Source organism: Triticum aestivum, chromosome 1A (assembly GCF_018294505.1).
Source record: "Triticum aestivum cultivar Chinese Spring chromosome 1A, IWGSC CS RefSeq v2.1, whole genome shotgun sequence".
Taxonomy (NCBI): domain Eukaryota; kingdom Viridiplantae; phylum Streptophyta; class Magnoliopsida; order Poales; family Poaceae; genus Triticum; species Triticum aestivum.
In genome coordinates this window covers 213,988,275-214,059,529 of record NC_057794.1, presented here as the reverse complement: position 1 = coordinate 214,059,529, position 71,255 = coordinate 213,988,275, and the positions used below count along the sequence as shown (strand labels likewise).

The following is a 71,255-nucleotide window of genomic DNA, read 5'->3' as shown; positions in this document are numbered from 1 at the left end:
TTGATGACAATCTCTGTGGACTAATGGTTGCCTTGAGTTATATCTGAAGGTTTTGTCCATAGGCTTTTCTTAGAGTACATTTGTTGGTTTCAATGAGAGTTTGTGATGACCAAGGTGCTATTCAAGGAATTACCTAAAGATTGGTCTTGTGAGAGGTTGATCAAGACTAAGTAAAAGAGTGAATCAAGTTGATCAACACACAAAGCGTAGAAGATGTACCGAGAGGGATCAAGCGATCCCATGGTATGGTAAGCATTGTCAATTACGCTTTGTGTACTAACCCATGATCTTCGTGAGAGTTCTTTGTGGGGTTAGGTTGTGGTGTGCAAATTCAAGTGAAGCATCACGAAGAGATCAAATGCTTGAAGCTTGCCGTCCATTGTGGTGACAATGGACTTGTGAAGATGTGTGGAAGAGTGGCTCACCCATAGTGGAGTATGGGGGAGCAAGCAACTAGTCTTCATCGAGCCAACGCAATCAATAAAGGTGGTCTAACTTGAGGGAGTCAAGATCGTCATCATCTAGCTCAAGTGGACCATGTGCAAGGCAAAGGTTTGCCCTTGATAGGTTTTCTGTTTTACCGGTCTCATGATGGTAGTTGGGAGACCGGGTTATAGGATCGATTGCCGTACTATCAAGGGGGGCTCTCGATGAGTAGGTTGGTCGTATCATTCGTAGAGAGCTCAAACCATTGCATCCTTGCATCATCTTTCTTTGTTCTTGTTTGGTTCTCTTTGTAAGTCTTAGAGCTTATGGTCATCTTGATGACAAGCTTGAGTTCATCAAAAACGGAGTTCGCATGCATCTTCTATGATGTTTTCGGTGTTGGAGGTTTTACCGGTCTTATCCAAGGAAGGGTTGTCACCATTTTCTTATGGTCCTTTTCTCATTCAATCCTTATTGTTATTTCTATCAAGATTGTGTTAGCCCTTGTCACTAGCTTTCCAACAAACTTGGTTTCGTTGAATTCGGAGTCCGTTTATAGAAGTTGTGTCAGTTTTGGTGTCCTCTTAAAATCTTTAGCGGTACTACCGCTCATGGGAGCGGTACTACCGCTTGAGCGGTACTACCACGACTACTTCCGTGGCTACTTCCGCTCCAGACCAAAAACTCGTCATAAGTCCAGCGGTGGTAGGCACGGATGTAATTTTTTAGTACCGCTCGCAAGCAGTAGTACCGGTACCCTTAGTGGTAGTACCGCTACCCCTAGCGGTAGTACCGTGAGGACGAGTGGTAGTACCGCTCTGTGCGGGCTGTGAGCATAACGGTTGGATTTTTTCCACCTATAAAAAGGGGGTCTTCTTCCCCAATGAACCTTATCTCTTGAGCTCGTGTTCTTCCCCCATTGTTGACCTTCTTCGAGCTTGCTAACTCTCAATCCCTCCATGGATTCTTGCTAGTTTTTGAGGGAAAAGAGAGAGGAGATCCAGATCCACATTTCCACCAATCACTTTCTCCTCTATGTGAGGGGAACCCCTTGGATCTAGATCTTGGAGTTCTTGGTGTTCTCTTTCTTGTTCTTCCTCTCATTTTCCTCCCTAGCATTAGTTGCTTCGGTGGGATTTGAGAGAGAAGGACTTGGGCACTCCGTGTGCCCTTGCCATTGCATTTGGTGCATCGGTTTGAGTTCTCCACGGTGATACGTGGAAGTTACAAGTTGAGAAGCTTATTACTCTTGGGTGCTTGGTACCCTTGAGCTTGTTCCTCTTGGGTGCCTGGGTGCCCTAGACGGTTAGTGGTGTTCAGAGCTCAATCATTGTGGTGTAAAGCTCCGAGCAAGCATCGGGGTCTCCAATTAGGTTGTGGAGATCGCCTTGGGCAATTTGACGGGTTCCGGGGACCGCCCCAAGGGTTGCCAACGTGTACGGGTTCGGTGACCGCCCCCAAGGGTTCCTTAGTGGAATCACGGCATCTTGCATTGTGCGAGGGCGTGAGGAGATTACGGTGGCCCTAGTGGCTTCTTGGGGAGCATTGTGCCTCCACACAGCTCCAAACAGAGATTAGCATCCGCAAGGGTGTGAACTTCGGGATACATTGTCGTCTTCATGTGCATCGGTTATCTCTTACCCGATCCCTTTACTTATGCACTTTACTGTGTGATAGCCATATTGTTTCTTGTCTTATATCTTGCTATCACCTAGTAGTTTATATTGCTTAGCATAGGTTGTTGGGGCACATAGGTGAGCCTAGTTGTTGTAGGTTTTGTGCTTGACAAATTAACCGCTAGGTTTATTCCGCATTTGTTCTAGCCTAAACCGTAATTATTTTAAAACGCCTATTCACCCCCCCCCCCTCTAGGCGACATCCACGATCTTTCAATTGGTATCAGAGACTCGTCTCTCTTTGTTAGGCTTAACCGCCTAGAGAGTAAAGATGTCAACTAGGGGATTAGGATTCTCTGACACTCTTAGTTTCGATGGCACAAATTTTGATGTTTGGGTAACTCGCATGCTAAATCTATTTAGGGTCATGGACCCAAACTTAGAGCGAATTGTAGATATGGTTTTTTCTCCTGCAAAGAATCCCCAAAGATTATCTTTAGAGGATGAGAAAAACTCTTATCTCAATGCTCAAGCTTCTAATGTGTTTTTTGATGCTTTGAGCAATGTAGTTATATTTCAACTCATGCCGTTCCGGGATGCTCATGAGTTGTGGACAAAGCTTCAAGATAAATATGGTGTGTCCAAGATTTGTGGGGATGATCATTCTCCCTCCACCTCCGGGCGTGTTGCCTTCTCAAGTTCTTCTACTTCGCCTACACGTGGATTGCCACAAGGTAATGTTATGGTGAGTAGTGTTGGTCATTGCAATGATGATAGTGTGCTTATCGTTGATGACTCTTCTTCACTATCTTGTTGCAATGCTCCATCTTTGGACTTTAGCACTTCGAGCACTCCAAATGTCTCACATGCTTGTGTTGATAGTCCTTGCATATCATGTAGAAATTGCTTGTCTAAATCTCATGATGATATGCTTGCTATGCCTTGTTGCCATGATAAAGATGTATCTATTTCCTCGAGTTGTTGTGCTAACAATTTAGAGGAAATCCAACACTCCATGGAACAAGATGTGGTCTTGAACGGTGCTTCAAGGGGTCCTACATCATCATCGATTGCTTTTTGCCTTATGGCTAAGTCTTCAAAGGTATCTCCCACTTTGAATCCCAATATATCTTGTGATGATATTGATGATGGCAAGAATGATGATGATGTTGATTATGATGAAGAGAATTATAATGTTGCCTCCTTAAAAATTAAGGGGGAAATGGTTTTTAAAGCTCTTCATAAAAATATAATTGCTTGTTCCAACTTCATGGAAATTATGTCCATTGCCATTGAGGGCAAGAAATATATTAAGGAGTTGGAATCTCATCTCCAAGAGCACGATGTCACCATTGAGAAAATGGAAGGTCATGAGCATTATTACGCTAATGAGATTGCGAACCTCTCTCAAGCTCTTGAACTTGAACAAACCACCAAGGAATCTCTTGAGGAGACTTTTGCTCTAGAATTATATAGAGTGAGGGAATCTCGTGATAGAGCTCTTGAGGTGGCCAATGATTTTGAAACTAAAAATGAGGAGCTTGAAGTTGCGCATGCTAAACTCCTTGAGGACTTTGAGCACCTTGAAAATGGCTCAAGGGTCATTAAGAGTGAGCTCATCAAACTCACCGAGTATCATGCTCAACTTAAAGCTTCATATTCAAAAGAGCTTGCCAAGTTGTCTTCTCCTCTTGTTGCTAATGATGATGATTGTGCTACTAACTCTATCTCTTGTGAAGCATTCATATTGAAGGAGAATGTTGAGCGAAGGGCTCAACTTGAGTTGCTATCTAGCAATTATGGGATGTTGGAAGAAAATCATGTAAAGCTCACAAGCTCTCATGATGATCTTCTAGTATCCCATAATGTGCTAAAGTTAGCTCATGAGGCCATGCTTGCTAAGGTAACATCTAGTGAGCCTCATGTGGATACTAGCACTACTTTTATTCAAAATTCTATATTGCCTTGTGCTAGTCCTCGCGATTCGTCCATGCATAACATTGGTACATCTTGTGATGAATTGCTTTCCTTGCCTTGTTGCTCTAAATATGAAGCTTATACTTCCTCTAGTGCTTGTGTTGAGACTAACCATGTAGAGGAAATCAAAGAGCTCAAGGCCCAAGTCACTTCTTTAAAGAAAGATTTGGAAAAGTGTCATGAAGGGAATGCCACACTCAACAATATCTTGAGTGTACAAAAATACCCCAATGACAAAGGTGGACTTGGATTCAACTCCAATAAGAATAAGAAGTCCAAGAGCAACAACAAGAAGGGCCAAAAACAAGTCAAGAGTTCGGCCAAGATTATTTGCTTCAAGTGCAAAATTGAAGGGCATCATGTTAGATCTTGCCCATTGAAGAAGGCCATTAGTGACAAGCAACAAGGGAAGCGGCTACAAGTGCATTCTCATGCTCAACCTCAAGTTGAAGAAAGGCCTCTTCCCAATAAGACTCAAGCTAATGCTTCTCAAGTTGAGAAATCAAGTGAGAAGAAAGTGAAAAGTAGACGTTGCTACCTATGTCGTGAGAAAGGTCACCTCGCTTCTTCATGCACTAGTGGTAACTTATCCAACCCAATTATTATTGGTGATGTCTATTCTCTTGGGAAGGATAAGGTTGGTAATGTGGTTGCCAAGTTTGTTGGTACTCAAAGTGGTTTGAAGCAAAGAACTATTTGGGTAGCCAAGTGTAATGCCCCGAGACCGATGTGCCAGGTGTCCTCCAGTTATTCGCTCTTGTTGCCTTGTCACTGCTTGCGTGACATGCATTGCATATCATGTCATCATGTGCATTTCATTTGCATACATGTTCGTCTCATACATCCGAGCATTTTCCCCATTGTCCGTTTTGCATTCCAGCGCTCCGTTCTCCTCCGGTGGTCATTTCTACCTTCTTTCGTGTGTGGGGATTAAACATTCCAGATTGGACCGAGACTTGCCAAGCGGCCTTGGTTTACTACCGGTAGACCGCCTGTCAAGTTTCGTGCCATTTGGACTTCGTTTGATACTCCAACGGTTAACCGAGGGACCGAAAAGGCCTCGTGTGTGTTGCAGCCCAACACCCTTCCGAAGTGGCCCAAAACCCACGTAAACCCTCTCCATCATCTAGAGCGTTCGATCATGATCGCGTGGCCAAAAACCGCACCTCATTTGGACTCTCCTAGCTCCCTCTACCTATATATATATGTGCTCCCCTCCGAATTTTTCACGGATAAACCCTAGCCATCTTCCTCCTCGCGCCTGGACAAAACTCCTCCACCGCCGGACATGTCCGCGCTGCCCTCCCCGGCGAATCGCAGCGCGACACCTCACTCCCGCCGGACCTCCTCTCTCCTCCGCCGCCGCGGGCCCGCGCGGCCCAGATCCGGCCCGCGGGGCCCGAACCGCCGCCGATCCCGCGCCTGAGCACGCCTCGCCTCCCGCGTTGTCGAGCGCCGCCCGAGCCGCCCCGGCTCCGCCTCCGCGCCGGCGCCGCCCTCGCCGCACCTCTCGCCGGTGGGCTCGGCCTCCGCCCGATCCGGCAGGCCGCCGCCACCGTCCGTGCCCGCCGAGGACGCCGCCCCTCGCCGCGGCCATGCCACCGCGACCGCGCCGCCCCGGCAGCTCCCTCCTCTCCTTCCTCCGGCGTCCCGAGCTCGACCCCAACTCTGACGACCAGCGTCTCCGTCGATCCTTGGTTTCCGCGCCCGATCTGGATCCAGATCCAGATCCACCTCGCGGTTGACTTTTTCCCCCGAACCCTAATTATTTTGTATACTTTGCCGCATCGTAACTCCTCATCCGTAGCTCCGATTCATGCATATAGCATAACAAAATGTTCGTCTCAGAGAGTACATCATTTCATCTCATTGCATCATTTTCATTTGAGTTCATCTTGATGCCCGAAATGCTGTTAGAAGAGTGCTACTTGAGATAATTGTCAGATCTGCTACTCCATTTAGATATTTGTCATTTTTGCCATGATTATTGTGTGCATGATATGCCCCTGAGCTCTACATGTGTTTTGTTAAGGGTTTTGCCATCTATCCAGAGGTGCAACCCATGTATTTTTTGTGATGTGTGTGGTGACTAGCACAAGCTTGCAAAATGAGGCACTTGGTAATTCTGATTTCAGGGACTTAGCATTTCCACTAAGTCCTTGAGCTGTTTATCTCATATGGCCATATGTTCATGTTGTTTCCTAGTGATCCGTGCCTCTTTTGAGGATGATCAGTAAGGATGTTTTGTTATTATTGTAGCGCTCTATCCATCAATGTCTTTGTTTGCAATTATGGAGCACCCTAGCTTGAGTCAATCGAGCTCTACTTTTGCTACTTCGTGAATCTGGGCAGATTGTCTACTTGTTAGCGATTTGCCGAGGATGTTGTAGTTGATCCGTGCATGATATGGTATTGTTCTTGCCATGTCTAGCTTGCATTTTGTGTATTCTTGATGGGTGTATGCTTAGATTGTCATGCCTTGCTCTGTAGTGAGTGCATCGAGCTCGTAAATATGCCTACTTGATATCTGTTTCAGCATGCTCCAGTTTTCACTAAGTCTGAGAAGTGATTATGTTTTTGCCATGTTCACATGCTTGCAATTGTATTTTCTGATCCCTTTTGGCTCAAGGTCACTAAGGGACTTTTGTTAAGCTCTTTGAGTAGCTCCATGCCTTGCTTTACTTTGCGATGTTCAGGTCCTGTAGAATATTGTTTTCTTGCTCCAAAGAGTGCTATCTGATCTGAAATTCCAGACAAGTGTTAATTTCACTAAGTCTGAAATCTGTTTACCAAATGCGTTATTGCCATGCTTGTTTGAACCTGTTAATGGATGAATTGGTCGTAGCTCAGTGCTAGACTTTTGTTAAGCATCATGAATGGATTCCAGCCATGTATTTTGTTGCCATGATTGGGTGTTTTAGCATGTTCATCTCATTGCATTTAGATGGCTACTTGCTGTATATCGCAGACCGGTGTCTTATTTGAAATTGCTTGCCATTTGCAAACCGTAACTCCGATTCCGGCGTTCTTTATATCGTTTTCAAGCAATTTCATCTCACCTTTGCAGTGGAACACTTGGATTTCCATGATGAGGCTAGGTTCATTCATCTCTTGTCAAATCATGCATATGCATCGCATACCGCATCCCGCATATCATACCATGTTCATGTGTTGGTTGTTTACTATGTTGTGTGTTTCTTTCCGGTGTTTGCTTCTTCGGGTTGATTCCGGTAACGTCGCGTTTGTGAGGACCCGTTCGTCTACGCCCGTTTGTCTTCTTCATGGACTTGTTCTTCTTCCTTGCGGGATTTCAGGCAAGATGATCATACCCTCGAAATCACTTCTATCTTTGCTTGCTTAGTTGCTCGCTCTTTTGCTATGCCTATGTTGTGATACCTACCACTCGCTTTTCATGCCTCCCATATTGTTGAACCAAGCCTCTAACCCACCTTGTCCTAGCAAACCGTTGATTGGCTATGTTACCGCTTTGCTCAGCCCCTCTTATAGCGTTGTTAGTTGCAGGTGAAGATTGAAGTTTGTTCCTTGTTGGAACATGGAGATGTTGTTCCTTGTTGGAACATGTTTACTTGTTGGGATATCACAATATCTCTTATTTAATTAATGCATCTATATACTTGGTAAAGGGTGGAAGGCTCGGCCTTATGCCTGGTGTTTTGTTCCACTCTTGCCGCCCTAGTTTCCGTCATATCGGTGTTATGTTCCCGGATTTTGTGTTCCTTACGCGGTTGGGTTATCATGGGAACCCCTTAACAGTTCGCTTTGAATAAAACTCCTCCAGCAAGGCCCAACCTTGGTATTACCATTCGCCACCTAGCCTCTTTTTCCCTTGGGTTAGGCCAGCCCAAGGGTCATCTTTATTTTAACCCCCCCCCCCCGGCCAGTGCTTGTCTAAGTGTTGGTCCGAACTGAGTAGACTGCGGGGCCACCTCGGGGAAACTTGAGGGTTGGTTTTACTCGTAGGATGTCTCATCCGGTGTTGCCCTAAGAACGAGATATGTGCAGCTCCCATCAGGATGTCAGCGCATCGGGCGGCTTTGCTGGACTTGTTTTACCATTGTCGAGGATGTCTTGTAGAACCGGGATACCGAGTCTGATCGGAATGTCTCGGGAGAAGGTCTATTCCTTCATTGACCGTGAGAGCTTGTCAGGGGCTAAGTTGGGACACCCATGCAGGGTTTTGAACTTTCGAAAGCCGTGCCCGCGGTTATGGGCAGATGGGAATTTGTTAATGTCCGGTTGTAGAAAACCTGAAGTTGAACTTAATTAAAATGAATCAGCTGCGTGTGTAACCGTGATGGTCTCTTTCCGGCGGAGTCCGGGAAGTGAACACGGTGTTGGAGTTATGCTTGACGTAGGTTGTTTTAGGATCACTTCTTGATCATACTTTTATCGATCGTGCTTTGCCTTCTCTTCTCGCTCTCATTTGCGTATGTTAGCCACGATATATGCTAGTCGCTTGCTGCAGCTCCACCTCATACCTTTTACCCTACCTATAAGCTTAAATAGTCTTGATCGCGAGGGTGCGAGATTGCTGAGTCCCCGTGACTCATAGATACTTCCAAAACCAGTTTGCAGGTGCCGATGAGACCGTGCAGATGACGCAACCAAGCTCAGGAGGAGCTCGATGAAGATCTTGTCCTTTGTGTTGTTTTCGTTCTAGTTGTTCAGTAGTGGAGCCCAGTTGGGGTCGATCGGGGACCTTTGTCGCATTTGGGGTTCTTTTTTTATTTTGGCTCCATAGTCGGGCCCTGTTTGTATTTGGATGTTGTAATGCTTTATTCATGTATTGTGTGAAGTGGCGATTGTAAGCCAACTATGTATCTCTTTCCCTTATGTATTACATGGGTTGTGTGAAGATTACCTCACTTGCGACATATGCCTTCAATGCGATTATGTCTCTAAGTCGTGCCTCGACACGTGGGAGCTATAGTCGCATCGAGGGCGTTACAAGTTGGTAATCAGAGCCTTCCCCGACCTTAGGAGCCCCATTGATTGATCGTTTTTAGCGGCCGGGTTGTGTCTAGAAAAATGTTTTGAGTCATTTAGGAATTATATATCGGAGAGTTTAGGAATTCTTTTTACTCCCCAGTCTCCTCATCGCTCTGGTAAGGCATCCTGACGTAGAGTTTTGACTCTTCTCTTCTCAAATTTCAGTAAAAAAAAATTTAGGATCACGCGGGTATCTTGGAATTGTTCCGATGGTTTTGTGACGAGAACATTGTCTTGGTGCCTCCTGTCAGGGGTTTTGTGGAAGTGTCCCAGGGAGTTGAGCTCTGAGGTGTTATTATCACAATTTTATCGTTGCAGTTCTGGAATACCTGAGTTTAGTACGCCGACATCGAAAATCTCTTTTATGCAGTTCGTTGGTGAGATAACCTCGACGCCACCCAGTACTGGGGCGGGAGTTCGGGAGTATTGCCATAACTTGTATAACGGATGCTTTTCGAAGGTTGAGGTAGACGATTTCTGAAGGTTTCTTGGTTATGTGTTGAAGGATGGATACAGCTGGATGTAGGATTTGCTAGTTTTGGGTGAGATATTATGCTTCCCCTGTATCCCCAACACCTGATTGCATAACCAGAAAATTTCGGGAGTTTATAAGTGGGAATTCAAGTAGCTCTTAGGATATATTTCCGACAGATGTATGATTTGAAATTGGGGTTCGACGTCTAGTGGTCCGCCTATTCACGGTCGGTTTTACAGTGGTCTCGTTGTGTCTTAAAGAGTCCTTGGCTATGCCGACTCGGGGACGCTTCGTATGTCATGTGCACTGCCTTGTACATGATGGTGTTGTACGATCGAGCCCGTGTAGGCCCCACCACGAAAACTTCGGACGAAATCTCTATCATATGTTTGTTCTGGCTTATTTTGCAAGCCAATCCTTTGTTTTGTTTTGAGTTGTGGTATTCGAGTTGCTTCGAAGTCAAATGTTGATTCCATGCCTTTTCCTAGATGGTGTTCTCATACTCCGACGTGAATACCAATCCTTCTTGGTAATCGAGACTGTCATGTCAATCCTTTTTCTACCGGCGTGTTTCTCTTCAAGTGGATCCGATCATTTCAACAACCGCAAGATCAAGTATCAGTTCTTCTCAACGGTGTTCGTTTCATCCATTCCAAATTGTCTTTATTTTTCCCACCCTCCCTCCCTTTGTTTTTCTCCAAGGATTCAGATCTCTTAATCAAGTATCCTTTGGTTCATGTGAAGTCTCTCCATTCTTTTCCGTCATGTTCTTATTCGGTGATTCTAATGAACATGCTCTTCAGGTCCATCACTGTTCGTTCTCTTTCTTCTCCGGTGGTTTCAAGTCAAGCTTTGTTGATCATATCCTTTCCTCGTTTCAATGTTTTCTCATGCCGGTGCAATTCTTAATCATTCACTTCTCGCTATTTATTATTCCGGAGTGCTCAAGATATCTCGAAGATTCGTGTTTCCACTCTGCAGTCGTTCAAGATCTTTCGAGGATGTTATCCCATTCAAGCCATTTAATGCAACCGGCACAATCTATCTTTTAAATCGTTCTACGGTGTTTATTTTGAGTGGGCCCTAACCCACAGGTCATTTTTCTAGGATCTTACCTGACTCTTCTTATTTTCCTGGCGTTACTCTCAAATTCTTTTCCAAATTTGACATAAGAATGATTCATCATCTGTCATATGTTTTTCTCCAAGATCTTCCAAATTCTTTTCATCTTTGGCTCAACCTCTCCTCTTTTCTTCATTCCAGAGTGTCTAAATAATTCATGGTGGTGTCTCTCATCGTCTTTCATAACACTTGAAGACCGAAGAAGAGTTTCTCTTTAATCTTGCTCCATTCTTTTCAAGATTCGTGATTCTAGCTTGTTTCCATCCTCTCATAATTGTTTGATTGTGAGAATTCTTTTCACTTATCCGAAGCAATTCAAGAGTCCTTTCAGTTTGATTCTCTGAAGGCCATCATTTCAGTATTATTCATTCCAGCTTTCAGTTATCGTTCTCCAAATCATACCGGTGCTTCGTTCAAGTGATCTCTAATCAGTTCATGATCTCTTCATTCTCATGGATCTAAATTCTCTCAAGAATCTTCGTTTATTGGATAATCCTTCCCGGTGTTTCTTCATGTTTTAATCGTTCTTTTTCAATTCTAACGGTGGTTCGCTCAAGATTCTTCTTCCTTCATTTATCATATCAATTCTTTCGTTCTTTTCAATCCTACCGGTGTTTCGTTGAAGACCTTATCAAGTTATCGGTATCTCTCTTAATCCTTTTCAACGAGAATAAGTAGTATGCCAAATCCGTTTGCCCGTCATCAATTTAAATTGAGGAAGGATAAGCATGACGTAATTCTTATTCTTGTTTCTTCATAGTGATTAATTCCTTATTCCGGAGGTCCATCAAATTCCTGAATTCAATTGTTTCATCTTCTCTTTTTCCTGGAGTTCCAAGTTCTTTCAATTACTTTACCACGGAGATTCATCTAAATCGGTACAAGGATTCACCTTGTGTTTTTCAACTTCTCTTCCCTTCCGTTTGATCATTCTTTTGCTTAACGGAGTTCTTCATGAAGGTTCTGCACGATGGTTCATCAAGGATTTAATTCCTTCTCGAAGTGTTCATCAAGATTATTTTCAGAGGAGCTCAAGTTTTCTTCATCTTGCAATTCGGTGTGCAATTCTTTCAGGCATATCTTTTGAGGTGGTATTACGTCATTCTTGATAATTTGAGTTCATGATTCACATGTTGTCAAGATTGGGATATTTTAAATCCATCAATCTCGTCATTGGAGCTATCTTGGGTTATATTTCACCTAAAGCTTTCCTTTAAGGATTGTCGCTCTTATGGTATTTATCAAGGATCCAAATTCTTCTTTTATCCTCCCGGGGAGATAGCTTCTCGTCTCCTTGTTCTTACCAATCCAATTCTTTTTCCCGTGAGTGGCAGGTTGTCACCTCATAGTTTGAGATGTATTCCATAAGACCATATCAAGCTTATTCTTTTCGTTGTTGGTTTTCCAACAACTCCGTTCTAGCCTTTGTTGTAAGCGTGCTCTGCCAAGATATTGTTTTCTACTTTGTTCACTCCTTTCCATTCTCTCTTTTCTTCCGGAGGCATTTTGATGTGGCTCTCTTCTATTTTTTTCTTCTTGTTCTTGTCAAGATCAAGTTCTTTTCATCTTATCAAGTCTTGCATCTCTTTCCAACCGGAGCGCTATACGAATTTGTTCTTCTTTGTTCCTCCTTTCTATCGGTGTGTTTTCAATTTTGTTCATCTCTGTTGTATTCTTTTCTCGTATTTTCTTAACCTCTTCAAGGTTCGTGGTTTCACTCGTTTGTCAATGAAGCAACTTAGTTTTACCTCTCCTCTTTTCTCTTCCGTTGTTCTTCCGGTGCCATTCTAGATCTCGGGACGAGATCCTCTCGTAGTGGTGGAGTGTTGTAACGCCCCGAGACCGATGTGCCAGGTGTCCTCCAGTTATTCGCTGTTGTTGCCTTGTCATTGCTTGCATGACATGCATTGCATATCATGTCATCATGTGCATTTCATTTGCATACATGTTCGTCTCATACATCCGAGCATTTTCCCCGTTGTTCGTTTTGCATTCCGGCGCTCCGTTCTTCTCCGGTGGTCATTTCTACCTTCTTTCGTGTGTGGGGATTAAACATTCCGGATTGGACCGAGACTTGCCAAGCGGCCTTGGTTTACTACCGGTAGACCGCCTGTCAAGTTTCGTGCCATTTGGACTTCGTTTGATACTCCAACGGTTAACCGAGGGATCGAAAAGGCCTCGTGTGCGTTGCAGCCCAACACCCTTCCAAAGTGGACCAAAACCCACCTAAACCCTCTCCGTCATCTAGAGCGTTCGATCATGATCGCGTGGCCAAAAACCGCACCTCATTTGGACTCTCCTAGCTCCCTCTACCTATATATATGTGCTCCCCTCCGAATTTTTCGCGGATAAACCCTAGCCATCTTCCTCCTCGCGCCTGGACAAAACTCCTCCACCGCCGGACATGTCCGTGCCGCCCTCCCCGGCGAATTGCAGCGCGACACCTCACTCCCACCGGACCTCCTCTCTCCTCCGCCGCCGCGGGCCCGCGGGGCCCGAACCGCCGCCGATCCCGCGCCTGAGCGCGCCTTGCCTCCCGCGCTGTCGAGCGCCGCCCGAGCCACCCCGGCTCCGCCTCCGCGTTGGCGCCGCCCTCGCCGCACCTCTCGCTGGTGGGCTCGGCCTCCGCCCGATCCGGCAGGCCGCCGCCACCGCCCCCGCCCGCCGGGGACGCCGCCCCTCGCCGCGGCCATGCCACCACGACCGCGCCGCCCCGGCAGCTCCCTCCTCTCCTTCCTCCGGCGCCCCGAGCTCGACCCCAACTCCGACGACCAGCGTCTTTGTCGATCCTCGATTTCCGCACCCGATCTGGATCCAGATCCAGATCCACCTCGCGGTTGACTTTTTCCCCCGAACCCTAATTATTTTGCATACTTTGCCGCATCGTAACTCCTCATCCGTAGTTCCGATTCATGCATATAGCATATCAAAATGTTCGTCTCAGAGAGTACATCATTTCATCTCATTGCATCAGTTTCATTTGAGTTCATCTTGATGCCCTAAATGCTGTTAGAAGAGTGCTACTTGAGATAATTGTCAGATCTGCTACTCCATTTAGATATTTGTCATTTTTGCCATGATTATTGTGTGCATGATATGCCCGTGAGCTCTACATGTGTTTTGTTAAGGGTTTTGCCATCTATCCAGAGGTGCAACCCATGTATTTTTTGTGATGTGTGTGGTGACTAGCACAAGCTTGCAAAGTGAGGCACATGGTAATTCTGATTTCAGGGACTTAGCATTTCCACTAAGTCCTTGAGCTGTTTATCTCATATGGCCATATGTTCATGTTGTTTCCTAGCGATCCGTGCCTCTTTTGAGGATGATCAGTAAGGATGTTTTGTTATTATTGTAGTGTTTTATCCATCCATGTCTTTGTTTGCAATTATGGAGTACCCTAGCTTGAGTCAATCGAGCTCTACTTTTGCTACTTCGTGAATCTGGGCAGATTGTCTACTTGTTAGCGATTTGCCAAGGATGTTGTAGTTGATCCGTGCATGCTATGGTATTGTTCTTGCCATGTCTAGCTTGCATTTTGTGTATTCTTGATGGGTGTATGCTTAGATTGTCATGCCTTGCTCTGTAGTGAGTGCATCGAGCTTGTAAACATGCCTACTTGATATCTGTTTCAGCATGCTCCAGTTTTCACTAAGTATGAGAACTGATTATGTTTTTGCCATGTTCACATGCTTGCAATTGTATTTTCTGATCCCTTTTGGCTCAAGGTCACTAAGGGACTTTTGTTAAGCTCTTTGAGTAGCTCCATGCCTTGCTTTACTTTGCCATGTTCAGGTCCTGTAGAATATTGTTTTCTTGCTCCAAAGAGTGCTATCTGATCTGAAATTCCAGACAAGTGTTAATTACACTAAGTCTGAAATCTGTTTACCAAATGCATTTTTTCCATGCTTGTTTGAACCTGTCAATGGATGAATTGGCCATGGCTCAGTGCTAGACTTTTGTTAAGCATCATGAATGGATTCCAGCCATGTATTTTGTTGCCATGATTGGGTGTTGTAGCATGTTCATCTCATTGCATTTAGATGGCTACTTGCTGTATATCGCAGACCGGTGTCTTATTTGAAATTGCTTGCCATTTGCAAACCGTAACTCCGATTCTGGCGTTCTTTATATCATTTTCAAGCAATTTCATCTCACCTTTCCAGTTGCACACTTGGATTTCCATGTTGAGGCCAGGTTCATTCATCTCTTGTCAAATCATGCATATGCATCGCATACCGCATCCCGCATATCATACCATGTTCATGTGTTGGTTGTTTACTATGTTGTGTGTTTCTTTCCGGTGTTTGCTTCTTCGGGTTGATTCCGGTAACGTTGCGTTTGTGAGGACCCTTTCGTCTATGCCCGTTTGTCTTCTTCATGGACTTGTTCTTCTTCCTTGCGGGATTTCAGGCAAGATGATCATACCCTCGAAATCACTTCTATCTTTGCTTGCTTAGTTGCTCGCTCTTTTGCTATGCCTATGCTGTGATACCTACCACTCGCTTTTCATGCCTCCCATATTGTTGAACCAAGCCTCTAACCCACCTTGTCCTAGCAAACCGATTGGCTATGTTACCGCTTTGCTCAGCCCCTCTTATAGTGTTGTTAGTTGCAGGTGAAGATTGAAGTTTGTTCCTTGTTGGAACATGGAGATGTTGTTCCTTGTTGGAACATGTTTACTTGTTGGGATATCACAACATCTCTTATTTAATTAATGCATCTATATACTTGGTAAAGGGTGGAAGGCTCGGCCTTATGCCTGGTGTTTTGTTCCACTCTTGCCGCCCTAGTTTCCGTCATATCGGTGTTATGTTCCCGGATTTTGTGTTCCTTACGCGGTTGGGTTATAATGGGAACCCCTTGACAGTTCGCTTTGAATAAAACTCCTCCAGCAAGGCCCAACCTTGGTTTTACCATTCGCCACCTAGCCTCTTTTTCCCTTGGGTTAGGCCAGCCCAAGGGTCATCTTTATTTTAACCCCCCCCCCCGGCCAGTGCTTGTCTAAGTGTTGGTCCGAACTGAGTAGACTGCGGGGCCACCTCGGGGAAACTTGAGGGTTGGTTTTACTCATAGGATGTCTCATCCGGTGTTGCCCTAAGAACGAGATATGTGCAGCTCCCATCAGGATGTCGGCGCATCGGGCGGCTTTGCTGGACTTGTTTTACCATTGTCGAGGATGTCTTGTAGAACCGGGATACTGAGTCTGGTCGGAATGTCTCGGGAGGAGATCTATTCCTTCGTTGACCGTGAGAGCTTGTCATGGGCTAAGTTGGGACACCCATGCAGGGTTTTGAACTTTCGAAAGTCGTGCCCGCGGTTATGGGCAGATGGGAATTTGTTAATGTCCGGTTGTAGAAAACCTGAAGTTGAACTTAATTAAAATGAATCAACTGTGTGTGTAACCGTGATGGTCTCTTTCCGGCGGAGTCCGGGAAGTGAACACGGTGTTGGAGTTATGCTTGACGTAGGTTGTTTTAGGATCACTTCTTGATCATACTTTTATCGACCGTGCTTTGCCTTCTCTTCTCGCTCTCATTTGCGTATGTTAGCCACCATATATGCTAATCGCTTGCTGCAGCTCCACCTCATACCTTTTACCCTACCTATAAGCTTAAATAGTCTTGATCGCGAGGGTGCGAGATTGCTGAGTCCTCGTGACTCACAGATACTTCCAAAACCAGTTTGCAGGTGCCGATGAGACCGTGCAGATGACGCAACCAAGCTCAGGAGGAGCTCGATGAAGATCTTGTCCTTTGTGTTGTTTTCGTTCTAGTTGTTCAGTAGTGGAGCCCAGTTGGGGTCGATCGGGGACCTTTGTCGCATTTGGGGTTCTTCTTTTGTTTTGGCTCCGTAGTCGGGCCCTGTTTGTATTTGGATGTTGTAATGCTTTATTCATGTATTGTGTGAAGTGGCGATTGTAAGCCAACTATGTATCTCTTTCCCTTATGTATTACATGGGTTGTGTGAAGATTACCTCACTTGCGACATATGCCTTCAATGCGATTATGTCTCTAAGTCGTGCCTCGACACGTGGGAGCTATAGTCGCATCGAGGGTGTTACACCAAGCCTATTGTGACTAACCTTTTAGGATCCAACTTGGTTGGGGACCAACATCTCAAACTTGATCAATAGGTGATGTTGGAGGTCATTGGAGACTTGGCTACATTATGAAGAATTAAGGGGACTTCATCATTCTTATTGTCTCAAGCCAAGTCATTCGGATTATCAAGTTTCTATCTTATATCCAATGTTCCTCCTTGCGGTAACTCGTGCTTAAAGTGTTTACATTGATAGTTACTTGCCCCTTTGCATGTTTGGGTTCGTTCCTTGCATGTGTTTGTATATGTTGTGCTTCCAACTTGATTATCTTGAGCAATCAAGTATGTGTGTGTTGGTTTGCACATCATGTACGTGTGTGTCTTGCATTGAGCCTTTTGCATCTTGTTGATTTATTAGTTGGCTCCTGTGAGAGATTAATGGAATATCCCATTATGGGGGAGTGATGTGCTTTGTGCACCTCACAATCCTATAAATGTGTGTACATGAGTAATACCATCTAGTATTGATGTTTCAAAATTATCTAGTCGTTATGTGGTATGTCTTCTCATGAGAAATTCAAATTATAAATAGTCCATTAATTATCTCTTGTTGGATACTTTTATTTGCCTCTTGTTTATCCTTAATCGGTATCACATTATGGGGGAGTAATATGCTATGTGTATATTACTAGCCTAGAAAATGTGTACATTTGAGATATTGTCACCTAGAGTTGATATTGTAAATTATCTTGTTCCTAGGTGGCATGTTAGCTCTACAAGTTGCATTTTGCTTTTTGTTTGGTGTGAAGATGATGTCGGATATCCTTGCTATCTACCACCGGGAATTATTTCCATTTACATCTTGTCTTTTGACAATTGGTACTCACTTGTGTGGTAGAATTTGTTGATCATCTTTACATTAGCGTTTGCTTTTATTTTCCTTCCCTTTGCCAAGGCATGTATGAACTCCCTTTGTCTTCCATACCACTTGTGGATCTTGTTTATTTCTTGATCTTGTCTAGTGTTTTCTAGATATAGTGAAAGTGGTGATCCCACCTTGTGCATTTTGTATTCAAATGCAAATTCTCTTTAATGCACTAGTCTTGGGGGAGCTATCCTATTTTCTATAGAACACTCATCTTGCGATCCTTATCAAGTGTGTGTTCGTGGAAGGCAAGCCGTTTTCATTTTGGTACTTTGTTCCATCATGAAACTTTGTAGAGAGCTTGGTTTGTTTGAACCCATCCTCTCTTTTGGGAGTTTAATATCTTTTATTTTGAGTGTATCAATGGATATCTCATTCATTTGGTATCTTTTCTTCACTTGGTTTTTCTTTATCTTTTGGTATCGGTTCTTGAAGGTCTTGAGCATGCATATTTACTTCATCTAGTCTCTGTGACTTGCTTTCTTTCTTTGACCCATTATATAAGGGAAACTCCACCATGTCTCAAATTGGATGAGATGTGCATGAAATTCCATTTCATATCAATGTGCACATATTTCTGTGGAGTTTGTCCTATGTATTGGTGTTTCTAACTCTATGGTCCCAATGAGTTTGGGTACCATTTTGTTTGTGTTGTTGTTCTAGGGACTATTGGAGATGCATTGGATGCTCGGCTCACTCACAACGAAGGTGGTGTCACTATGTGCTTATTGGAGTTAAGCTAGGATGATCAATGAACTACTATCTACTACCTTCAATTGGTTTCTTATACATCTTTCTAATGATATCTCGGTAACAAGTATCTATTCATGCATTCAACCTTGTGTAGGTTGCATCTTGGCATCATATCCATTCCATCATGTGATACTTGTTTCCTTTCTCAAAGCATCTCAACGATGATCTCATGTTGCTAGTTGTGATATCTTTGATGGGTGTGTGGTAGGAATTCATTTATATACAATAATACCATATCTAGCCATGTGCTATGCTTCCAAGCAAATATCTTATTGGTATATGTATGACCTCCCTTTGGATATCTTGTTCCTCGTGTTGTAACTATTTCGGGTGTACATCCTTCTTTGTAGATATATATCATCATGATTTCATCTACCTATAATCTTACACACTTGAGAGAAGTTGCATATCTAGTTGATATCCTTTCTTTCACGTCCACCTTGTCTTTCTTATGTTATTTCTTTGGTGGCTCCGTGAAAGCTTTTGCCTTGAGTGCGTGTCTTCTATCGTTGCATCTTGATGCACTCTTGTGTGGTGAAGATTATTTTCCTCATGCTTATCTTTACGAGGCTTTTGCCATCTTAATTGGCATCCTCGTCTTGATGAGGCTTTCATCTTCTATCTTCACCACGGGTTGTCACAAGCATAGGTTCTTTATATGCTTATTAGTAAGCTTGTGAACCCATTTGCTAGTTGTGTGTGGGAATGATAGGCCGTGCATCGTGTGCCTCATTCTTTCAAGACTTTATTGATGCTTAATGCTCATCCGTACATTAGTCTTCTCAAGTGCATTGCCTTGACTCACACACATCATTTTGGTTGAGCCCATTCTTAAGTTGCCTCTTTTACTTGTTGCTCAACCATGTGTTTGTTGCAAGTACTAGGCTTTGTTTCCTACATGCTCACTTACACTTGTTGTAAGTTTCTATTGATTTTGGTGGAGCTATCATCCTATTTTGTGCACTTTGTATCCAAATACAAATATTCTTATGTGTGCACAAATCATGGGGAGCTTCTCTAGTTTCTTTAGAACACTCCTTTGCTCATATCATAATATCATTTATTCATGTGGCTCGTAGGATCTTTGGTCCAGTTGGTTCAATTGATAACCTTTGATTGCATACTTCAATTGGTATCTTTTGATTGCTTGATTGCTTGTGTATCTCTTGTTATGTCCTTGTGGCATATCATTCTTCAGGAATCTTTGTGCCTCAATATAGTTTGTGTTCCTCCAAGTATTTACCTTTGGATATGTGTATGGCATTCCACTCTCTTGTTGAGGAATACACAATTTATGGAGGAACACAATTTATTGGCCTTCTAAGATTTTCTCCCATTTTGGCAATCAATGCCAATGGGGGAGAAGTTTCAAAGAGTTTTGTGGAGAAGTTTTCAGAGTTTTGCATTGCTTTGGTTTTGTTCCTAAGCATTCGAATCTCATGCGCATGCATTATTGGTTGTTGCATTGCATGGTGATGCATAATTCCTTGTATAAACTCTCTTGAAAGTGATTGTCATCAATTACCAAAATGGGGGAGATTGAAAGAACATGTGGTGCCCCCATGTTTGGTTTTGGTAATTGATGACAATCTCTGTGGACTAATGGTTGCCTTGAGTTATATTTGAAGGTTTTGTCCATAGGCTTTTCTTAGAGTACATTTGTTGGTTTCAGCGAGAGTTTGTGATGACCAAGGTGATATTCAAGGAATTACCTAAAGATTGGTCTTGTGAGAGGTTGATCAAAACTAAGTAAAAGTGTGAATCAAATTGATCAACACACAAAGCGTAGAAGATGTACCGAGAGGGATCAAGCGATCCCATGGTATGGTAAGCATTGTCAATTACGCTTTTGTGTACTAACCCATGATCTTCGTGAGAGTTCTTTGTGGGGTTAGGTTGTGGTGTGCAAATTCAAGTGAAGCATCACGAAGAGATCAAATGCTTGAAGCTTGCCTTCCATTATGGTGACAATGGACTTGTGAATATGTGCGGAAGAGTGGCTCACCCATAGTGGAGTATGGGGGGCAATCAACTAGTCTTCATCGAGCCAACACAATCAAGAAAGGTGGTCCAACTTGAGGGACTCAAGATCATCATCATCTAGCTCAAGTGGACCATGTGCAAGGCAAAGGTTTGCCCTTGATAGGTTTTCTATTTTACCGGTCTCATGATGGTAGTTGGGAGACCGGGTTATAGGATCAATTGCCATACTATCAAGGGGGGTTCTCGATGAGTAGCTTGATCGTATCATTCGTAGAGAGCTCAAACCATTGCATCCTTGCATCATCTTTCTTGGTTCTTGTTTGGTTCTCTTTTTGAGTCTTAGAGCTTATGATCATCTTGATGACAAGCTTGAGTACGGAGTTCGCATGCATCTTCTATGATGTTTTCGGTGTTGGAGGTTTTACCGGTCTTATCTGAGGAAGGGTTCTCACCATTTTCTTATGGTCCTTTTCTCATTTGATTCTTATTGTTATTTATATCAAGATTGTGTTAGCACTTGTCACTAGCTTTCCAACAAACTTGGTTTCATTGAATTCGGAGTCCGTTTGCAGAAGTTGTGTCAGTTTTGGTGTTCTCTTAAAAGCTGCAGCAGTACTACCACTCGTGGGAGCGGTACTACAGCTCGAGTGGTACTACCGCTCATGGGAGCAGTACTATCGCTTGAGCGGTACTACCACGGCTACTTCCGTGGCTACTTCCGCTCTGGACCAAAACTCGTCATAAGTCCAGCGGTGGTAGGCACAGATGTATTTTTTTAGTACCGCTCGCAAGGAGTAGTACTGCTACCCTTAGTGGTAGTACCGTGAGGACGAGCGGTAGTACCGCTCTGTGCGGGCTGTGAGCATAACGGTTGTATTTTCCCCACCTATTAAAGGGGGTCTTCTTCCCTAATGAACCTTATCTCTTGAGCTCGTGTTCTTCCCCCATTGTTGACCTTCTTTGAGCTTGCTAACTCTCAATCCCTCCATGGATTCTTGCTAGTTTTTGAGGGAAAAGAGAGAGGAGATCTAGATCCACATTTCCACCAATCACTTTATCCTCTATGTGAGGGGAACCCCTTGGATCTAGATCTTGGAGTTCTTGGTATTCTCTTTCTTGTTCTTCCTCTCATTTTCTGATAGAGGCGAGGGGGCTAATCTTTCGATGAGATGGTGGCTATCGTTTTGGTGGAAGTCGACTTTGACGATCCGACTACGAATGTGCAAGGACGTCGCGCCTTAGCAATCGCTAAACCAACTCTGAGAGGTTATTGACCACGCCGGAGCACGATCAACCTGACCACGAGGGTCTATTTCCTACAAGCAATGAAGAACAAGCAAGAACTTGAAATTGCAATCTGGATATTGCGAATATAAGAGGAAAGCTTTATCGATGAAGGTGGGGTTCTGTGACGTCTTGGTCTAGTCGTTGGACACAAACGAAGTACGCGAAGTTGCGGCTATGGCAAACTTTTAATCTAAACAAAACCCAAAGTCTAAACGACGACCTAAGGGCTGTATATATGGAGGAAGAGGGGGGGATTTCGTGGCCCTTGGAGGAGGGGTCCTAAATCAACCCTAACTCTTGTTTCCCCACACATACGGACTCTAAAAACAACCTATACTTAAGTATTTCGAAAATACATGGGCCTGGCCCAATAATAAGGTGATGCAGCACCTAGAATAGCCTCTAGACGAAATTTATGAAGTGGCATCTTGTATATTTTGTCCAAGGCTTCATGCACTCCTTATGGTGGCTTCAAAGTCCTGAAATCATCACTTGTAACTCCGTTCTTGATCCCCTTGCGCATGCCATCATCTCCATGCTTGGTCTTGCTCCAGTGTTCATCCCTCTTATCCGTGCCAGGCCCTTCATTTGTAAGCAAAACAAATGTATCCAATTTAGGCAGCATCATATTCTCATGAACATTAGAATCATTACCAAGAAACGAAAGTACCTGATAATTTAATTGGCGTGCGCGAGCTCTAGTAATTGGTCCAGTATGTATAGCAGCAGGGGATGTGGGTGTAACAATGGTATTGATGTCCTCATCATCCTCCCCTTCTTGAAATGACGTCGTCCTCTACGGAAGCTCATCTTCCTCACCCAAATAAGGCTTCAAATCTGCAATGTTAAAAGTGGGACTAACCCCAAAATCTGCAGGCAGCTCAAGTTTATATGCATTATCATTTATTTTCTCTAACACCTTAAAAGGACCATCAGCCCGTGGCATTAGCTTTGATTTGCGCAAATTAGGAAATCTATCTTTACGCAAATATAACCAAACAAGATCTCCAGGTGCAACCACAACATGTTTTCTACCCTTATCTCCAGCATGTTTATATTTAGCATTCATATGCAATGTTTTCCTTAGTTAACTCATGCATTTTTAAAATCAATTCAGCACGTTCTTTAGCATCAAAATTAACCTTCTCTGAAGATGGAAGAGGCAACAAATCAATAGGTGCACGAGGTAGGAAACCATACACAATTTCAAAAGGGCACATCTTAGTAGTAGAATGCAATGAACGATTATAAGCAAATTCAATATGAGGCAAGCATTCTTCTCACATTTTCTTATTATTCTTTAAAACAGCCCTAAGAATAAGTAGACAATGTTCCATGGACTACTTCAGTTTGTCCATCAGTTTGGGGGTGACAAGTAGTACTAAAAAGCAGTTTAGTCCCCAACTTAGCCCATAAACATCTCCAGAAGTGGCTAAAATATTTAGTATCACGATCTGAAACAATAGTATTTGGCACACCATGCAAGCGAATAATTTCACGAAAGAACAAATCAGCAACATTAAGAGCATCATCGCTTTTATGACATGGTATAAAGTGTGCCATTTTCGAGAACCTATCCACGACAACAAATATGCTATCCCTCCCCTTCTTTGTTCGAGGTAAACCTAAAACAAAGTACATAGATATATCCTCCCAAGGAACACTAGGTACGGCAAAGGCATATATAAACCATGAGGATTGAGTCATGACTTAGCTTTTTGACATGTAGTGCAGCGAGCAACAAAACCTTCAATATCCCGTCTCATCTTTGGCCAAAAGAAATGTGTAGCAAGTATATCCTCCGTCTTCTTGACGCCAAAGTGTCCCATTAATCCTTCTCCATGCGCCTCCTGCAACAACAAAAGACGAACGGAGCTAGCTGGAATGCATAGCTTGTTAGCACGAAACACAAATCCATCGTTAAGAATGAACTTGTTCCAAGTTCTCCCTTCCTTACAACTCTGCAATACATCTTGAAATTTAGCATCATGCACATATTGATCTTTGATGGTCTCCAAACCAAATATTTTAAAGTCAAGTTGTGAATGCATAGTATAACGACGAGACAATGCATCAGCAATAACATTTTCTTTACCCTTCTTGTGTTTAAGTACATAAGGGAAAGTCTCAATGAATTCAACCCATTCAGCATGTCTACGGTTCAGTTTTGCTTGACTTTTAATATGTTTCAAAGATTCATGATCAGAATGTATAACAAATTCCTTGGGCCATAAATAATGTTGCCATGTTTCTAAGGTCCGAACAAGAGCATATAATTCTTTATCATAAGTAGAATAATTCAGACTAGGCCCACTCAATTCTTCAGAAAAGTATGCAACAGGTTTGCCATCTTGTAATAACACACCTCCTAATCCAATTCCACTAGCATCACATTCAAGCTCAAAAGTCTTATTAAAATCAGGAAGTTCGAGTAAAGGAGCATGTGTCAACTTATCTTTCAATACCGTGAAGGCTTCTTCCTGTGCAGTACCCCAAAGAAAAGGCACATCTTTCTTTGTAAGCTCATTGAGAGGTGCAGCAATGGTGCTGAAATCTCTCACAAAACGCCTATAGAATCCAGCGAGGCCAAGAAAACTCCTCACTTGTGTGACCGTTTTGGGCTGCGGCCAACTCTCAATAGCTTCAATCTTGGCTTTATCAACTTCAATTCCCTGTGGAGTAACAACATAGCCAAGAAAAGATACTCGGTCGGTGCAAAAGGTGCACTTCCCAAGGTTACCAAACAAACGTGCATCACGTAGAGCAATAAAAACAGCACGTAAATGTTCCAAATGTTCTTCCAAAGATCTGCTATAAATCAATATGTCATCAAAGTAAACTACCACAAATCGTCCAATGAAAGCACGTAAAACTTCGTTCATTAATCTCATGAAAGTACTAGGTGCATTAGTTAACCCAAAAGGCATGACTAACCACTCATATAATCCAAACTTAGTTTTAAATGCTGTTTTCCATTCATCTCCCAATTTCATACGAATTTGATGGTAGCCACTACGCAAATCAACTTTGGAGAATATTGTAGAGCCACTCAATTCATCAAGCATATCATCTAGCCTAGGAATAGGATGACGATAACGAATAGTAATATTATTAATGCCTCTACAATCAACACACATACGTGATGTACCATCCTTTTTCGGCACTAGAATAATAGGAACAGCACAAGGACTAAGGGATTCGCGTATATAACCTTTGTCGAGAAGCTCTTGTACTTGACGCATAATCTCCTTCGTCTCCTCTGGATTGGTACGGTATGGTGCACGGTTTGGCAGTGAAGCATCGGGAATTAAGTCAATCTGATGCTCAATCCCTCGAATAGGCGGTAATCTCGGTGGCACGTCTTGTGGAAAAACGTCAGCGAACTCCTGCAAAATGTTAGTGACAGCAGGAGGCAAAGAGGAAGGCACGTCCTCGAATGAAAATAATGCCTCTTTGCACACAAAAGCATAGCAAACAGATTTGCTAAAATCTAGATCATCAATATCAGATTTGGTGGCAAGTAAACATGCACTTTTCAATTTAATTTCAGAAGCAACACTAGATGGTTTATTATTAGGCTTCATTTGTTGCTCAAATTCTTTTGCCACAATCTGATTTTCACTCTTATTCTTCTCCTGTTGTGCTTTATTAGCTCTATTAATATCATCTTTCAAAATGGAATCAGGAGTCATAGGAAGCAAAGTAATATTTTTATCCTTATGAACAAGAGTATAGTGATTGTTTCTACCATGGTGTACAGAATTTTTATCAAATTGCCATGGTCTACCAAGTAATAAGGAACATGCTTGCATAGGTACCACATCACAATCAACATAATCAGCATATGTAGAGATACTAAAATGCACACGAACAGTACGTGTTACCTTAACCTTGCCGCTGTTGTTGAACCATTGGATGTAGTAAGGATGTGGATGTGGTCTTGTGGTGAGAGAAAGCTTCTCCACCATCTCCATGCTAGCCAACTTGTTGCAGCTCCCTCCGTCTATTATGACGCGCACAGAACGTTCCTTCACAACTCCCTTGGTATGGAACAAATTGTGCCTCTGATTTTGCTCAGCTTGTGTGACCTGCACACTCAAAACACGTTGAGCAACTAAACATTCATACCTGTCAGCGTCTTCAGGAGCCATGTATTGCGTCTCATGATCAGAATCATCTCCACCATGTTCTTCACGTGTAATAAGAGCCAATGTCTTCTCATCATAGTCACTAGCGGACTCATATCCACCATCCGCGGTAGCAATCATCACACGCGGAGATTTGCATTCCCTTGCATAATGACCTCCTCCCTTACAACGACGACAAATAATATCACTTGTGTGCCCTGTTGATGCCCTGGAAGAAGAACGCTGTGCAGGCCCCGCAGGTGCGCTCTTGGCAGATAATGGTGGTTGTTCCTGTTTTCTTGTATCACGACTGTAGGAGGCACCTGATTGAGGTGCTGGTGCTGTTGAAGTAGAAGATGCACGCGGCATCCATGAGGAAGGTCGTCCTGCAGAAAAGTTAGTTCGCCCCAATGCTTGTCGATCCTGCACTTCACGTTCAGCTTTACAAGCAAGATGGAATAAACGAGTGATATTAGTATACTCCTTATAGTCTAGAATGGTCTGAATCTCTCTATTTAATCCACCCAGAAAACGTGCAAGCATAGCTTCATTCTCCTCAACAATACCACATCTAATCATGCCAGTTTGTAATTCCTGATAATATTCTTCTACAGATTTTTTTCCCTTGTCTTAAACGCTGCAATTTTTGAAGCAATTCACGTTGATAATATGGTGGAACCCAACGCGTACGCATAGCAGTTTTGAAAGCAGCCCAAGTAGTTGGAATAGGATATAATCTACAATGTTCAGACCACCATACACATGCAAAACTAGTGAAAGCACAAACAGCAGCAGCAACTCGTCTCTCCTCAGGATATTGTAAACATGTAAATCGTTGTTCAGTTTCTAACTCTCAAGTAAGATATATATCAGGAACATATCTACCCTTAAATGGTGGAATATTCAATTTCAGTTTAGGAATATGGACATCATCTCGTACCTGAGGTGGTGGTGCAGGCCTACCATTATGAATATATACCTGAGGTCGACCTGGTGGTGGTGGTGCTGGTGGCTGCACGTAGTTCAGATTTTGATCAACCTCATCCTCATAATCTCCCACATAATCATCATCCTCCTGGGTACCAGCAGCAACAGTAGCAGGAGCCAAAGAAGCACCAACAGCAGTAGCAGCGGCACCAGAATTTTGTCCTGGCTCAATAGGAACATGCTGTGCTCGTCCATACTGATTCGGAAGGGGGCGTAGTTATTGTTGTTGCAGAGGTGCGACAGGTGCAGCCGGTGGTGGAAGACGCGCAAGCAGTTCATTAAATCTGTTATCGAGCTTTGTTTCGAACGTCTTCTCAAGGCCAGTAATCTTCTCCATGGCCTCTTCAAAATTGTTCAGCACATCTTGCACCTGTTCAGTCATCATTTGCTGAAACTTATCATGAAGCTCCTTGTTCGATAAATTCTCCCAGTCAATCTCGTCGGCTTGTGATCCTGGCATGGTTAGCAGCAATAGAAACACACAAGAATATGATCCTATAGACTACTAACAAGTGGTGGTGGTGGCGGGTGTCACAAATCCGTCAAGCAAAACTCAAATTCTTACCAGTTCTTACCCAGCAACAGGCGGTGATCGGCAACCGTTGTAGTCAAAACTCTCAAAGCTTGGATAAAGCGATTACCAGGGAGAGTCAAACGCACGACGTAGATGTATGTGGAGCTGGGAAGGCTTATAATATGGTAGCAAAAAGGGTCAGCAATAATCAATTCAGAGATGCAAAGTTGAATAAACGCTCAACGACGGTACTGTGCTGGTCCTAGGCTAGACTGTGCTAGAGACGCGAGCCTAGAACACCAACAAAATCACGGCGCGGCACGTAAACAAGGGAGGAGCACACTCTGAATTTTTTTTCTCTGTTTTTTGCACTTTTTTTTCCTCTTTTTTTTTGCTCTGCAACAATTTTTTTTCGAAAAAGTCTACAAATGGTCTAAAAACTGCCTAGCCAGAATTTTCCAGACTTAGTTTTTTTTTTGAAATTGGAACTATTTTTCTTCTGCGGATGGCTCGTAAGTTGGGGAGTCCTTCTCTGTCACGACTCAGAGTATCGCGTGATCTGGAAATCGAGAACAATGCAACAATTACTGGACTCGGACTAGGACTGGTGGCGGAGATGAATCTGGTGGAACTCGGACTGGTGGCGGAGATGAATCTGGTGGAACACGGACAGGTGGTGGATATATGTTGCAGGTGAACTCGGATTGGCGTGATGGCGGCGGATATGTGGTGGCGTATATGGATTCGGATTGGCGGTGAATATGTGGTGGTGGTATATGGCAACAGCGATGATGATGATGCGGTGGTGATATATGGCAGCGGCGACGTGACAACCTGTGAACAGAACTCGAAACTCTAAAAGACTAGACGCTAAGACCAGCAACTGGATACGACGATGCAACCGCAAATTCAACAAAGCAAATGCAGAAAAGATTATGCAAGGCTCAGATTGGTTCGGATGGGATGAACTAACCCTAATTTTTTTTTGGCTTTTTCGTGGACTATAGGTATGAAGAACAGACTCGATCTAAACTATGAAAAACTGTAAAATCTCACCGAGCAACCTGGAAATCTGATACCACTTGATAGAGGCAAAGGTGTCCCGTCTTTCGATGAGATGATGGATATCGCTTTGGTGGAAGTCGACTTTGACGATCCGACTACGAACGTGCGAGCACGTCACGCCTTAGCAACCGCTAAACCAACTCCGAGAGGTTATTGACCACGCCGGAGCACGATCAACCTGACCACGAGGGTCTGTTTCCTGCGAGCAAACAAAGAACAAGCAAGAAACTAAGATTACAATCTGGATATTGCGAATATAAGATGAAAGCTTTATTGATCAAGGTGGGGTTCTGTGACGCCTTTGTCTGGTCGTTGAACACAAACGAAGTACGCGAAGTTGCAGCTATGGCGAACTTTTAATCTAAACAAAACCCAAAGTCTAAACGGTGCCCTAAGGGTTGTATATATGGAGGAAGAGAGGGGAATTTCGTGGCCCTTGGTGGAGGGGTCCGAAATCAACCCTATCTCTTGTTTCCCCACACATACGGACTCTAAAAATAGCCTATACTTATGTATTTCGAAATTACATGGGCCTGGCCCAATAAAAAGGTGACGCAGCACCTATAATAGCCTCGGGACGAAATTTATGAAGTGGCATCTTGTATATTTCGTCCATGGCTTCATGCACCCATTATGGTGGCTTCAAAGTCCTGAAATCATCACTTGTAACTCCGTTCTTGTTCCCCTTGCGCATGGCATCATCTCCATGCTTGTTCTTGCTCCAATGCTCATCCTTCTCCAAGCTAGGCCCTTCATTTGTAAGCAAAACAAATGTATCCAATTTAGGCAGCATCATATTCTCATGAACATTAGAATCATTACCAAGAAACGAAAGTACCTGATAATTTAATTGGCGTGCGCGAGCTCTAGTAATTGGTCCCGTATATGTAGCAGTAGGGGCTGTGGGTGTAACAATGGTATTGATGTCCTCATCACTATCCCAACCATGTTTGTCTTCTTCAAAAATCTCTCTATGGCCTTAAACAAGCTCCACGTGCATGGTTTCAACACTTCTCTTCCTTTATTCAAACCATAGGCTTTATTCCCTCTCTTTCTGACGCCTCTCTCTTTGTCTATCATCATAATTCTGACATTGCCTACTCACTTCTTTATGTCGACTATATCATTCTCACTGCGTCTTCTCAACCTTTTTTGGACCACATCATTACTCATCTACGTTCTGAGTTTTCTATGACAGATCTTGGTCTTCTTCATCATTTTTAGGCATTGCAGTGATTCATGATTCACCTGGTCTATTTCTTTCCCAACGTCAATACATCCTAGATCTTCTCAATCGTGCTGGTATGCTAGACTGTCAGCCTTCCCATACTCCTGTCAACACTAGTTTCAAACTTTCTCCCAATGGCGATCCTTTCTCTGATCCTACTCTTTATCGTAGTCTTGCCGGTGCTCTCCAGTATCTTACCATCACTCGTCCTAAAATATCATTTGCTGTCCAACAAGCTTGTCTCTATATGCATGATCCTTGAATTCCTCACTATAATCATATCAAACGCATGCTTCGGTATATAAAAGGTACTCTCGATCATGGTCTCCACATAAACAATTCATCCCCCACCTCTCTCATCGCGTATTCTGATGCAGACTGGGCTGGTTGTCCCGACACTCGACGATCTACATCCGGTTTCTGTGTTTTTCTTGGCGACAATTTGATTTCTTGGTCCCCGAAAAGGCAGGTAACCGTCTCGCGCTCGTCCACTTAAGCTGAATATCGTCCGGTTGCACATGCTGTGGCTGATACGATATGGCTTCGTCAGTTGCTCTGGGAGTTGCATCGACCACTTGCACATGCTACCATAGTTTATTGTGATAACATATCAGCTGTCTACATGTCTGGGGTCCTGTTCAACATCGCGGACTAAACATATTGAGATTGATATACACTTTGGTTGCGAGAAGGCGGCTCTTGGAGAAGTTCAGGTGCTGCATGTTCCTTCTACGGCTCAATTTGCTGATATATTTACCAAAGGACTGCCATCTACATTATTTTGTAATATTCGATCCAGTCTCCATGTTGTCGAGCCTCCCGTTGATACTGCGGGGGGATGTTAGACTATTACTTGGCTTTCAAGTTACCTAGTCCTAGTCGTATTGTAATAGGTCTAGTTGGCTTGTAATCTCTCATATATCCCGTTGTATGCGGCCAGCAATAAACAACAACAATAGTTTTATTCAATCTTACAGATCCATCCTCCAACCAGTGGGATCAGGAGTTAGTGTTCCAAACGTTTTGCCCTAAAGATGCTCGTACTATTCTTAGCATACCGATTTGTGATCAGTATGATGATTTCCTGGCATGGCACTTTGACAGCAAGGGCTTGTTCTCGGTGAGATCGGCTTACAAAGTCCGTGTGCAAATGCTCATGCGACAACAGGCGCACCAAGTGGGAGACTTTTGGCGCACTCTTTGAAGACTAGATGTCCGGCTCGTGTACACCACTTTTTATGGCGCTTTGCGCACAACAGTCACCCGCTCCTCCGCAATGTTCAACGAGTTGGGGTAGAACTTGATGCTCGTTGTGTGATCTGCCATAGACAACTGGAAGATGGCGGGCATCTGTTCCTTAGATGCAAGGAGGTGAAAAAGATTTGGAGGGCATGCGGTCTCGACAGTTACTGCTCCAATGTGAAACATTAAAAACCTTGCTGGAGGCTATCTTCAAGCTTCAGGAGGCCGTGAAGCTGCATGTAATCTGATGTTATGGACCTGGTGATCAGAGAGGAACAATGTGAACCAAAAAAACAAAGGCTATCCCCGAAAGCATTCCAGGCACGCATGGGCTGCCTGGCCCTTGAATGGTCTGAATCCCTAGGGGCAAAGGAGCAAAGAAGGCCCGCAACCACTCCATGATGGGTGGCTCCAACGACAGAGTTCGTCAAGCTAAATGTCGATGCGGCATTTAGGTTTGTCTCTGGCGAAGGGGGTTGGGGAGTGATTGGCCATGATGACACGGGAGAGGTGATCTTCGCTGCATCGGGGCGGCTCCTACACCAAACCAGTGCGCTCCAGGCTGAAACGGAGGCCCTCATCAAATTGATCCAGCTTGCGAAATCTTTCGGAGTGGGTCGCATAAATTTTGAAACAGATTGTCTGAATCTACAACAGGCTATATCATCCACTGCCCAGGACCGGGGACCTTTTGGTGTGCTCTTCCGTGAAGCAAAGTTCCTCCTTCGGCTAAATTTCATTGCTTATAAGATCATGTACTACCCCTGCACTCGAAACCTCCCAGCTCATATGCCGGCTGCGGCTGGAGCTAATGCCACACTTGGTAGCCAATAGGTGTGGCATGAAGATCTCCTCGATGATGTAACCCCTGCTGTGACCACCGATTCGGCTAGTCCCTCGTAATTCTAGAATGCAAGGTGTTCCTGCTCAAAAAAGAAAAGAAAAAAAGAGAAGATACATAAGTTTTATCGTATTCGTGAAAAAATTGGCACTCCTCCTGGTGTTGGTGTTTGGTGCTAGGGCCGACGGGGTATAGTGCCCATGCCCCACGCTCCGGGGAAAACCCTTGATCTAGTTTAGATCGGACGATGACAACGCTATTCGGTGTCGCATTCTTTTTTGGGGGCATCGTCTTGGAGGTGGATCTGGTCAGAGGGACCCGTGGCTTGTGAGGATGTGTGTGTTGTTTCCCTCTGTATAGTTTTTGGATTGGATTACCCTCGTAAACTGGACCAACCTTTCTATCTATTCGATGAACGGTTCTCCAGCTAACATTAAAAAAGAAGGAAAACACTAACACCCACACGTGTGGCATCTTGCACATCGCCCGCACGCCTTCTTTACCACTCATTTTGCCACATGTGAACAGATGACATCAGCAAGAATCTTTTTGGTTTTCGGTTTAAAAATATTTTATACCCTAATTAAAAAACCAAATTAAAAATTCATTTTCACCATTAAATCCGTCTCGACAAGATGTTCAAAACTAGACCCCATGTTGATATGTTTCGACGATTTTTTTTGCTCAAAAGTTGCCATGATGTTAACACTGTAGTTGTCATAGTGCTTAAACTTAAGTTGCCATGTGGCAATTTCAGTTTGTAGAGCATGGCAATTTTAGTATTTTGATGATGGCAACTCCAGTACTTTGACCATGAATTTTTTTTTGTATGAACCATGGCAATTTTAAGTGCATTTATCATGGCAATTTAGTTTATGGTTCATGGCAAGTCTAATGTCTTAATTCCTCGTTTTATAAATGCCAAAATTACTTTTAAATGTAGAAGAAAATAGCTGAAACATAACATGACAACTTCAGTGTAAACATCATGGTAACTCATGTGCAATAGACATGACAACTTTTAATCCAAAAAATATCATCAGAAGATATTGATATGACATCTAGTTTTGAAAATCTCGTCGCGAGGGATTTAATGGTAAAAAATAGATATTTAATCGGATTTTTCAATTAAAAGATAAAATATTTAAAAAATTAAAAATCCAAAAAGATTCTCACATGCATGTATGCGGTGACGTGGCGCAGTATGTATGTTATAGGATGTGTGGGCAGATTTCGCTCTCATTACACATGTAGGCGTTAAAGCATCTCCAGCCGAGCCCTCAACACGCTCTCCCCAGGCGATTTTTTTGCGCCGGCGCACAAAAATCAGCCCAGTCGCGTCTCCAGAAGCCCAATTTTCGCCGGCTCAGGCCAAATTCGACGCCGGCGGGCCCAGACCGAACCCGGCGCTCGGGGGCGCCGGGCGAAATGATTTTGGCACGAAAGAGCCGCGGGCCCGCCGAGTCAGCGACACTCGCCTCGTTGTCGTGTGAACGCCTCGGTTTCCCGCGGGGAATCAATGCCAAGACTGCTGCCGGTCAGCCTTCCATTGATTCCTCACGGGGCGGCTCTTCACGGGCGGTGCGCCGCCGCCCCCCGCCCGCGTACACACGCCTCCCCCGACGGCTATAAAAAGCGCCCCCCGCCATTGGCCACAGACGCCGTGCTCTCTCTCTCTCTCTCCCCCGACGAACCTCTGTGTCTCTCTCCGGCGCCGACGAACCTCTCCTTTCTCCCAGCCCCATTCACGACAATGTGTGAGCGGTTCCCTGGCGACGAAGCGGCGGTCAACGGCTTCGGCTGCCGCTCGCTGCAAACGTGGGAGGCGTACATGCTTTTCGAGGCCAACATTCCGGCGCCTCTAGACATGCGCGCTGGGCCGACAGGATGGAGGCTCAGCGCCGAGGCGTCCCCATCCCCCCCTGCCCGGCGAGGTCGACCGCGTTCGGTCGTCGCTGACCGAGGAGTAGCGCGCCTTCCCGCAGTACGCCGCCGACAACCACGAGGCGTGGGCGGCGTATTTCCAGCGCCATCAGGGGCAACGCCTCACCTCCACCAACGAGGCACCGGTGGTGGCGGGCGGCCAGTGGAACAGCGAGGGGCGACGCCTGTGGTGGTCCGTCCCCGGTCGGACGCTCGACGAGGTTCTCGCGCACGTCGAGGGCGGCAACAACCCGCCGCTCGCATACCCTCGGGGACCGGCCACCGCTCTGGTGCCCCGCCGCGGCGCCGGGCAATGGATGCCAAGGAGGTTTGCCTCCGGTTCGTCGTCCTCGTTCCGTTCCTCCTCCCACTCCTCTTCCCACTCCTCCGGCTCTCCAGCGGTGTTCGGCGTCAAGGCCGAGCCCGTAGCGGAGACCCCGCTCGGCCGGCATCGTCATCAACGAAGGCAGCGGCCGCACCTCGTCTTTGGCTCCTCCTCGACTCGTCAAGCCGAAGACGGAGCCAGGGCTCCCCGCTGTGAAGACAGAGCCCGGCTCGCCAGCGGCGTCAAGGAGGAGGCGCTCGACGACGAAGCGGCCCTCAAATGGGCGCACGACGACTGGGTGCAAACGGAGAGGGAGCGCCAGTGCGCCGCCCTCGCGCGGCTTGAAACTCGTCGCCGTGGCCGGGACGAGGGAGGCATCGTCGTCTTCGACGATGACGATGACGCGCCGCCACCTCCTGTCCGTCATGGAGACGCCGGACAGGGGTCCAGTAGGGGCGGCCGCGCCATCAAGAAGGAGAAGGCCGCCGCCGACGAGGACGGCGGCGACTTCGCCGCGCTGATTGAGTTCTTCGCCCCATAGATTAGTTTTTTTAAATAATTTATGTAAAACGCCGAACATGTTTAATATGAATATCAAGTTTGCCGAACTTTAACCGAACTTTGTCAAACTTCACCGAATTCAGCTTTAAAAAAAATAAAAAGATGCGTCCGGGACGACCCTGGGGCGAGCGGCTGGGAACCCGCTCGCCCCGCGCCGATTTAAGCGCCGTCTCGTTCTCAGATGGCGCATAAAATCGCCGTCTAAGGAGCCAACGGCTGAAGATGCTCTTAGCGTTGTCAAAAAAAATCCCCACCGACAGATCCACCGGGAGGAAAGAGGAGTCCAGCCCCGATCTCCACGCCGCGCTCGGCTCCGCTGTTCCCGCTGCCGCCACCGTCCGGCCCACGCCCCACGCGGGAGGCCACCAGCTGGCGCAAACTACCACGTACGCTTCCCGTGCCCACTCGAGCGATAACGCCGTCCGCTCTACCATGCTCCTCCTACCAGCCGACGGCTATAGGGCCGACGGCGTCGTTGGGATCCTCCCTCCGCACCGCACGTACGCCTGGATGGTCCGCCTGAATTTCTACTCCACTCTGTAGACACGAGCAGGTGGGGCCCGCTCACGGAATCAGTTTCCTGTAGAGAGAAAATGTTTAACAAACCCTCTGGCAGGGACGGGGCCCCTCCGAGGCGCATTGGCGCCAAACGCCGACGAAATTTTTCGGTTTTCCCTCCCTATCGTTTTCTCCGTTCGTACAAATGCTTTTCCCCCTTTCCTTTCTCTCTCCTCTCCTTTCACCCATCCATTCCACACGTCCATCCACCAGGATTCAGGAGAGAGAGAGAGAGAGAGAGAGAGAGAGAGAGAGAGAGATTCTGCTGGTTCTCGCTGCCCGGCGGTTCGGCGGCTGTGATTCGGTTGCTCGCGTCTATTGCAGAAAGAGAGTTGAATCCAGCAAAGCCTATGGGAGCTGGCTCCTGAGCCGCGGCGGCAGGCGGGTGTATCTGGTAAAGACCAATTCTTTTTACTTCTTCCTTTCCATGCGTCTTCTTGCTTCTATACTACTGATTCGGGTCGAATTTTCTCGGCGACCTCGTCCTGTCTTCCTACACGAACCCAATCGAATCGAATCGGGATAGGACCGGGGCTTCTAGGTTTACCGTACCAAGGGATGAATCTGGCTGCCCATACATGTGTGCTTGCGTCCATCCTTACTACTGTAGTTTGTATTATCACTTACTACTGTTCAATGGAGATCTTCAATAGGAGTACTCTCTTGTGACTGATTACCCATAGATGTTAGAAAGGGGACATTGCAGAGCGCTAGCCCTTCTTAACCCCTCCTCTGCGATTACCCATAGACACTACTCTCTTGTGACTGATTACCCATATATGCTATGCTAGTACAATGAATTGATACCCACTACTACTACGGTTCCTTTGTGCATTGCTCTCTCAGGTTGTTGCTAAGGGGACTGTTAATGTAGTCAATCATGACCCATACCTCTCTGAATGTCGTTAATCATGACCCATATCTGTTTTAATGTGGTTAATCACGACTCGTAATAATGGCCTCTCCAGCTAGTCGGCTTTCAGCGACCATGCCACTATTTGTTTACTAGTACAAAATTAGACAACCTAATATTAGCACATTAACAACACAATAATTATAGCACCCTCCTATGGCCCTGTCGCATGTGCTAACCTCCCCTTTATATGTTCAGTTTTATACTAGTGCGGTAGTGCCATTCATGGCATCCTTTAGATAAACAAAGGAAGCCGTCTTTGTTTTCTTGCAACATATACTAATGCTAATTCTACATATGCCACTGCCTACTTTCTGTAATTGAAAAATGCCTTTGCAAAAAAAAGAAAACTTACGGACAAAGCCACTGCAAAAAGGGCTAATTCGATATATGCCACTGCCATAATGGCATTTATCAAAGTACCCAAGTGTTGACCATGGAAATGTTTTTGTAAGTTTTTTTTGCAGTCATATTTTTGGATACGCGAAATTGGCAGTGGTATGCATAGAATAAACCCATAATAAAATAGTTACATCCATTGATTAAGATAGTTGATCAATAGTGTCCAGTTCTGTCTTAAAATAGTAAATTTGATATCAAGGTTTGGGCGGAGACGTGGGGAACACAACACGGGTGCAAATTAGCATGACATCACCAGGCAGGTTATGCATTGGGAAAAGAGTACAATTACTGGGTCTAGACCCTATCGCGAGGGGCCTGATCAAACTGCCAGTTCATGTTCAACCAAATCCCAAGACAAATCCAACAGGCAGGGAGGTGTGCACACTTACTGACTGAAACAGAAAATCCTCACTCTAAACGGTAAACACCTAAACCAAACATGGGAACGTCACATGAACGAAATTAAAAGTTCACAACAACTTAGACCCTTTACAGTAGGAAAAATAGCATCGAAAGTTTGGTTTTTGAAATGAGGATTCTGGGTGTGGCTGTACTTCCGTTTGTATACGTTACTCTTTCTATACCTGCCAAATCTTACGGACAGAGCATAGGACAAGTCTTTCTACACCTGCCAAATCTTACCGACAGAGCATAGGACAAGCCTTTCTATACCTGCCAGCTGTGCATTGTGTAGCTGCTGTTAGCCTACCCACTGTTTTTATCTCGCTTTCCTTTCCTAATGATTGTTTGACCGGTGTAGACACATGTCGGCTGCTTGTGGTGCACACACGTACCTACCATGCCACAAAGTCATTTTCATTACCGTTTAATGCACTCTAGAACCTGAAGTTACATTTGTATCACTATGTATTGCAATTTTGTTCAGTTATCCTGATCTTAGGCTGCATAAACTAATTATCAGCTTCTTCAATGGAGAACAGAGAACTGTTATACTTGCTTAGTTACCAAATAACAAATGAATACATTTGAATAGTTGGTATGAGCTTATTTGGTGGCAATGTGCTCACCTTCCCATTATTTTCCCATATAACTATCTCATTGTCCTGCTTCTGACCCAATCTAGGAGACGCGGAGGCCGCCGCTTGTTGTTTGTCTAGCATAGGATATTATGTTGCAGTTTCCTTTCTTACATCCTAGCTCTACCTGACGTTAGAGTATTTTTTGTACCAACTGGCAAGATAGCAAAGCTTTTGATGTTCATAATGAGTTTAGTTCTCCTGTTATATTATCTTTGTTGTTGCTGTACTCCTTTCTTAATTTGTGCTCCCTCTTATTGAAGCTGGGAGATGAAACTGGAAGATAAGCAAGGTTTTGCATTATCTGCCGTTCCAAATTTTCTTGCTAGTAGTAGACATCATGGGGTCTGGATCAGTGACTCTGAAGCAAAAGAAACGAGTGAAACATACAAAGAACAAGTACTTGAAGCCTGGTGCCCTGGCTCAGATTCGTTATAGTAGGAGCACAAGCAGGGATATAGGGAAGAAACGGATTCTGTTAAATGTGGAGAAGGATGATGAGCTGGAGATATCACCACATGCCGAGGTTGTGTTTGAAAGCAGTACACCAATTATGTCTCCAGCAAGACTCAGTTTTGAGACATTTAGTGGCATCAAGGGACAGTTGTTGCCAACAACTCCAAAGACTCCTCAAGCAACTGAATGCGATGGGCATTCAAGGCTTGAGTCACTTCCACTTGATCTGCTGGTATAGAATCGAAACTACTTCTTGTTAACTCCAATGTGCATTGTATTTGTATCACATCTGACTACCATTGTTTTATTGAAAAGATCAAGATCGTCTGTTACTTGCACCATGACCAGCTGAAGGCTGTTTTCCACGTTTCATCAAGGATCCGGAAGGCAGTAAGTATCATCTTTTGTACATAGTTTATTAGTCCAGTTACTAAGTGTTTTTCCTTTTGCACTTTCAATACCCTTGTCAAACTTAGTTCTCACTAGAATCATGAACCAAATGATGTTTTGGTAACAGTAGGTGAGACCTATGAGCATACATAACACGCTACATTTCTTATTTTATTTTTACGTTGGTGTATGGTATCCATGTAACCTGCATAGTAACTACCTACCATGGTATCTGACATGGCAGAAAGTCTGCTTTTCCATTGCTTAATTAGTTAATTACATAGGATTCCAAATCTTTCTGTAGCGTGCCTAGTCATTTCTATACTTGTTAATTGGTCCAGTGTTTTGGATGTTTGTTATCCCCTCAGTCTGGTGCTCATGTTGGTCATGTGAACTAGGTGGAACTGGCAAGGCAGTACCATTTCAACTACACCACTCCAGATCGCAGCAGGCAGGAACTGCTCCAAAACAAGACCCCTCTCCGGAGTGAGCATTGGCCTTTCACGAGGTTAGTCATATCTATCATGATTACCCTCAAAAACATTTAATTTGCTTGAATGAAGCTCTAATCTGTTTGAAAACCACTTAATTTTCAGCAGAATAGATGGCAAAGATGTGAGGGTGGCCACCCCTCGAACCCCAAAGGCTCCAAAACACGGCCCTCGGCCATCACATTTCAAGCTGCTCGATGTGAAGCCGATCACAGCCGTTCTTTTCCCAGATTCATTGCCTTCAAAAAAGCGCCGTCTGCGGCGTCTGATGCCGCCAGGATTGCCAAGGCCTGTACCCAAGGCCGCAGCTTCTCCCAGAGTTTTGCTATACGAGGAAGAGCTTTGCGAAGCGGTGGCGCAGAATAAGCTCCTATGAAGCCCCAAACGAAGTGGTCTGGTTGCGATGGATTGACATCGCTTCTCATGCCTCATCTCATAATGTATATACAGTGTTTATCATTCATGTCATGTCTTTGGGTATGCTTTGTTTCTTCTTTTTGCCTGGTGGCACCTGTGTGTCATCTTGGATAATCATGGTCAGATTAGGCAGTTTTAGGTTAGTCATTAGCCTGTCATACTCTCCTGCTCATAAGGACCAAAGTCTGCTTTATTCCCTGGTTTGTATATACTATAGTAGCGGTTGAATATCTTGGAAGGATAATAGTGTTTTGGCTTCAAAATTGGTGTCTGCTTATCAGGATTCTGGAGACACTGCAAATTCGTACTTGTCCATTTTTTTAGAAAAGGAGGATGGCCTCTGCATATAGGAGATGCATGCGGCCATTTTATTAATTATTCTCAAGGACCTTACAAAGTAGTACTGTCTGAATCCGCCATCTTGGCAACATCTGCCGTTACACCAATCCATATGATGAAGGGGTGCAAGCTGGGTCAAATACTCAGACCTCTCGCCTAAGCCTAACATCTAAAGTCGGAGGCTCCGACCGAGCCACATACCGGGTCCGGGTCACAAACCGGTTCGACGCACTCACATGTGTCGTCGCCGTCATCTTCCACTGGTCCATCTTCAGAGCAGATTGATGTGTCAACCTTGGCAGGTACCTCCGCCACCGACGCCACTATGACGCCAAACGACGACCTCCACCTACGCGAGTCCATCTCCAAGCAACGGACATAGATCCATGCTGGGACAGGGCCGCACCACCGCCGTCGCCCACCACCCACAAGCGCCACCTACCCCCAAGGTTCCCAAAGCGGTGCCTTCAAGAAGGGAACGACGCCGTGAGCGCCGTCGCCGCCCAACAAAGTTAGGGCTTTCGTTCGGGAGATCTAGAGGAAGGAGAAGTGGGGGGATCAGTCCATACCGACGCCTCCAAGGAGGGGAACGGCGCCCTCAGGCGTCGCCGTCGACGTGGCCGGCCATGGCCGACTAGGGATTTCGCCCGAACTAGATCCCCGTGTAACGCCCTGGACACACCCGCCGGTGGTCGTTACTCCTGGCGGGATCTATACTGGCCCCACAGATCAATACTAGTCTTTTCTGCGCACTTTGTCCTCACTCATGCGCACCCGGGAGCAACTTCCCGGTCGGTCACCCATCCTAACACTACTCCAAGCTGAGCACGCTTAACTTTGGAGTTCTGTCCGAATGGGCTCCCGGAAAAGAAGGAATTCCTTATTGATATGAGTAGTTTATCATCCCTAATAAGCCAGGCTATCACATATACCCCCACTCAGAGGAACCGACGTCCTCGTCGGGCCACAGGAACGTTCCCTCTTGGCACATACGTCTGTGCATCCAGTCCGGTACATGTGCCATGCCGGGTGCCACGACGGGTCACAAACGTCATGAACAACATGACCGCGCACCTGTCCGCAACCATCCATGTAACCGCGAGGGTCGGCTCTGATACCAAACTTGTAACGCCCCGGACACACCCGCCGGTGGTCGTTACTCCTGGCGGGATCTATACTGGCCCCACATATCAATACTAGTCTTTTCTGCGCACTTTGTCCTCACTCATGCGCATCCCGGGAGCAACTTCCCGGTCGGTCACCCATCCTAACACTACTCCAAGCTGAGCACGCTTAACTTTGGAGTTCTGTTCGAATGGGCTCCCGGAAAAGAAGGAATTCCTTATTGATATGAGTAGTCTATCATCCCTAATAAGCCAGGCTATCACACCCCGCCACCAGCAGCGCCTCCTGTACAGAACCGGCGACCCTAGGAAGCGCGGTCCGACGAGGATGACCTGCACGCCAAACAGGGGAGGAGGGGAGGCACCAGATCGCGTGCACCGGCCATCGCAGAAACCACCGCTGACCGCCAATGACCACCGGATCCCGCCGCCCGCGTGGCCGGGACGCCAGATCCACCACCCGCACGGCTGCTAGCCGGCCGTGCCTTGCCAATGGAGCCGCCGCTCCAGATCCGGAGTTCCCCACGCAGAGGCAGGGCAACCGAGGCCCCGCCGCCACCATCCTTGGCGCCCCGGGCTTGTCCGGCGGCTGCCTCAGGCGGCGGCGAGGAAGGGAAGAGGAGGAGGGGCGGCTAGGGAGGAGGAGGGAGGGGTGTCTAGGGGTGGGAGGGAGGAGGAGGAGGGGCGGCTATCAAAAATTCGTACTTGTCCATACATACATGGATATAGAGATTGTAAAGTTTGATGACGCTGAATCTACCACAGGCCGTAGCGGTTGATGATCTGCGCCATGAGGAGGTTGTAGCCCGTCTCGGTGAGATGGTAGGTGTCCCAGAAGAGGAACTTGGTCGGGTCGCTGCAGGCGTGCGCCGTGTACCTGTTGCAGGTGAGCGTCACCTCGAACAGCCCGGTGCCGCAGCAGCCGCGGTCGGACACCTGGAAGCCGTAGGCGGCCGGGCGCTGGATCATGTCCAGCAGCGGCGTGTAGAGGTCGATGTACTTGAGCACCGACCCCGGGAGCAGCGCCGTGCCGTTGAGCCGCCGGAGCTCCTTCTCCAGCGCCGCGTTGTACAGCACGGCCGCCTGGTTGTACAGGGACACGCACCCCCTCTCCTCGCCGCCGGCGTTGGTCCGCTGCGACGGCACGCACCCGATGGGCGGGGCGCCGGCGATGCTCACCCGCCGCGCGCCCAGCCCGTGCAGCTTCTGGATGAAGGCCGAGGCGCACTGCACGATGAACTGGATGTAGGACTCGAGGTCGTAGTCTCGCCGGAGCGGCGTCGTGAAGTAGGTGTTGGCCAGGTCGTCGGTGCCTGTCACCACCAGGTACAGGCTCGTCGAGACGATGTCGGCGGCTCGCTGCGCGCTGGCGATGCGGCTGAGCTTACCCTTGTACTCCTTGAACAGCTCCAGCTGGTCGTCCATGCTCAGAACCGACTGATGAAATGCCATGGCAATGTAAATCAGCAAGGCAACTAATGGGCTTTCAAGTCGAGTGTTCGATCTTGGAAGTGCGAGCAGCGCTCACCACGATCTTGGCCGTGAGGGGATCGAAGCCGCAGCCACCGGAGGCGAAGCTGACGCCGGTGAGGAGGTCCGAGTCGCTGAGCTCCGTGCCGAGGTACGCTGGCACGTACTGCTTCAGGCCCATCCGGGTGGCTGGATCAAATGCAAACCATCAGTTTCTGTGCCATGCATACATGAACCGAGTAGCTAGAGAGAGTCGTCAATGGAGTGCCTGCCATGCATATACCCATACCGAGGATGTCGCCGACGATCTTGCCGTTGCTGAACCTGCCGGTGGCGTTGTGGGCGGGGAAGTCCTGGCCGTAGGGAGCGAAGTCGCATCGCACCGCCGTGGTGAGGCCGTTGTTGTTGCCCGGGTCCACGATGGAGTCCCCGAACAGGATCAGCGCCGGCGGCCGCGTCTGGCTCGAGCCCGGCTGGGAAGCGGCAGTGCAGCAGGAGGGACGCGCAAGCATCAATGCCACGACTGCTGTGGCGATGAGAATGAGGCGGCGCGTTGCTCCTCCGGCTCCGGGCGTGCATTCGCTGGCCATGGCCATGCCTGCTCCGGTGTTGGTGCTGATCTCTGATCAGCTCACTCACACCACACGCCTACCGCTGCTCTGTCCGATCGATGCTTCTCTTGTAGCCAGAGCGCATTGTAGTTATAGATAGAGAGACATTCAATCTCATCTTAACTTGTGTAATTCCCTCCCCATTTCTTGCAAGATTGAGACTCCAAATTCACAAGTTTTGGCCACCTCGGTTAATGCAATTTTGTTGTTTCGTCAAGCGAGGTGACACACGTCCGTGTGAGCATTGTCTTCGTTCTTTTAGCGGAATCTTGGAATGGAAATTTTCGTGCCTACCCCAACCGTTCGCCACCTTCTAGAGATGGGCTGGGTTGTCTGAGCCGAGCGGATGGGGCAGGTTGGGCTTTCAAAGTTTTGACCGGCCCGATCCACAACCCTGACAGGACGATGAGGCGGACCACGGCGTTGCTGCTGCGCCACGTCGGCGGCGGGATCCCGCAGGCGCTCGCCGACATGCTCGTCTGCCCCCTGTCCAAGAAGCCTCTCAGGTAGCCAAGCCAGGCAATATCTGGGCCCTCCTACTTCCACACTACTCCCTTTGATTGATCTCGTCTCTTTCCTTTGCCCACCAGGTACTGCGAGGCCAGCGGCTCTCTGGTCAGCGACGCCGTCGGCATGTCCTTCCCGGTGAGTTCCGGTGTCCCCTCCCGCTCCTCTATGTGCCGCGCTTGTTGAATGCTTGGGCCTGCAACCCTCTGGTGGTTTTAGCCGGTATATTGCATGCTTGCGGCTTACCTGTTTGCTGTATTGCCTCGGCGAAAATGGAAACACATTCATCATGTGCAAAACGAAAAGGGGGCCGATTTCCTAGCATCGCTACTTAATGGCACCATGAAATCCGCAGTGGAGACTCAATTCAGGAAGTAGCTAGTGATAACTAGTCTTCACACAGCATGTCTTTGTGATTATCGAGAATTTGACTGTTTGATGAAGTTTTTGAGCATGAGAGAGGATCATGTTACTAGAAAGTACTACTGGTGTTAGCATGCTGGGATCAGCGCGTGTGCAGTGGCGTGTGGGACAGACTCACATACTAGAGAGAGAAGGTGAGAGGAGAAAATGATTAAAGTGCACACATAATGGCTAACAACCAACTGATTTGATGTTCTAAAACGGGGATATTTTACGTCAACTTTGAACTTTTAGGATAAACATGTTCCTATGGAATTTCAGGATCTCAATTTATTGCTTCCTGTAGCATTTCATCAATTTCTTGTGGCATCTCTGGCATGCTTACACCACTCATTGTGAACAGCATCGCTGGCATTTCCACTCATCATTTCTGCTTAGCAGTTAGCCCTGATTTCATCCTGACATTAACTGCAGATAGTAGATGGAATTCCTTGTCTCCTTCCGAAAGACGGCAAGTTGCTCGAGGACCACCAGAGGGAATCAGGACATGAAACCAGCCCTAGGGATTCCTCTGATTGAATCCACGTTGTTGTACAAGCCGGCAACATCGTTCTGTATTTAAAAAGTAATCGAGATGGAAGCAAGAGTATGTGCTGTCCTCAAACTGTTTCTTGTCGCCGTAAATCATTCTCACGTTGATTTGTACTGACTATTTTGCACAATGGAAATAAAATTATTACATGGTATTGCTCTTAGCCGTAATTTATTTCGGCTTCATGTTTCTCTTTGCTGCTGTACCTGTAGAGTGAACCTTGCGTACTACTCCCTTCGTCACATAATATAAGAGTGTTTTTGACACTACAATAGTGTAAAAAACGGAGAATAGTGTTTTGGCTCTCGGCCTCCATGGAAGCCGTTCTTTTTTAATTCAAAATTTTGGTTTAAAAGAAATCTGAAAAAAATTGTACAAGTAAACAAGGATATGAGGCGTATGTGTGTAAAGTTTCAGGATGAAATGCGTTGAAATGCGACCTGTACAAAAAAGACAAATTCATGGTCTTGAAGGATGAATTGTATCATGTATTAAAAAGCCTTAGATTTGTCTTTTTTGCACCGCCCTCATTTCAAAGTATTTCGTTCTGAAAATTTACACACTTGTGCACTATGCCTTCATCTATCTCTGTATTTGTTTTCAGAATTTTTTAAAATAAAATATGAATTTTCATGAATTTTGAATTTTGCATTTGAAGGCCTCCATGGAGCTCGGCCTCCAAAAGCAATTTCCGGTAAAAATGCTCTTATATTATGGGACGGAGGGAGTAAATCAGAAAAACCCTAGAATCCGGATGTCAATGTTAGACGATGCTTTGGTCTACTGTTGGACTTGGTGTTACCGGTCAGAGCTGGTCGTACGCTTCACCCACCCACCGCCCTTGCATGGCGCATGCAAGGCTGTTAGCCACACTCTATCTTCCCATCGATCTAGGATCGATTGTTAGGCCCTCTTTGATTTGCAGGATTTTCAAAACACGGGAATAGGGAAAATACATGATTTGAGTGGCATGTCCACTTGAATCCTATAGGATTAGCATAGAGTGTTTGATGCTACAGGAAAAACAAAGGAATTGAAAAAAGAGGTTGGAGTGGATGCTAGATTTCCAATGAAATGGTAGTACACTTGATTCCATAGGAAAAAATCCTATAGGATTCAATCCTATGAATCAAACGACAAACATAGGAAAAAATCCTAAGGATTCTGACCCTCCAAAAGTCCCACGGAATTCCTTTGAATCAAAGGAGCCCTTATTCTGTTTACGTGCGTGTGTATCTCTCTTCCTCTCTCTCATGTACTCTATTATACATTACCCTACTGTGGGTGAATACGAGTGTGCGATGCATTGTAACCCCTAGTTTATCTTCTATCATGGTATCAAATTAGGTCCTTCCACTGCTTCCGCCATGGCCGCCGCCGCCGCCGCCGCCGCTGCGGTGAGCTCTACCCCATCTTCGCCAACAACACTTCAAGCAACGCCTCCGTTGCCTTCACCGCCACCGTCTGCCGGCTCATGGATCTGTGGCATCGCCGGCTCGGCCACCCCGGCACCAATACTTTTTCTAATAAAGGGTTTCCTTCATGTAATACAAACTTTGCTTGTGGACCACTTTGTCATGCCTGCCAATTAGGCAAGCATGTTCATTTGCCTTTTTATCCATCATGTAGCTCTACTAGTGCTGCTTTTGAAATAATGCATTGTGATCTCTGGACAGCTCCCATCTCCAGTGTTTCTGGCAACAAATACTATCTTATCATCATCGACGATTACACTAAATACCGGTGGACGTTTCCTCTTGTTCTTAAGTCCGATGTGCATGCTATTTTTCGCTCGTTTCATGCCCTTGTTCGCACCCATTTTCATCACACTATCGCCACATTTCAATGCGACAATGGCTGAGAGTTCGATAACGCTAGTAATCGCGACTTCTTCCTTCCTTTTGGTACGACCATGCGTTTCTCGTGTCCCTACACGTCTTCGCAAAATGGCACTGCCGAGCGTGCTATTCGCTCCACTAACGATGTTGTCCGGACCCTTCTAATTCAAGCCAACATGCCGCCTAAGTACTGGGCTGACGCCCTCTCTACTGCCACCCATCTTCTCAATCTTCGGCCAACCAAAACCCTTCTCCGATCTACTCCTCACGAGGCTCTTTTTTCTCAACCTCCTACATATGATCACCTAAGGGTTTTTGGATGTCTTTGTTTTCCCAACATGTCCGCCACTGCTGCCCACAAGTTGGCACCGCGGTTGACGGCGTGTCTCTTTCTTGGATATCCTACGGATCACAAAGGCTACCGCTGTCTTGATCTCTCTACACACCGGGTTGATATCTCTAGGCACGTTGTTTTCGACGAGACCATTTTCCCGTTCGCTAGTCACCCTCCTGCGAAACCCTCCGTTGATGATCTTTTTCTCAATCTACCAAGCGGCCCAAGTTTCCCAGCTAGTCCCCTCCAACCATTTCTTCCTGGCCCGGTAGCAAAACCAGATCGTCCCGCTTCGTCCACTCAAGCGGCCATCCCGTCCTCCCACATCTCCTCTACGGACATTGTCACACCAGCCACTACATCCAGCCCTTGCTCCCAGCCTAGTTCATCTAGCGAACCCAACCCGACGTCTACCGCACCCAGCCCAGCCTCGGCGAGTCCTATAGGAACGACCACCTCGTAAGCTCCCGCGCTGGCTAGCGCTAGTCCTTCCTATCCTACCACGCCTCCACGATGAAGGAAATATGCCCTAGAGGCAATAATAAAGTTATTATTTATTTCCTTATATCATGATAAATGTTTATTATTCATGCTAGAATTGTATTAACCGGAAACATGATACATGTGTGAATACATAGACAAAACAGAGTGTCACTAGTATGCCTCTACTTGACTAGCTCGTTGAATCAAAGATGGTTATGTTTCCTAACCATAGACAAAGGGTTGTCATTTGATTAACGGGATCACATCATTAGGAGAATGATGTGATTGACCCGACCCATTCTGTTAGCTTAGCACTTGATCGTTTAGTTTGTTGCTATTGCTTTCTTCATGACTTATACATGTTCCTGTGACTATGAGATTATGCAACTCCCGTTTACCGGAGGAACACTTTGTGTGCTACCAAACATCATAACATAACTGGGTGATTATAAAGGTGCTCTACAGGTGTCTCCAAAGGTACTTGTTGGGTTGGCGTATTTCAAGATTAGGATTTGTCACTCCGATTGTCGGAGAGGTATCTCCGGGCCCACTCGGTAATACACATCACTTAAGCCTTGCAGGCATTGTAACTAATGAGTTAGTTGCGGGATGATGTATTACGGAACGAGTAAAGAGACTTGCTGGTAATGAGATTGAACTAGGTATTGAGATACCGACGATCGAATCTCGGGCAAGTAACATACCGATGACAAAGGGAACAACATATGTTGTTACGCGGTTTGACCGATAAAGATCTTCGTAGAATATGTAGGAGCCAATATGAGCATCCATGTTCCGCTATTGGTTATTGACCAGAGACGTGTCTCGGTCATGTCTACATAGTTCTCGAACCCGTAGGGTCCGCACGCTTAAAGTTCGATGACGGTTATATTATGAGTTTATGTGTTTTGATGTACCGAAGGTAGTTCGGAGTCACGGATGTGATCACAGACATGACAAGGAGTGTCGAAATGGTCGAGACATGAAAATTGATATATTGGACGACTATATTCGGACACCAGAATGGTTCCGGGGGTTATCGGATATATACCGGAGTACCGGGGGGTTACCGGAACCCCTCGGGGGTTATTGGGCCTCATGGGCCCAAAGTGGTGGAAGAGGAGAGGCAGCAGGAGGTGGCGCGCGGCCCCCCTTGCCCCAATCCGAATTGGGAAAGGGAAGGGGGCGGCGGCCCCCTTCTCCTTCCTTCTGTCCACCTCCTCCTTCCCCCCTCTCCTAGTTGGAATAGGAAAGGGGGGCAAAACCTACTTGGAGTAGGATTGCCCCCCCTTGGGCGCGCCTCCTTCTCTTGGCCGGCCCCCTCCTCCTCCCCCCTTTATATACAGAGGAGGGGGGCACCCCATAGACATGATAATTGATCTCTTAGATCTTTTAGCCGTGTGCGGTGCCCCCTCCACCATAATCCACCTCAGTCATATCGTAGCGGTTCTTAGGCGAAGCCCTGCGTCGGTAGAACATCATCATCGTCACCATGCCGTCGTGCTAACGGAACTCTCCCTCAAAGCTCGGCTGGATCGGAGTTGGAGGGACGTCATCGAGTTGAACGTGTGCAGAACTCGGAGGTGTCATGCGTTCGGTGCTTGATCGGTCGGATCATGAAGACGTATGACTACATCAATCGCGTTGTGCTAACGCTTCCGCTTTCGGTCTACGAGGGTACGTGTACAACACTCTCCCCTCTCGTTGATATGCATCACCATGATCCTGTGTGTGCGTAGGATTTTTTTGAAATTACTACGTTCCCCAACAGTGGCATCCGAGCCAGGTTTTATGCGTTGATGTTATATGCACGAGTAGAACACAAGTGAGTTGTGGGCGATACAAGTCATACTGCTTACCAGCATGTCATACTTTGGTTCGGCGGTATTGTTGGATGAAGCGGTCCGGACCGACATTACGCGTACACTTACGCAAGACTGGTTCTACCGACGTGCTTTGCACACAGGTGGCTGGCGGGTGTCAGTTTCTCCAACTTTAGTTGAACCGAGTGTGGCTACGCCCGGTCCTTGAGAAGGTTAAAACAACACTAACTTGACGAACTATCATTGTGGTTTTGATGCGTAGGTAAGAACGGTTCTTGCTCAGCCCGTAGGAGCCACGTAAAACTTGCAACAACAAAGTAGAGGACGTCTAACTTGTTTTTGCAGGGCATGTTGTGATGTGATATGGTGAAGGCATGATGCTATATTTTATTGTATGAGATGATCATGATTTGTAACCGAGTTATCGGCAACTGGCAGGAGCCATATGGTTGTCGCTTTATTGTATGCAATGCAATCGCCCTGTAATGCTTTACTTTATCACTAAGAGGTAGCAATAGTCGTAGAAGCATAAGTTGGCGAGACGACAACGATACTACGATGGAAATCAAGGTGTCGCGCCGGTGACAATGGTGATCATGACGGTGCTTCGGAGATGAAGATCACAAGCACAAGATGATGATGGCCATATCATATCACTTATATTGATTGCATGTGATGTTTATCTTTTATGCATCTTATCTTGCTTTGATTGACGGTAGCATTATAAGATGATCTCTCACTAAATTATCAAGGTATAAGTGTTCTCCCTGAGTATGCACCGCTGTGAAAGTTCTTCGTGCTGAGACACCACGTGATGATCGGGTGTGATAGGCCCTACGTTCAAATACAACGGGTGCAAAATAGTTGCACACGCAGAATACTCAGGTTAAACTTGACGAGCCTAGCATATGCAGATATGACCTCGAAACACTGAGATCGAAAGGTCGAGCGTGAATCATATAGTAGATATGATCAACATAGTGATGTTCACCATTGAAACTACTCCATCTCACGTGATGATCGGACATGGTTTAGTTGATTTAGATCACGTGATCACTTAGAGGGTTAGAGGGATGTCTATCTAAGTGGGAGTTCTTAAGTAATATGATTAATTGAACTTAAATTTATCATGAATTTAGTACCTGATAGTTTTTGCTTGTCTATGTTGTTTGTAGATAGATGGCTCATGTTGTTGTTCCGTTGAATTTTAATGCGTTCCTTGAGAAAGCAAAGTTGAAAGATGATGGTAGCAATTACACGGACTGGGTCCGTAACTTGAGGATTATCCTCATTGCTGCACAGAAGAATTACGTCCTGGAAGCACCGCTGGGTGCCAGGCCTGCTGCAGATGCTGCTGACAACGTTAAGAACGTTTGGCAGAGTAAAGCTGACGACTACTGGATAGTTCAGTGTGCCATGCTTTACGGCTTAGAACCGGGACTTCAATGACGTTTTGAACGTCATGGAGCATATGAGATGTTCCAGGAGTTGAAGTTAATATTTCAAGCAAATGCCCGGATTGAGAGATATGAAGTCTCCAATAAGTTCTATAGCTGCAAGATGGAGAAGAATAGTTCTATCAGTGAACATATACTCAAAATGTCTGGGTATCATAATCACTTAACTCAACTGGGAGTTAATCTTCCTGTTGATAGTGTCATTGACAGAGTTCTTCAATCACTGCCACCAAGCTACAAAAGCTTCGTGATGAACTATAATATGCAAGGGATGGATAAGGCAATTCCCGAGCTCTTCGCAATGCTAAAGGCTGCAGAGGTAGAAATCAAAAAGGAGCATCAAGTGTTGATGGTCAACAAGACCACTAGTTTCAAGAAAAAGGGTAAAGGGAAGAAGAAGGGGAACTTCAAGAAGAACGGCAAATAAGTTGCTGCTCAAGAGAAGAAACCCAAGTCTGGTCCTAAGCCTGAAACTGAGTGCTTCTACTGCAAACAGACTGGTCACTGAAAGCGGAACTGCCCCAAGTATTTGGCGGATAAGAAGGATGGCAAGGTAAACAAAGGTATATGTGATATACATGTTATTGATGTGTAGCTTACTAATGCTCGCAGTAGCACCTGGGTATTTGATACTGGTTCTGTTGCTATTATTTGCAACTCGAAACAAGGACTACAGATTAAGCGAAGATTGGCTAAGTACGAGGTGACGATGCGCGTGGGAAATGGTTCCAAAGTCGATGTGATCGCAGTCGGCACGCTACCTCTACATCTACCTTCGGGATTAGTTTTAGACCTGAATAATTGTTATTTGGTGCCAGCGTTAAGCATGAACATTATATCTGGATCTTATTTGATGCGAGACGGTTATTCATTTAAATCAGAGAATAATGGTTGTTCTATTTATATGAGTAATATCTTTTATGGTCATGCACCCTTGAAGAGTGGTCTATTCTTATTGAATCTCGGTAGTAGTGATACACATATTCATAATATTGAAGCCAAAAGATGCAGAGTTGATAATGATAGTGCAACCTATTTGTGGCACTGCCGTTTAGGTCATATTGGTGTAAAGTGCATGAAGAAACTCCATACTTATGGACTTTTGAAACCACTTGATTATGAATCACTTGGTACTTGCGAACCGTGCCTCATGGGCAAGATGACTAAAACGCCATTCTCCGGAACTATGGAGCGAGCAACATATTTGTTGGAAATCATACATACAGATGTATGTGGTCCGATGAATGTGGAGGCTCGCGGCGGGTATTGTTATTTTCTCACCTTCACAGATGATTTAAGCAGATATGGGTATATCTACTTAATGAAACATAAATCCGAAACATTTTAAAAGTTCAAAGAATTTCAGAGTGAAGTTGAAAATCATCGTAACAAGAAAATAAAATTTCTACGACCTGATCGTGGAGGAGAATATTTGAGTTATGAGTTTGGTCTTCATTTGAAACAATGCGGAATAGTTTCGCAACTCACGCCACCCGGAACACCACATCGTAATGGTGTGTCCGAACGTGTAATCGTACTTTACTAGATATGGTGCGATCTATGGTGTCTCTTACTGATTTACCGCTATCATTTTGGGGTTATGCTTTAGAGACGGCTGCATTCACGTTAAATAGGGCACCATCGAAATCCGTTGAGACGACGCCTTATGAACTATGGTTTGGCAAGAAACCAAAGTTGTCGTTTCTTAAAGTTTGGGGTTGCGATGCTTATGTGAAAAAACTTCAACCTGATAAACTCGAACCCAAATCGGAGAAATGTGTCTTCGTAGGATACCCAAAGGAAATTGTTGGGTACACCTTCTATCACAGATCTAAAGGAAAAACGTTTGTTGCTAAATTTGGATCCTTTCTAGAGAAGGAGTTTCTCTCGAAAGAAGTGAGTGGGAGGAAAGTAGAACTTGATGAGGTAACTGTACCTACGCCCTTATTGGAAAGTAGTTCATCATAGAAATCGGTTCCTGTGACACCTACACCAATTAGTGAGGAGGTTAATGATGATGATCATGAAACTTCAGATCAAGTTGTTACTGAACCTCGTAGGTCAACTAGAGTGAGATCCGCACGAGAGTGGTACGATAATCCTGTTCTGGAGGTTATGTTGCTAGACCATGACGAACCTACGAACTATGAAGAAGCGATGGTGAGCCCAGATTCCGCAAAATGGCTTGAGGCCATGAAATCTGAGATGGGATCCATGTATGAGAACAAAGTGTGGACTTTGGTTGACTTGCCCGATGATCGGCAAGCCATGAAATAAATGGATCTTCAAGAAGAAGACTGACACTGACGGTAATGTTACTGTCTATAAAGCTCGACTTGTTGCAAAAGGTTTTCGACAAGTTCAAGGGATTGACTACGATGAGACTTTCTCACCCGTAGCGATGCTTAAGTCTGTCTGAATCATGTTAGCAATTGCTGCATTTTATGATTATGAAATTTGGCAAATGGATGTCAAAACTGCATTCCTGAATGGATTTCTGGAAGAAGAGTTGTATATGATGCAACCGGAAGGTTTTGTTGATCCAAAGGGAGCTAACAAAGTGTGCAAGCTCCAGCGATCCATTTATGGACTGGTGCAAGCCTCTCGGAGTTGGAATAAACGTTTTGATAGTGTGATCAAAGCATATGGTTTTATACAGACTTTTGGAGAAGCCTGTATTTACAAGAAAGTGAGTGGGAGCTCTGTAGCATTTCTGATATTATATGTGGATGACATATTGTTGATTGGAAATGATATAGAATTTCTGGATAGCATAAAAGGATATTTGAATAAGAGTTTTTCAATGAAAGACCTCGGTGAAGCTGCTTATATATTGGGCATCAAGATCTATAGAGATAGATCGATACGCTTAATTGGACTTTCACAAAGCACATACCTTGACAAAGTTTTGAAGAAGTTCAAAATGGATCAAGCAAAGAAAGGGTTCTTGCCTGTGTTACAAGGTGTGAAGTTGAGTAAGACTCAATGCCCGACCACTGTAGAAGATAGAGAGAAAATGAAAGATGTTCCCTATGCTTCAGCCATAGGCTCTATCATGTATGCAATGCTGTGTACCAGACCTGATGTGTGCCTTGCTATTAGTTTAGCAGGGAGGTACCAAAGTAATTCAGGAGTGGATCACTGGACAGCGGTCAAGAACATCCTGAAATACCTGAAAAGGACGAATGATATGTTTCTCGTTTATGGAGGTGACAAAGATCTCGTCGTAAATGGTTACATCGATGCAAGCTTTGACACTGATCCGGACGATTCTAAATCGCAAACTGGACATGTGTTTTTATTAAACGGTGGAGCTGTCAGTTGGTGCAGTTCTAAACAAAGCGTCGTAGCGGGATCTACATGTGAAGCGGAGTACACAGCTGCTTCGGAAGCAGCAAATGAAGGAGTCTGGATGAAGGAGTTCATATCCGATCTAGGTGTCATACCTAGTGCATCGGGTCCAATAAAAATCTTTTGTGACAAAACTGGTGCAATTGCTTTAGCAAAGGAATCCAGATTTCACAAGAAAATCAAACATATCAAGAGACGCTTCAACTCCATTCGGGATCAAGTCCAGGTGGGAGACATAGAGATTTGCAAGATACATACGGATCTAAATGTTGCAGACCCGTTGACTAAGCCTCTTCCACGAGCAAAACATGATCAACACCAAGGCTCCATGGGTGTTAGAATCATTACTGTGTAATCTAGATTATTGACTCTAGTGCAAGTGGGAGACTGAAGGAAATATGCCCTAGAGGCAATAATAAAGTTATTATTTATTTCCTTATATCAAGATAAATGTTTATTATTCATGCTAGAATTGTATTAACCGGAAACATGATACATGTGTGAATACATAGACAAAACAGTGTCACTAGTATGCCTCTACTTGACTAGCTCATTGAATCAAAGATGGTTATGTTTCCTAACCATAGACAAAGGGTTGTCATTTGATTAACGGGATCACATCATTAGGAGAATGATGTGATTGACCTGACCCATTCCGTTAGCTTAGCACTTGATCGTTTAGTTTGTTGCTATTGCTTTCTTCATGACTTATACATGTTCCTGTGACTATGAGATTATGCAACTCCCATTTACCGGAGGAACACTTTGTGTGCCACCAAACGTCACAACGTAACTGGGTGATTATAAAGGTGCTCTATAGGTGTCTCCAGAGGTACTTGTTGGGTTGTCGTATTTCAAGATTAGGATTTGTCACTCCGATTGTCGGAGAGGTATCTCTGGGCCCACTCGGTAATACACATCACTTAAGCCTTGCAAGCGTTGTAACTAATGAGTTAGTTGCAGGATGGTGTATTACGGAACGAGTAAAGAGACTTGACGATAACGAGATTGAACTAGGTATTGAGATACCGACGATCGAATCTCGGGCAAGTAACATACCGATGACAAAGGGAACAACATATGTTGTTATGCGGTTTGACCGATAAAGATCTTCATAGAATATGTAGGAGCCAATATGAGCATCCAGGTTCCGCTATTGGTTATTGACCAGAGACGTGTCTCGGTCATGTCTACATAGTTCTCGAACCCGTAGGGTCCGCACGCTTAAAGTTAGATGACGGTTATATTATGAGTTTATGTGTTTTGATGTACCAAAGGTAGTTCGGAGTCTCGAATGTGATCACGGACATGACGAGGAGTCTCGAAATGGTCGAGACATGAAGATTGATATATTGGACGACTATATTCGGACACCGGAATGGTTCCGGGGGTTATCGGATATATACCGGAGTACCGGGGGGTTACCGGAACCCCCCGGGGGTTATTGGGCCTCATGGGCCCAAAGTGGTGGAAGAGGAGAGGCAGCAGGAGGTGGCGCCCCCCCCCTTGCCCCAATCCGAATTGGGAAAGGGAAGGGGGCGGCGGCCCCCCCTTCTCCTTCCTTCTCTCCACCTCCTCCTTCCTCCTTCTCCTAGTTGGAATAGGAAAGGGGGGCAAAACCTACTTGGAGTAGGATTGCCCCCCTTGGGCGCGCCTCCTCCTCTTGGCCGCCCCCTCCTCCTCCCCCCTTTATATACGGAGGAGGGGGCACCCCATAGACACAACAATTGATCTCTTAGATCTTTTAGCCGTGTGCGGTGCCCCCCTCCACCATAATCCACCTCGGTCATATCATAGCGGTGCTTAGGCGAAGCCCTGCGTCGGTAGAACATCATCATCGTCACCACGCCGTCGTGCTGACGGAATTCTCCCTCAAAGCTCGGCTGGATCGGTGTTCGAGGGACGTCATCGAGTTGAACATGTGCAGAACTCGGAGGTGCCGTGCGTTCGATGCTTGATCGGTCGGATCGTGAAGACGTACGACTACAACAACAGCATTGTGCTAACGCTTCCACTTTCGGTCTACGAGGGTACGTGGACAACACTCTCCCCTCTTGTTGCTATGCATCACCATGATCCTGTGTGTGTGTAGGAATTTTTTTGAAATTACTACGTTCCCCAACACACGACCCCTACCGCCCCATGCAGTCGCTGTTCAACCCACTGCTAACCCACATCTCATGCGCACGCGTGCTAAAGCCGTGTTTCACCTTCTCTCTCGCAAACTTAACTTTCTTGTCGACGCTCCTTCCATTTCCCCTACCTCGCACTTACCGTGCCGCCCTTGCCGACCCTAACTGAGCTGATGCCATGACCGATGAGTATCAGGCGGAACTGGGTTTTTCATGTCAAGTATCATTCTGATGGAACCCTTGCGCGCTACAAAGCACGTTGGGTTGTCCGTGGTTTCTCTCAGACCGAGGGGATCGACTACGATGAGACCTTCTCACCAGTCGTTAAGCCTAGCACCATCCGTGTCGTTCTCACTCTCGCCATTTTAGCCTCTTGGCCCATTCACCAGCTCGATGTCAAGAACGCCTTCCTGCACGGTCACTTAGCCGAGACTGTCTACTGTCAGCAGCCTCTTGGGTTCGAGGATCCCACCGCGCCTTCGCACGTGTGTCTCCTTCGTAAATCTCTCTACGGTCTTAAGCAGGCCCTACGCGCCTGGTTCACTCGCTTCGCCGCCTTCCTAGTGACTATAGGATTCACCGCCTCTAAGTGCGACACCTCCTTGTTTATCTACTGATCCTCGGGGCACACTGCCTATCTCCTCTTATATGTCGATGATATCATACTAACTGCGTCATCCCCCAGTTTTCTTCAGTATGTCATTTCTCGTCTTCGGCAGGAGTTTGCCATGACTGATCTGGGATCTCTCTCGCACTTTCTCGGAGTCTCTGTTACCCGCTCTTCCTCCTCCCTTTTTCTTTCGCAACGGCAATACGTGCTCGACATTATCCAGCGTGCCGGCATGTCCGAGTGTCATATTGTTCGTACCCCCATTGATTCCGGAGCCAAGCTTTCCGTTAACTCCGGTGACCTCCTTGACGCCGCTGATGCTACCACCTACCACAGTCTCACCGGTGCTTTGCAGTATCTCACTATCACTCGCCCCGATCTATCTTACTCCGTTCAGCAGGCGTGTTTGTTCATGCATGCGCCTCGCACCTCCCACCTTAACCTTGTCAAACACATAGTTCGGTACGTTAAGGGCACTTTAGATTTTGGTATGCACATCACACCTTCTACCTTCACCTCTCTTGTTGCGTACTCCGATGCCGACTGGGCTGCTTGTCCCGACACTCGTCGTTCGTTTCACATCCCTAGCTTCTGGTAATGCTCTAGGCTAGCTTCATGTGTGCATCATGTCTATATTCCGAAAGTTGAAATGAGGAAATTGAAAGCCTCAGAAATCATTTTAATAAAAGGGCAAGAAACCCTAAAATTGCAATCAGTAAATCCAAAATGCCCTAGAAATAGCTCTGACAATTTTGGCAAGAGTTATAAATCAAACCAAAATTTTGGAACATTTCTAAGGGATTATTTGGGCTCTGATTTTAAATCAATATTCTATTTGAATTTGGAGTTATATTCATAATATATAATGAATATATTTTCAAATGCCCTGAGACATTTTATGTATATGAGGAGTAGACCTTAAGTGACATAAAATTATCCAAGGGAGTTTTGGCACCGTTTTCAAATTTGTTTGAATTTGAATTCAGTGGCAATTAAACAAAACAAAACAGAAACAAAAGAAACAAAAGAAAAACGAAAGCCCACCGGGCCTCTTACCTGCACCTACTGGTCCAGCCCACGTACCCCCACCGGGTCGTCTTCCTCCTGCCAGTAGGAGCAGGTGCGTGTCGACGCACGCGCAGCTACGGCCACCTCCTGCTTCGCGCTGGAGGCCCGTCCTTCTCCCTGATCCCGCGTTTGGAGATGCCTAGAGACCTCCTGACCTCTCTCTCCCTCACCCGCAGCCTCTCCCCTCCCCTGGCTCTCTCTCTCACTGGCCGAGCGCCACCATCGCTGCCCCTCGCTGCCCTCGCGGCCACAGCCAACCCCTTGCCTCCCTAGCCGTCCAACCGCTCCGCCAAGACGTCGCGGGCCTATCCATCGAAGCAAGCGAGCTTGAGACACGCTGCTCCGTCGCCATCGTCTTCGTCTTCAACGTCGGCCACCGGAGGGAGCCGCCATCGATCTGTCGCCTGCCGGTCGTCCCCGAGCTCTTCGAGCCCCATTTCTACTCCCTGTGAGGCCGCCGTCGTTTCCCCTCTCTCCTCTCTGTTAATTTCGTTCCCTAGACCCGATCCCCATCGACGCCGTACTCCGGCCGCCGCCCAACCCGCCGTCCCCGCTGTTGCACGCCACCCCAGCACCGCCCGAGGCCACCAACGGACGCGCCTCATTGCGCCGCTTCCAACGCGCCCGGCCGCGCAACCTCTCGTTGCCGGAGTTGGCCGGACGTGCAACCTCGCCGTGCTCTGTTTACGCCGGTGGTTGTAACGCCGGCGATGATGATGTGGACGCGTCATTAGCGGCTAATTGAACCACTAACTAACCCCCCTGGCTCACTGACATGCGGGCCCGGCTGCCTAACTAACCAGCTAACAAAAATAGATTAAGATTAATCTAAACGCAGTGGCCCCACGCGTCACCGTTGACCTCGCTGACGTGGCCGTTGACCGGACCCACCTGTCTGTGACACTAAATGTCACCGGGTCACTGACCAGTGGGTCCCACTGGTCAGGTTTGACCTGGACCGTGCCCCGTTGACCTGCTGACGTCATGACGATGTCATGCTGACGCAGTAATTAATTTCTGTTTTAAAACAATTCAGGAGTTCCAGAAAATGACTTAAACTTCAAAAAATCATAGAAATTAAACCGTAACTCCAAATGAAATAATTTATATATGAAAAATTATCAGAAAAATTCAAGGAATCTGTTTATGGCATTTTCATGCATGTTAGAACAACTTATGGCTGCTGTTTAGGCCAATTCACATAAATAGAATTTAAACTCTCACATATGGAGTTTGAATTTGAACCTAGGGTTCAAACCAACTCCATTTAACATGTTGCTAGTTGCATTAGCTCAAACCAGAGCATATTGACATGTCATGATCATGCATCATATTGTGCATTGCATTGATTGTGTTTCTTTCTCTGTTGCTGGTATTTGTCCCCTCTCGATAGACATTGTACCGACGCTGTGATCGTTGACACTGATGAAGACCCAATGATATCTTCAGAAGTGCCAGGCAAGCAAAACCCCCTTGTTCATTCCGATACAATCCCACTCTCTCGCTCTGGCTCTCTTTTACTGCATTAGGACAACAATGATTCATCTGTTACTTGCTGCGGTAGTTGAACCCCTTATCCTCTGCATGACCTGTCATTGCCACAGTAAATAGATGAAACCCACTAGCATGAGTAGGAGTTGTTTGAGCCCTGATGTGCCTACTCATTCATGCTTGTTTGTCATGCCTGCTATTGCATAGAGTTGTGTCGGGTCTGATTCATCGGGGATGAATCGGAGGTGTGTGAACATGTCCTACTGTGTGTGAGCTAAGTGTGTGAACACGATTTGGTAAAGGTAGCGGTGAGAGGCCATGTAGGAGTACATGGTGGGTTGTCTCATTGCAGCCGTCCTCAGGAACTGAGTTCTGTGTCTGTGATCCATGAACAGCTACTACCACTCATTGGGATCCTTAATTGACCCTCTCGGCTTCTTGGTCACCCTAGTACTCTGTCCAGGAGTTGCAACTAGTTTCTGGTGTTTGTAGGTTATGTGTTGGCGGCCGTGCGTAGCGCTGACCCTAGGGGTGGGCTATGATGCGGTAGATACACCGTGGCACGGTGTACCGGCGCCCGTTTGGTGTCTCGGGAACCCTGTTCACATCGTTCGGGGCCGTATGTGGAAACCTCGGCCGGACTCCCTGCGGATGGAACCTGAATAGGCGATAAACCTGGACTAGAGACTTAGGTGTTTAGGTAGGCCGTGGCCGACACCCTCGTTGGGCTTCCGCTTGAAGGTTGCCGAGTACATGTCGTGTAAACGACGGTAAGTGGTGGGAGCGTGTGTGAAGAAGTACACCCCTGCAGGGTTATCAATATCTATTCGAATAGCCGGATTCCTCGGATATGGAAACTTGGACCCCTTGCATAGTTCATAGACAAGTGAAAGTGGTTACTCTAAAACTCGCAAGATAAGTGTGAGTGCTATGGATGGCGTTCTCGTAGGGAGACGGGAGCGGATCCATAGTGGTGTATTGAATGGTGAATATGTGGACTCGTGTGCGCCACCTCAAAAGAGTTACTTGCAGTCGTAGTTCAGGTTAGCCACTGAGTCAAAGCTGGCTTGCTGCAGTTAAACTCCACCACCCCCTTTGTTGATACCGATGCATATGTAGATAGTTCTGATGTAAGTCTTGCTGGGTACATTTGTACTCACGTTTGCTTATTTTATGTTTTGCAGAGAGACTTCAGTCTCGCTAGTAGTTCCGCTTGGACTTCGACGTTTAGCTTGTTACCTCAGCTACGATCTTGTACCCTTGGGAGGGTCTGGTAGATAGTCAGGCTCCTCAGCCTTCTTCATTTTTAGTTGTCTGTACTCAGACAAGTTAAGCTTCCGCATGTGCTTTGACTTGTATGCTCTGAATGTTGGGTCATGAGACCCATGTTTGTAATATCTCACTCCTCGGAGCCTAATGAATAAATACTTGAGTCGTAGAGTTATGTTGTGATGCCATGTTGTATTTACACATATCGAGCATATTGTGTGTATGATTGAAATGCTTGGTATGTGTGGGATCCGACAACCTAGTTGTTTATCCTTGGTAGCCTCTCTTATGGGGAAATGTAGTCTTGTGCTTCCATGAGCCATAGTAGTCCGCTACAGCCCGGTTCACCGGAGTCCTGCTAGCCCAGCACTACTGCTCCGGAGCACTTGACTGGCCAGCATGTGATTCACTTCGTTCTTGTGTCTGTCCCTTCGGGGAAATGTCACGCGGTGACATCCGGAGTCCTGTTAGCCCAGTGCTACAGCCTAGATTCACATGCTGCTGACCGACATGCTCGATGTTGATTCATGTATGCCTGTTCCCGTAAGTTAGTGCCACTTTGGGTTCACGACTAGTCATGTCGGCCCGGGTTCTCTGTCATATGGATGCTAGCGACACTATCATATACGTGGGCCAAAAGGCGCAAACCGTCCCGGGCCATGGTAAGGCGACACCCGTGGAATACCGTGCGTGAGGCCGCAAAGTGATATGAGATGTTACAGGCTAGATCGGTGTGACTTAGAATCGGGGTCCTGACAACTTTGGTATCAGAGCCTGACTGCTTGTAGGATTACCAAGCCAAGCTGGTCGAAGTCGTGTCTAGAAATGTTATAGTTATGTAAGGGAATTGATTGTGGATGGGAACGTAAGGCTCTTTTACTCCTTATCCTCATGACCTTCTGATCTGAGTCATCTTATCTTTTCTACGGGGTTAAGAACTAGGCTTCTCTTCTATCTCTCAGGATGACGTGTTACTAAACCGTAGTTGCCTAGGATTGTTGAGTTCAAGCCTCAGTTCAGTTCCTACTACTTCCATATGTTTGTAGCTGGCCTCAGAACTTTGATATTGTGATGTTGAGTGGTTATGCCACCATTTTTGCAGGATGTCTCAAATCTTTTGAGCATTTACAGCCGTTATGCTGTCCGAGTCATCCCAGGTTTCTAAATAGTCCGATGCATTTGCAACTCCCTTCTTCCTGTTCTCGATGTTCCTTTGGGCCAGATTAAGCACACTAATCGGTCTGTTGAGGTACTCCGTTGCCTTGACATGTATGTTGGAGTTAGTATTATGACCCTAGGTGTCTTCGAGAACCACTCAGTGATCTAGCAATGTTTCTATTCCCAGTGTGATGATTCTGGCCACCATTCTCGAAAACATCCCATGATGCCATTTAGTAGTAGATATTCTACTTCTGGGTTCTTAAGCCCAAGATTCACCCTACTTGCTTCATGTTGATAGTGTTGCTAGTTCCTTTAGGATATTAGTAACCTTTGCGATAGTCCTCGAGGTCCATGGTATTTCCTTCTTCCAAATACCATGAACCATTAAGGCAGAAGTTCTTTGAACCAAAAGATCACCATTAGAGTACTCCTGAGGAGTTCTCCATTCATAATTGTGATTCTGCCAGCTCTACCTTTCTGCATGGGTTATCCGGAAGAAACCTGTTGAACTTGGTTCGACATACTAATCTATGCATCCACAACTCAGAAAATTATATGTTCCCTTGAGTTGTCCCTCTTTAGTTGTTTTCTGACTCTCGTCTATCAACTGATAGTCGGGAGTAGTTGTGCGATCGTGTTCATTGATGCCTGCTATTCTTGTGGTCCGTCAAGCCATTCTATTCCAGAATGACTAGGAGAAACAAACTCCAGTACCTTATCCATATCTAGGATTGGGTCAAAGTAGTTGTATTCCATGGATCAAAATGCCAACCCAGCTTTTGCTCTGTTCTACCTTGGAGTGTTACCATATTTATGTCAAGAATGTCATGAGAATTGCACCACCTCTTATGAATTCTTGACGCAGTGATACTTATCGCCATCATTATTCATTCTTCGGTTCCGTGTTGTTGTAACCGGAATGCCGACAAGTGAACTGTGATGTGTGAAATCAATACTCCTAGCAACCCCGTTGCTTGGTAGTTAATGGACAATAAACTCATTCTTAGCGTGTTGGTTATTGAATCATCATTCTAAGATTGATCGTGCTACCTAGTCCTTATTTCCGGAGCACTATTCGATCAATGAGTTAGGATTGTGTCAAACCCTTGCTCTATTGATCACATCGTCTTGCCTCGCAAAGCAAGATTGTTCTCGAGCTTAATAACATATCGGTGGGTTGTGATTTTCCAAATATCTTCTTGGAAGTATCACCAGGTTGTCACCTGATCGCTATGTTGAGTTCGTGATCAAGTTGGTTTCTTGTAGCCACCCTTTTCTCCAAGAATCTGTGTTGGATACCCCTGAGCTAGTTGGTTAAGCTTAACAACAACTTGGAGAGTTGGAAGATAAAAGCTTGTCTTGCTTAGTTCGTGTTAAGGGATATCTTTTGTGTGTGTGTGTGTGTGTTGAAGAAAGATGATATCTTCATCGATTGGTCCTCGTGATCAGTTATTGGATCTATTGTCTTGTCCAAACTTTGATTTGAGTGTGGGCTATCCTCAAATCAAATCAGAACCAACGATGTTCGTAATGTTGTCCTACTCGAGGTTGATTCCTCGGGCATACACCATTACATCCTTTGTTCTGACCAATGCTATCACCGTGTTCACTTAATTGTGGAATTCCATCTATATGGAAGCCTGGATGGTTGTTTGTTGAGCCCATTGACAACATTATCATCTTGTCCATGATTCATGTTGAACATCTAAGTTAGCGTTGGAAACTTTGAAAGCATTTCTTCATGGTAGCTCATGAAGCATATGTTTGGATGAAAGAAGTGACTACCTCTGATTCACGTGCATTTGGTGAAAGTTGCCGCCGTGGATTCAAGAAAGCTTGTTCTGCTTCCTTGGAATCATCCCAAGTTAGTCATGCATGTGCGAAGTATTCTATGGTTTGATAGGCTCGCTACCTCCAGTCCATATGTGTCCCTAGCACACCAAGCCACTGACTGATTTGTTCTAGGAGAAGGAGTTAAGTGCTAATCCATGGTAATGCACAAGACTTCGATATCCTCGATGATGGTTCCCAACCTGAACTCGGTAGTGTTTTATCATAAGACTACTATGTGGTCATGCTTGTCTGGGACAGCGTGTTCACATGTGTTTAGCAGAACCAGCTCATGTTTTGGAGCTTGCTACCGTAGTTCATTTCCCCGAGAGTCTCGCAACATCATCTCGTCGATTTGTGTTGCAAACTTTCATTTTTCTTTCTAGACTTGATGAGTCTGGAATATCCTGACACCAACCAGATCTGAATCTCAGGCAGATATGATGGTTGGAACACACTCCAAGAACTATAATATTGGTCTCTCTGTAACCGGTAAAGTGGATGTCGTGGCCAACACACCCAGCCGGAAGACCTATTATTGTAGTATCTTGATTGAGGAAGTTGGCCACCTCCCCATAAGGATTTCGTAGGATTTACTCCAGAAGTTGTTCCTTATGGATCTATTGTATTCCGAAGTCCGACCATTACTTGATGGCTATGCTGATGCTTTAAAGCATGACCGTGGTAACCAGTATATCAAGGAGAACATTAGAAGCGGAGTGCTAAATGTCTCTCGATCGATCATCCAGATTTCATTCCCTTGGCCTCGCTAAGGTGAAATCTGAGAAAGAGTTGTCTTTCTATGCATCTGCATTGTCCATCACTATTCGTCAAGGTAGTAAGATGTGTTGCCAGGATCCTCGACTCGGATGTTGGTAGAAACTTGATGAATATGGAAATGCTCAAGTTCTTGAGAGCACGCGCAAGCAAAATCATCCCTTGTGTTGTCTTCAACAAGGTAGTTCACATCATCCATTCTAGCCCGAGTGTGTCGCTCTCCCGAACTCCGTCAAACAATCGCTCGTAAATTGCCTTAGGCTGGTATAGAGAGTTCCAATGATCTCTGTATCAAAAGTAATTCTTTTTGCCACTTAAGGGATAATTCCACGAGTCACCTTCCTTAAGGTATCACGTTACGAAATCATGGCAATTATCTCCTTGCTACTTGAAATTCATGCTCCATCTTAGTCAAGTGTGGAATTGTAACCTGCCAAATTGAAACCTCGTCATTTGTTTCTTTCCTCCCCTCTCGATATGTGTTTTGTGTCTCAGCTCGAGAGATGTTTCAATTTCTCACTCCGTGAGTTGATCCTGAGTTGTTCGACCTTCGATAAGATCGATCCCTCTCGAGTTTTCCTTCTCCTCTCATTGTCATGTTAGTTGGAGTTCTCGGGGCAAGACATTGAGACAAAGATGGTGATTGAATCAACGTTCATTTGAAGTGCAACCTGGATCGTGAGGATTGCGTTAGTTGCGTTCCCCCATCATCTTACCCTACGCTTGAATCTCGGGACGAGATTCTTGTTTAGTAGGGGTGAGCTATCACATCCCTAGCTTCTGGTAATGCTCTAGGCTAGCTTCATGTGTGCATCATGTCTATATTCCGAAAGTTGAAATGAGGAAATTGAAAGCCTCAGAAATCATTTTAATAAAAGGGCAAGAAACCCTAAAATTGCAATCAGTAAATCCAAAATGCCCTAGAAATAGCTCTGACAATTTTGGCAAGAGTTATAAATCAAACCAAAATTTTGGAACATTTCTAAGGGATTATTTGGGCTCTGATTTTAAATCAATATTCTATTTGAATTTGGAGTTATATTCATAGGATATAATGAATATATTTTCAAATGCCCTGAGACATTTTATGTATATGAGGAGTAGACCTTAAGTGACATAAAATTATCCAGGGGAGTTTTGGCACTGTTTTCAAATTGTTTGAATTTGAATTCAGTGGAATTAAACAAAACAAAACAGAAAAACAGAAACAAAAGAAAAATGAAAGCCCACCGGGCCTCTTACCCGCACCTACCTGGTCCAGCCCACCTACCCCCACCGCGTCGTCTTCCTCCTGCTAGTGGGAGCAGGTGCGTGTCGACGCACGCGCAGCTACGACCACCTCCTGCTTCGCGCTGGAGGCCCGTCCTTCTCCCTGATCTCGCGTTTGGAGATGCCCAGAGACCTCCTGACCTCTCTCTCTCCCTCACCCGCAACCTCTCCCCTCCCCTGGCTCTCTCTCTCTCACCGGCCGAGCACCACCATCGCTGCCCCTCGCTGCCCTCGCGGCCACAGCCCACCCCTTGCCTCCCTAGCCGTCCAACCGATCCGCCAAGACGTCGCAGGCCTATCCATCGAAGCAAGCGAGCTCGGGACACGCTGCTTTGTTGCCATCGTCTTCGTCTTCAACATCGGCCACCGGTGGGAGCCGCCATCGATCTGTCGCCTGCCGGTCGCCCCCGAGCTCTTCGAGCCCCAGTTCTACTCCCTGTGAGGCCGCCGTTGTTTCCCCTCTCTCCTCTCTGTTAATTTCGTTCCCTAGACCCGATCCCCATCGACGCCGTACTCCGGCCGCCACCCAACTCGCCGTCCCCGCCGTTGCACGCCACCCCAGCGCCGCCCGAGGCCACCAACGAATGCGCCTCATTGCACCGCTTCCAACGCGCCCGGCCGCGCAACCTCTCATTGACGGAGTTGGCCGGACGAGCAACCTCGCCGTGCTCTGTTTACGCCGGTGGTTATAACACCGACGATGATGACGTGGACGCGTCACTAGCGGCTAATTGAACCACTAACTAACCCCCTGGCTCGCTGACATGCAGGCCCGGCTGCCTAACTAACCAGCTAACAAAAATAGATTAAGATTAATCTAAACGCAGTGGCCCCACGCGTCACCGTTGACCTCGCTGACGTGGCCGTTGACCGGACCCACCTGTCTGTGACACTAAATGTCACTGGGTCACTGACCAGTGGGTCCCACTAGTCAGGTTTGACCTGGGCCGTGCCCCGTTGACCTGCTGATGTCATGACGATGCCATGCTGACGGAGTAATTAATTTCTGTTTTAAAACAATTCAGGAGTTCCAGAAAATGACTTAAACTTCAAAAAATCATAGAAATTAAACCGTAACTCCAAATGAAATAATTTATATATGAAAAATTATCAGAAAAATTCAAGGAATCTGTTTATGGCATTTTCATGCATGTTAGAACAACTTATGGCTGCTGTTTAGGCCAATCCACATAAATAGAATTTAAACTCTCACATATGGAGTTTGAATTTGAACCTAGGGTTCAAACCAACTCCATTTAACATGTTGCTAGTTGCATTAGCTCAAACCACAGCATATTGACATGTCATGATCATGCATCATATTGTGCATTGCATTGATTGTGTTTCTTTCTCTGTTGCCGGTATTTGTCCCCTCTCGATAGACGTTGTACCGACGCTGTGATCGTTGACACTGATGAAGACCCAATGATATCTTCAGAAGTGCCAGGCAAGCAAAACCCCCTTGTTCATTCCGATACAATCCCACTCTCTCGCTCTGGCTCTCTTTTACTGCATTAGGACAACAACGATTCATCTATTACTTGCTGCGGTAGTTGAACCCCTTATCCTCTGCATGACCTGTCATTGCCACAGTAAATAGATGAAACCCACTAGCATGAGTAGGAGTTGTTTGAGCCTTGATGTGCCTACTCATTCATGCTTGTTTGTCATGCCTGCTATTGCATAGAGTTGTGTCGGGTCTGATTCATCGGGGATGAATCGGAGGTGTGTGAACATGTCCTACTGTGTGTGAGCTAAGTGTGTGAACACGATTTAGTAAAGGTAGCGGTGAGAGGCCATGTAGGAGTACATGGTGGGTTGTCTCATTGCAGCCATCCTCAGGAACTGAGTTCTGTGTCTATGATCCATGAACAACTACTACCACTCATTGGGATCCTTAATTGACCCTCTCGACTTCTTAGTCACCCTAGTACTCTGTCCAGGAGTTGCAACTAGTTTCTGGTGTTTGTAGGTTATGTGTTGGCGGCCGTGCGTAGCGCTGACCCTAGGGTTGGGCTATGTTGCGGTAGATACACCGTGGCACGGTGTACCGGGCGCCTGTTTGGTGTCTCGGGAACCCTGTTCACATCGTTCGGGGCCGTATGTGGAAACCTTGGCCGGACTCCCTGCGGATGGAACCTGAATAGGCGATAAACCTGGACTAGAGACTTAGGTGTTTAGGTAGGCCGTGGCCGACACCCTCGTTGGGCTTCCGCTTGAAGGTTGCCGAGTACATGTCGTGTAAACGACGGTAAGTGGTGGGAGCGTGTGTGAAGAAGTACACCCCTATAGGGTTATCATTATCTATTCGAATAGCCGGATTCCTCGGATATGGAAACTTGGACCCCTTGCATAGTTCATAGACAAGTGAAAGTGGTTACTCTAAAACTCGCAAGATAAGCGTGAGTGCTATGGATGGCGTTCTCGCAGGGAGACGGGAGCGGATCCATAGTGGTGTATTGATATGGTGAATTTGTGGACTCGTGTGCGCCACCTCAAACGAGTTACTTGCAGTCATAGTTCAGGTTAGCCACTGACTCAAAGCTGGCTTGCTGCAGTTAAACTCCACCACCCCATTTGTTGATACCGATGCATATGTAGATAGTTCTGATGTAAGTCTTGCTGGGTACATTTGTACTCACGGTTGCTTATTTTATGTTTTGCAGAGAGACTTTAGTCTCGCTAGTAGTTCCGCTTCGACTTCGACGTTTAGCTTGTTACCTCAGCTACGATCTTGTACCCTTGGGAGGGTCTGGTAGATAGTCAGGCTCCTCAGCCTTCTTCATTTTTAGTTGTCTGTACTCAGACAAGTTAAGCTTCCGCATGTGCTTTGACTTGTATGCTCTGAATGTTGGGTCATGAGACCCATGTTTGTAATATCTCGCTCCTCGGAGCCTAATGAATAAATACTTGAGTCGTAGAGTTATGTTGTGATGCCATGTTGTATTTACACATATCGAGTATATTGTGTGTATGATTGAAATGCTTGGTATGTGTGGGATCCGACAACCTAGTTGTTTATCCTTGGTAGCCTCTCTTATGGGGAAATGTAGTCTTGTGCTTCCATGAGCCATAGTAGTCCGCTACAGCCCGGTTCACCGGAGCCCTGCTAGCCCAGCACTACTGCTCCGGAGCACTTGACTGGCCGGCATGTGATTCGCTTTGTTCCTGTGTCTGTCCCTTCGGGGAAATGTCACGCGGTGACATCCGAAGTCCTGTTAGCCCAGTGCTACAGCCCGGATTCACATGCTGCTGACCGACATGCTCGATGTTGATTCATGTATGCTTGTTCCCGTAAGTTAGTGCCACTTTGGGTTCACGACTAGTCATGTCGGCCCGGGTTCTCTGTCATATGGATGCTAGCGACACTATCATATACGTGGGCCAAAAGGCACAAACCGTCCCGGCCATGGTAAGGCGACACCCGTGGGAATACCGTGCGTGAGGCCGCAAAGTGATATGAGATGTTAGAGGCTAGATCGGTGTGACTTAGAATCGTGGTCCTGACAGCTCAACGTCTGGTTACTGCGTTTATTTTGGGAATAATTTGGTTTCATGGTCATCCAAGCGACAGCTATCCGTTTCCAGGTCCAGTGCGGAGGCTGAGTATTGCGCCATCGCTCATGCTGTTGCCGAAACTTCATGGCTGCGGCAACTTCTGCAGGAGCTTCACCAGCGAGTGTCCAGATCCACTGTTGTCTATTATGACAATGTGTCTTCTGTCTACATGTCTGCTAACCCTGTGCAGCACCGTCGTATGAAGCATATCGAGATCGACATTCACTTTGTGCGTGACAAGGTTTCGCTTGGCGAGGTTCGGGTCCTGTATGTTCCCACTTCTTCGCAGTATGCTGAAATTTTCACAAAAGGGTTGCCGACCATGCTCTTTGCTGAATTCCGATCCAGTCTTAACGTTCGACAAGCCCACGTTGACACCGTGGGGGGCTGTTAGACTATGCTTTGGTCTACTGTTGGACTTGGTGTTACCGGTCAGAGCTGGTTGTACGCTTCACCCACCCACCGCCCTTGCATGGTGCATGCAAGGCTGTTAGCCGCATCTATCTTCCCATCGATCTAGGATCAATTGTTAGTCTGTTTACGTGCGTGTGTATCTCTCTTCCTCTCTCCCATGTACTCTATTATATATTACCCCACTGTGGATGAATACGAGTGTGTGATGCATTGTAACCCCTAGTTTATCTTCTATCAGTCAATATGTTTGAAATCTACCTTGGGAACTGGGAATGACTTCTCCAAATAGGTAGAATTCTTGAATTTTGCCTCAAAATAGTTTACCTTTCGGATATGGCAAAAACAATTGCTTGATATTATGGACCTGTCCTATCTATTAGTTGACAGTTGTTTAAAGAAGAGATCTTCAGGTTTCCCCCTGAAATAAATACCCCTGCACCTCACCCTGGAATGCATGTGTTGTTAAACCCCTCAGTTTGAACATTTTCTTCTTCCCTAGAAGCAGATGATTTCACATAGTGTTGATATGCCGAAATGTTTCCAAAGCCTGCTGAAATGCTGCCAAACTACTAGTCAAGATTTCACTACAAGCTAGGGGCGGGAAATGATGTTGTTCTCGGTGACTGGGGCCAACTGATGGAATGGACAAAGCTAGCATCAGAAGCAGCTTTTTTTAGCATATCTGAGTCTGGACTAATTTCGGGAGAGAAATCAAGAACTCTATTGGAGGAATAATTATCTGGACTGATGACCAATCATTTGCACCTGCCTGAATTTTCTTCTCTCCATCGAAAAGATGATTTGGGAGGATTTGCTTGGACCAGCCACGGATAATCGACAGGAAAAGCCTACTAGTACCTTGTAAAGCCGAAAGGTATGGAAAGTTGGAGAGTACCTGCCGAAGAAAAGTTTTGTCCCAGAAAGCAAATCTTACGTCTGTCCAACTGTTCGTCTGGTGAGGAACATAGTACGTACATACTGTACATACATTGCATGCCGGCCATCTCACGCACCCAGATCTGCCAGCGGCGGCTCATAGCCTGGTTGGCGGTGGCAGCGGTGAAGGGACGGCGCCAATGCGAAGAGGTCGCCTCTGCCACAAGGTTTCTAGTCTAGAGCACATGCGCGTGAGATGGCTCCAGCGACGTTCAACTCTGCGAGTTCCGGGACAGTTAGAGCAACTCCAACGGGGAGACCCAAACGGACACCGATTTTGTCCGCATTTTGTCCATTTGGGTCGTCCGTCTGCGTGTCCGCGTCCGCTTTTTCATTTGGGTCGGCTAATGCGCCCAGCAGGAGGCAGACACATTTTTTGCATGTCCGCGTCGGCATTCAATCGAACACTTGATGGGCGTGCTCCCGCACCACCTCGCCCCGTCCTCGCGCCCGCGAGCTCCGCCTCCTCGCACGCGAGCTCTCGGCCGCCGCTCGCCCCGCAAGCCCCACCCTTCGCCACGCAGCTCACTCCGTCCCCGCGCCCGCATGTGCTCCATGTTGCATGCTCCGGGTCGCGCCCGCCTGCGCTCCGAGTGCCGCGTGCGGCTGGCTGCGGCTAGCTAGCTAGTAGCCGGGCGCGACAGCACCACCATGCATGCATGGCTCCGACATGCTTGCGCGGTTCCTCCTCCTCGCCGACGACGTCCGGGTGCTCGTGTATGACTCGCACCTGCCGTGGGCGCGACGCGTGGCGAGTGAGGCCGGCGTGGCCGCGGCAGCGTTCTTCACGCAGATGTGCGCGGTGGACGTGCTGTACGGCGAGGTCTCCGCGGGGCGGGTCGCGCTGCCGCTGGCAGACGGGAGCGCGCTCCGGGGGAGGCTCTCCGTGGAGCTCGGGCCCAACGACGTGCCGCCGTTCGTCGCCGCGCAGGCGTGGTACCCGACGTTCATGGACTCGGCGTTGTCGCAGTTCGACGGGCTGGACCAGGCCGACCACGTGCTCGCCAACTTCTTTCGCGACCTCGAGCCAATGGTGAGCACCAGCTACCACCACCTGGACCAGGCCGTCGCGACGGGGCGAGGTGCGGCTGGGGCGAGGCGAGTCGAGGATGGGCGCGGCTGGGCGCAGCCGAGCACTGCGAGGCGAGGCCACGACGAGTTGAGGATGGGCACGGGTGGGCGCGGCAGGGCGCGGCGAGGCGACGCTAGGCGCGACCGGACGCAGCAGCGGGGCGCGGTTGGGAGCAGCGAGGCAAGGCCGTGGCAAGTCGACGCCGGGCGCAACAGGGCGAAGCCACGGCGAGGAGCAGGGTCGATGAAGATGCCACGGGAGGAGGCCGACGAGGCACTCACGGTGT

General features: G+C 46.3%; 3 protein-coding genes across 4 annotated transcripts; 2 read left to right on the top strand and 1 right to left on the bottom strand.

Moving 5' to 3' along the window:
- Positions 1-35,128: 35,128 nt before the first annotated feature.
- Positions 35,129-39,353, top strand: LOC123043464 (F-box protein At4g35930). 2 transcript variants are annotated; one of them, XM_044465928.1, is made up of 5 exons: positions 35,129-35,378; positions 37,600-38,024; positions 38,108-38,182; positions 38,581-38,690; positions 38,782-39,353. In XM_044465928.1, the coding sequence occupies exons 2-5, from the start codon at positions 37,677-37,679 to the stop codon at positions 39,047-39,049; spliced, it is 801 nt and encodes a 266-aa protein (XP_044321863.1). In that variant the 5' UTR covers positions 35,129-35,378; positions 37,600-37,676; the 3' UTR covers positions 39,050-39,353. The 2 variants fall into 2 exon arrangements, with proteins under 2 accessions (XP_044321863.1, XP_044321858.1); XM_044465923.1 differs by having other exon boundaries at positions 38,779-39,353.
- Positions 39,354-41,242: 1,889 nt separating this feature from the next.
- On the bottom strand, positions 41,243-42,791 carry LOC123043457 (GDSL esterase/lipase EXL3). The gene is made up of 3 exons (XM_044465913.1): positions 42,313-42,791; positions 42,082-42,212; positions 41,243-41,990 (listed from the first exon to the last, which is right to left on the bottom strand). The coding sequence occupies exons 1-3, from the start codon at positions 42,617-42,619 to the stop codon at positions 41,310-41,312; spliced, it is 1,119 nt and encodes a 372-aa protein (XP_044321848.1). The 5' UTR covers positions 42,620-42,791; the 3' UTR covers positions 41,243-41,309.
- A 166-nt stretch (positions 42,792-42,957) lies between these two features.
- On the top strand, positions 42,958-44,259 carry LOC123111952 (UPF0434 protein CCNA_00107). The gene is made up of 3 exons (XM_044532861.1): positions 42,958-43,140; positions 43,225-43,279; positions 43,979-44,259. Exons 1-3 carry the CDS (start codon positions 43,040-43,042, stop codon positions 44,081-44,083), a joined length of 261 nt encoding a protein of 86 aa, XP_044388796.1. The 5' UTR covers positions 42,958-43,039; the 3' UTR covers positions 44,084-44,259.
- The last annotated feature ends 26,996 nt before the right edge of the window (positions 44,260-71,255 follow it).

What these genes read in the sequence shown, in the direction of transcription:
- LOC123043457 (XM_044465913.1), bottom strand. Translation starts at nt 42,619, where the DNA reads ATGGCCATGGCCAGCGAATGCACGCCCGGAGCCGGAGGAGCAACGCGC. An exon ending in GATCGTCGGCGACATCCTCG is followed by an intron (nt 42,213 to 42,312) that starts GTATGGGTATAT and finishes CATTTGATCCAG; the next exon opens with CCACCCGGATGGGCCTGAAG. An exon ending in CCCTCACGGCCAAGATCGTG is followed by an intron (nt 41,991 to 42,081) that starts GTGAGCGCTGCT and finishes GCATTTCATCAG; the next exon opens with TCGGTTCTGAGCATGGACGA.
- LOC123111952 (XM_044532861.1), top strand. Translation starts at nt 43,040, where the DNA reads ATGAGGCGGACCACGGCGTTGCTGCTGCGCCACGTCGGCGGCGGGATC. An exon ending in CTGTCCAAGAAGCCTCTCAG is followed by an intron (nt 43,141 to 43,224) that starts GTAGCCAAGCCA and finishes TTTGCCCACCAG; the next exon opens with GTACTGCGAGGCCAGCGGCT. An exon ending in CCGTCGGCATGTCCTTCCCG is followed by an intron (nt 43,280 to 43,978) that starts GTGAGTTCCGGT and finishes CATTAACTGCAG; the next exon opens with ATAGTAGATGGAATTCCTTG.
- LOC123043464 (XM_044465923.1), top strand. Translation starts at nt 37,677, where the DNA reads ATGGGGTCTGGATCAGTGACTCTGAAGCAAAAGAAACGAGTGAAACAT. An exon ending in CACTTCCACTTGATCTGCTG is followed by an intron (nt 38,025 to 38,107) that starts GTATAGAATCGA and finishes TTTATTGAAAAG; the next exon opens with ATCAAGATCGTCTGTTACTT. An exon ending in GAGCATTGGCCTTTCACGAG is followed by an intron (nt 38,691 to 38,778) that starts GTTAGTCATATC and finishes CTTAATTTTCAG; the next exon opens with CAGAATAGATGGCAAAGATG.